Below are 72,089 nucleotides of genomic sequence, written 5' to 3'. Positions count from 1 at the left end.
AGTATTGTCCTACTGAGTAGCAAGTTGTTGACATCTTCACCAAGCCCTTCACAGAGGTCAAGTATATTCATTTGCAAGATCTCTTAGGGGTGAGGGATTTTTCGCCAAGGGGGGTCACATGATCCTTCTCTTCTATATTCTACACATCTCTCTTTTTGGGGGAGGTTTTTTCCCATGAGGTTTTCCCTCTTTCTCTGTTTGTAGAGAGATTTCATGCATTTCAGCATTGCATTGTACTTGGGTACCTAACATGACCTAGTAGCTAGGACCCATTATGCATTTCATCATAACTTTTGTGAGCTTAAGTGCATTCCCCTAAGTTGCACTTAAGGGGGGGTTTTAGTGTAAATAATAATAATTTATTCTTTACTTAAGTTTACTTAGGATAAATGCATTATTTTATTATTTCTTAGATTAGACACCTAGGATTTTTCATGCTCATTTGAGTTTTCATGTTGACAACACTAGAGTAGGAAACTCCAATTTAGCACATGGTGTCTACGACACTAGAGTTTGCATAAACAACTGAGTCATCATGTAGACAACACAATTGTTCACACTATTAGTTTAGCACATGGTGTCTACAACATAATTGTACATGCTACACCTTTGTAAGATTATCCTCTCATCATCATACTAACTCCTATGATTAATGTAGGATAACCCACTCCTGGTGGACATGTGCCTAGTTGTAAGGCTTATCATGTTGCTAACTTGTAGGCATTCTAGATGCATCATAAAGACCTTTATATACAGGCACCTCTAGTGTACTATACAAATGAATTCAATATCATATTGTTATTTTGATCATAATCTATGGGTCTTTTGTGCTAGTTATTATGCTTCTTGGTCTTGGGTGAATTTTTCCCTAAGGAAAATTCTTACAGGATATTCTTGGTTCTTCTTTCTATAGGAGATATTGCATTCAATTATAGTGTTCATGTCTTACCTCTCAGCATTATAGGGGGTTACGTTGGTTCTATTTCTTTCTTAGTTTGATGGAGTGAGCCATGTATTTAGTATTTGATCCTATGTACTAGGTTATTGTAGTGGCTAGATACCTATGCATTTTGGTGAGATGGATCATTTACCATAAATACATTATTTCATTTCTATTTTTGGAGGCCATGAAGACACCTTCCATCTTCAATTGATCATCTATTTAGACTTATTCTTCTCTACTTGGTCATATTCTATACAATGGAGGTTCTTCAAATCAATAGTTTGACAATGTTTGTAGCTTCATGCTTTAATGGTGTTCTTCATGATCATCTTTTGTTCCTATCTTCTAGGATATTTCCTAGTTTTGAGGCTTCTTTAGTCCTTCACTAGTTCTTTTTAGCATTATTTCCATCTCCTTTTGGAGTGGGGTTTTTCCCATGTGGTTTTCTCTATTTCTCCTCTTTTCATAGATTTGGTTATGCTTGGGTACCTCATTAGGCCTTGTTGTTAGGACCCAAATTTACTTTCTGTAGTAGTTTCTAAATTTTTAGCTACTCTCTAAGTTTATCTCAAGGGGGGTCTTAGAGTAATAAAGTATTTACTTATTAATTAACTCATATTGATTTAGTTATTAAATCACTTATTATCTCTATTTTACTTAAGATAAACTTTAGGAATATAATAATTAATTCTTTTATTAATTATTATCATGCAACCTAGGTTTTTCCTGTTAGGGTTTTGATCTCCTTTTATAAGGATTGATCTCTTTGTAATTTACTCATTCACTTTTGATAATAGAAATTTATCTTTTTTCTCATCAAGAATGTCTCATTTGTGGATTTGAGAATTCCAACTTCCATAGCTTTTGCTTCCCTCTTTTTGTGATACGTGTTTGTGTGCAGGTGATTCTTGGGAGTTGTGGGGTTCATCTTTCATCAACTTCAATAGGTATTATGCAACTAATTGTGAAAAACTCTAAAAACTAAGATCACACAAGCATTTAAGATAATAAGACAATTAGCTCTTTCATTAATCATGAATCATACAATCACAAAGAGAATGTACATTCTGGCAAGAATCACTACACACAAAATGAGAGCACGAATATCATAACTTTAATACTAACCCTAAATACATGTTACATTATTGCTACCCCTCTCCACCATGTAATTTTTCAAAGCTATAGTTTTTTCATAGGCAAAAATTATGTAAAAATTATTAAAATGGAGATAATTATATACAAACAATCCCTAATACAATGCTAAGTAGGAAAAACTCTTATTTTTACTCATTAAATGGTGCATGGGCCTTTACATGACTTATAACTATAAATAGAAGAAGAAGATAAGAGGGGAGAGATCTCCAAGAAGAAACTAGAGCTTTAAAGCCTTTCAAAAATAAGATCTTGATGTTTTCCAAGCACACTCATCAGTTAATTGTTGCTAAACTCAAAAAAAGTGAAATCGAAGCATGGAAATGCTAAATTTAGCCACTGGTAGTTAACTAGTTGCATAGCTAGAAGTTGTGAGAAATTGTCACACTTGCAAAGTTATAGAGTTTTGGATATGAGCATGTGTAGATATCCCCATCAATAAGATCTATATAATTAAATAAACAATAAAAATATAATATATATAATAATATAGTTATGATTTATTATATCATTCTAAATATTGCATAATAAATTACTTTTAAAATATGAGAATTAAATATGTTATTAATAATATATAAAGTAACTATCTTATGCAATAGTATTAAAAAATATTATTAATATTAATAAGAAATATAATTTCTATTATTATTAGTATAATATATATTATGAAATTTAATTAATATAATTAAACTTATTAATATAAATATGTAATTTATATAATTATATTATAATATAATTATTATTATGAAAGGACATGACTCTAAGAGTGAAAAGCTATATATAGGATACTGACATTGTAAAATCATCAAGTAGATATGGAAAGAATATATATTAAATGAATTTACAATAGTCTCAGGAGAAATTAGAATTATTAAATTAATGTCTTGATAAGGGAGATTACAATATTGGTATTAGTGCATGTTCCTACTAGCTTGAAGAGAATAGAAAATTAAATGAGTGACTAAACAACAAACTATGAGATACAATATCATTTGAAAGAGTTTACATTCAAAAGCCTATTAAACAAGCCACACTTGGATACAACTGATTATTTTAGTCTCTAATGATTTTTAGATAGTATATTGTTTATCTCTAGTATGCCACTAGTTACAATAATAGAAGATATTTAAATAAATATTTTGATACTTTATTGAACTCACCCATGATATGGGAACCCTAATTTGAAATATCACTAATTATTTTTTGTATTGCTCTAAATGATGTTAAATTGGTTAAAATCTAGACAAATCATCTTATACCACTAGAAAAGAGCATCATAGAGATTAGTTTGATGTTCATTATATATTAGGCTATGTGTTGGAAGTCTTAATTGGGAAACTAAGATACTAAGGGGGTGGGGGAGTGAATCAAGATCTTTAACACTTAAACCTTTTTTCAATTCTTTCTTGCATTCCCCACATTTACCATCTCATGTCCAATGCATGCATAACATAACTTGTAAAAACAAACTATAATAACATATAGATCTAATCTATCAATCATATGCATGAAATGTAACATATAACACAAATATTTGGTTACCTAGAAACACTTTAATTTGAAGGTAAAACTAGGGTGGTGATGACACCCACAAATCTTCACTACTTTAGTAATAAAGTTAACCTTTTAGGGTTACAATATTTGACCATATCCAATGATCTACCTTATGAGGGGTCTACCCTATTACATTTTTTTAAGACTATTAGGTCTTACCTTGTTAGAGGATTTTACACTTACTACAAAGTAATGACTTTGTTAGGATATTTACAAAGATTTGTTAAGACCACTCTATTAAGAGATTATCCATGACTCAATCTGTTAAAATTGATTCAATACCTCAACCTCAGTCTATTAATCTCTAATCTAATATAGCTTCACTATCCTTCACTACTTTGACAAGGTCACTTGTTCTGTTATGCCATAACATAACTCTAAGTCTTTTTCCTTCTTTGCAATGTTTTCACTATCACACTTGAATCACACAAATAGCTTGTTCACTCCTTCTCATCACTGTATGCTGAATTACATTTAGATCTTCTCTATTTAAAGATTTCATGAAGAGTTTTCTAGATGCTTCCTTATTTTTTCTCATCTCATTGGTTCATCACATAACATAGGGATTTGTGATCCACATCACAAAACATGTAATAACCTCTGTAACAACCTCTAAAAGTATTAAATATCTTGACAATTTTGGCCTAAAATGTTTTATCTCCAAGTTTGAATAATTTCTAACTTGAATGTCAATTATGTGTTGCTCAACGCTATCTCTGATACTCGACATTCATTATACATGTTACTAACACTCAGTCTTTACTGTGATTGACACCTTATGTGTAACTCATCTTCAATGTGCTTGAACTACTTGGTAAACATTAGACTCGACTTTTATTGAGAATAATCAGAGATCAAAGACTTTATCGAATCTTATAGAGCTTGATATTTATATGTTTATTTACAAATCTATATATGACTCAACCTATATAGAGTAGCTTGATGATTTTCTAACTCTACCTAGTAGATGACTAAGTGTTTGAAACTAATAGATAACAATAGTTAGAGATGCCAACACTACATTGAATATCTGCAACAACATAAGTCTTCACAAGAACATAAAAAAATCAATGGATACTATTGTTAATACAAGAATTACAACAATATAATAATTGAAATATAGGAAAGAGAACATTCAACCAATGAAGGAAAAAATTATATGAGATGGAGGAAGAATTAAATAGGGAATCATTAAGCTGTACATATCATAATATAAAATATACATTCAACTATTAAATTGAGGAATGATGGAGAAGTGAGAGAATAAGTCAAGAAAGAAACTAGGAGATACTCAACATCCAAATCAAATAATTCAAACATAATGGATATAGCATTAGCTATTGGAAACCACAAGTGGAAAAATTGTTGTTTTATCATTGATGTCAAATCTTCTGATAATACATGTTGCTATTTGATCTAAATGTCATATCTATTTGATTGATGAAAAGGATTTGAAAGATTTCTCATAACAAAAGCACCTAGAGGAAAGGTTGAGTTATGAAAAGAAAGTCACAATGGACATTTGATTAGTTAGAATTTGATAAGACAAAGTGATTGTTTATATTATGTTGCTGTTCAATTCTTTACAGTACAAGTGAGGCTATACCATTTATGTAAATCCTGACTAATAAATAGGGTAAAAGATTAATAAATTTTGAGTGATGCTAGTGTCAAACAAGCCACAGTAAGTGCCGAGTAATTCTAGTGTTGAATGAGCATTAGTATCAATTGATTAATAATGTTGATTCTAAGCTCAAAGATCTATAGTGATTGAGTAATTTAGTGATGATTGAGTGCCAAAACTTATAGCTGAGTGACAATATTTTGAATGCATGTGAGGAATCGTGATTTCCTATTGACTTAGCTAAACTCTTGGGATATGGAAACCATGTTGAAGTTAAGATTGATGAGTTGGATCATTTAATTTGAGAAGAAGATTAGGTAAACACCTAAGATAGAATTTTTTGGATGAGAAGTTTCTAGAAAAGAGGAAGATGGGAAGATACAATGAACTAGATGAATTAGATCATAAACCCTAAGATCTATGGTGATCATGAAAAATGGAAGAGCCAGAATTATCTATTTAAGGAGGAATAGAGTCAAAGATAAAGTGTGTGTGAAGAGAAGAGCAAGAGAAATGAAATACTTGTGCAAATGATGCTGACACTACAACATTTGGGGTTAAATTGCAACAAAAATTTGTGATGGTGGTGTAACTTGTGGTAATTTTCATGTTTTTTTCTAATTTTCCTTGATACTATCACAATATTAATGTCTATGTCATAATTGTGATGCCCTCATGAGCATAAACCAAAATTTTCTATTTGTTTTGATTTGGAGAGCTACACACAAAAGAGGTGGAGAGCTTTCAATGAGGGTGGAGAGCTATGAATGTTGTCATGGCCCTTGTGATTGGTCTATTTGGTTTCTATGTCCTCATGATCTTTGTATTTCATTTCCATCGCCTTCCTTTGCGATTTCATTGTTGTGCCATACCCTTGCTCTACAATTTCATTATCATGCAATGCCCTTGCTCTACAATTTCATTATCATGCCAAGCCCTTGCTCTATGATTGCATTGTCATGCCATGCCCTTGCTCTATGATTTCATTGTTGTGTCATGCCCTTGTGATCTATGTGCCCTTGCTATGTGATTTTCTTCAAGGGTGAGAATAGGTATGTATGTAAATATTTTTTTCTTTCCCTTGTAAACATGTATATCTTTATATTTCCTTCTAAACATGTATCTCTTTATATATTCAGAGAGATATTTTTCAAAGTTCTTATTACATATATGATCCAGCTACATACATATTCCAAAATCCAAATAATAAAACAATAAAACTCACTCAACCTGTCTAAGTGACTTACCTCAAGATCCTGCACAAAAATAATGTAGACCACAAAAAATGGATAGAGTTTGCAAGAAATGTTAAGAAAACATATCAAAGTAGATATTTTTAGAAAGAAGCAAGCCATAACCCAATTAAATTGGTCTAGTTACTAATTAGCTAGGTTGATTACAAATTCTTGTAGAACTGTCATCAAATTAGGTACAATAAAATGAACAATTAGCTTTACAAAAAATGATTCAGCTGCATACATATTCTAGAATCCAAATAATAAAACAATAAAACTCACCCAATTTGTGCTAAGTGACTTACCTCAAGATCTTACACACAAAAAATACAAACCATGAAAAATAGGCAGAGTTCATAAGAAATTTTACAAAAACATATCATAGCAGATATCTTTAGAAAGAAACAAGCCATAACCTAGTTAAATTGGTCTAGTTGCTGATTAATTGGTTTGATTAAAAATTCCTATAGAATTGTCATTAGATTAGGTATAATGAAATGAACAATAAAGGGCATAATTCAGATCATGTGTATTATAGCTTTTTAACACATAATTTAATTTTTGGTAGGTTCTATTCTAATTTAGGTTGGAAAATAATTATTTCTAATTTGAAACTCTCAATTCAAAGGATTAATACTATTATTGATAGAGAAAACTTCATATTATATTAGGAATCCTATCTTTGTGACTTGTTCCTATAGAAACTCTTGATTTTCATTAGATACCTCTCCTTACATCTGCAAATTTTTCTATATATAATATTATTTTCTAGGATAAAGGATCTAGGTTGTCCAAAAAGAGGGGTAAAATTTTATTAAGACAGAAAGAAATACAACAAGGAGAGCTCAACAAGGAGCTCGATCCTGAGCAACAAGATCATCAAATTCTTGCACCATCTCAAAGGACAGTTGCCCCCTATCCCTAATATTCCAACCCGAATCATGACTAGAAGCCCATTTGGCTAAACAATCAGCAGGTCTATTCCATTCTCGCAGAATATACTTGAACCTAATGAACTAAAAAGAGGAAGAGAAGAAAAGAATCTTCTTAACAACAGTGGCCAGCTGCCAACTAACATCCTCAAGCTCTTGCGAAGAAAGCATGTTCACCACCACCTGGGAATCAGACTCACAAATAATCTTACTCCATACCCACAAGCAACACTATTCCACAACATATAAAATAGCCTAAGCTTCCATGAGATTGTTAGTATAATCACCCTTATGAATTGAGAAGAAAAATTTAACATTCCCAGAACTACAATGAGCCACTCCACCAATACCAGCCAGACCAGGATTCCCACGAGAAGAACCATCCGTGTTAATTTTCAGAACTCCACAGGGAGGAGGAGTCCAGTGCGCATCTTGGTTAACCTGACCCTTCCTCTAATGGTGAAGCTGCCTAGACATAGAAGGAAACCTATGAGCCGCAACCCCATCCTGCAGATGAAAATTGAGGCGATTACAGATAGCAAGATCAACCGGATCCATACCCCCATCAAGCTCACACTTCACAAGAATAGTTTCCTGGAGAGAATGTGATATTTTCCACCAAAGATGCAAAACACCAAGCCGAACATCTTGGAATATGCGACAATTCCTCTCTAACCAGATATGCCAAAGCATGAAAGATGGGCCAGCAATCCAAGCAGCATGGAGAGAAGAAGACTTGGAGGGAGCACTACCCAAGCGAGCCCAGAACCCAGGAAAAGAGGAAGCATGCCGACAAGAGCAACCCCAAGTGCTCCACCAAAGGTGCCATATCTGAGTAGAATAGGAACAATGGAAGAATAGATGGGAGACATAATCCTCTCCATTACCACATAAAACACAATAAGAGGGGCCCTGAAATCCACATTTACAAAGATTATCCCAGGTAAGACAACGGTTGTGATCCACTAGCCACATGAAAAAATTGCACTTGGACCAGGAAACTTTATTCCAGACTTGCTTCCACCAAGGGACCTCAGCATCCCCAAATAATTGTCTAGTTATCTCCTGATACCTAGCAAAGACATGATATTTACCAGACAAGGTACCGCCCCAAGCCAATACATCTAGACCAAGCAAAGAGGAACACTCTCTAGAGGCTAGAATTTGAGAAAGCTCCTGATGATCCATGTCTGTACCTCCAGGAGGCCAATCAGAGGAATGCTTCCATCTATAACCAACAACAGGTCCCAATTGATAAGGAGTCTTGTAATGAGCCACTTTATCCCATCCAGCGGTAAGAAAAGAGTCACAAAGAGGCTGAAGATGAGGGTATATGGATAAAATGGAAGGGAATCCATCCCAAGCATCAGACCAAAACAAAGCCTGAGAACCTCCTTTACATATCCAGAATAGACCCCTCTTCACCAACATCGCACCTGTCTTCAAAGTATGCCAAACCATTGAGCCACGACCTTCAAGAGGAAGTTCAGAAACAGAGCAAGGATCAGCACCATGAAAATATTTATGAGTGATAATACGAGCCCAAAGTTGATGCTATCCAGAGCACCATCGCCAATAAAGTTTAGCAGCCAAAGCTTGTCTACTCAATAGAGTAGAACGAAGACCAAGACCACCCTCCTTTTTAGGCCTACAAACAGTTGCCCAATTAACCAAGCTCCATTTAGTACTACAAAAATTACCACTCCAAAGGAATTGTCGAGAAAGAGCATCAAACTCCTTGAGAAAGTAAATAGGTGCAGCATGAACCATTCTTCTATAAGTAGGAAGAGCTTGGATAACAACTTGAAGAAGAGTAACTCGGGCAGCAGTAGAAAGCCATCTATAAGTCCAATGATTTACCTTATCTTGAAGCTTGGTAATCAAATTTTGCCAGAAGAGATGTGGCTGCCTGGAAACAACAATAGGAATGTCAAGATAAGTCAAAGGAAGTGAACCTATCTGAAACCGTAGGATACCAACAATCCTATGCTGAATAGAATCAGGAGTGTTAAAAAAGTAAATGAAAGATTTGTGCTCATTAACTTTCTAGCCTGAAGCTGCCAAATAAATGTCCAAAGCATGTCGAAAGGCTTCAGCTTCATTGATCCTAGCAAGACTGGCAAGAGCAGAATCATCAACAAATTGAAGATGGGAAAGAGAAGGTAAGCCATTACCCCACCGCTAGCCTTGAATAGAATTCTGGGACACCTGATGCTTAATGAATCTTCCCAAGCCTTCAGCCATGATGATGAATAGATATGGGGAGAGAGGGTCACCCTGGCGGAGGCCTCTAGAAGCACCAAATAGTTGTGAAGGTTGACCATTAATAAGAATAGAAAAAGAGGCAGAAGTAACGCAACTCATAATCCAACTCACCCAGTCAGAGCTAAATCCAAAAGAAAGAAGAATACTCCTTAGGAAGCTCCATTTAACTCTATCATAGGCCTTAGCCATATCTAGCTTAACAAACATGGCTCTTTCCCTTGAAGTAGCCATAGAGTGAATAGCCTTAGTAGCAATAACCACCCCATCCAAAATTTGTCTTCCAACAAAAAAACCACCTTGTTCTTCTGAGATAATAATGGGAAGCCACCTTTTCAGTCTCTCAGCAATCAGCTTAGTAATAACTTTGTAGACCACATTACATTAGGAAATTGGTCTAAAAAACTCCAATTGATTAGCACCCTCTCTCTTAGGAATAAGAGTCAAGAATGTAGAGTTTAAAGCTCGAAGCATCTGCTTGCTAGCATAGGATTCTTTAACCACCTCCAACAAATCATGATTAATGATGTCCCAAAATTCTTGAAAGAATTCAATTGGAAAACCATCAAGACCAGGAGCCTTCCCCTTAGGCATGCCAAAGACCACTGCCTCCAGCTCTTCCAAAGAGATAGGACGCATGAGATAATCATTCATTTCCTGAGTGATAAGGGAAGGAATACAGGACAAAATAATATTTTCTTCATTATCAGCAGGAGGAGAGTCCTCAGAGAAGAGGGTAGAGAAGTATGAAATAGCCTCCTGGAACAAAGTTGGCAAGGAATTCAGTTGGATACCTTGAGAATTAACCAAAGAAGAGATAGTGCTCTGATTCCGGTGAGATTGCACTATTTTATGGAAAAAGGCAGTGTTTCGATCACCTTCCTGGAGCCAATCAACTCGAGCCTTTTGCTTCCAAAAAATTTCCTCTCGAAGTTCCCATTCTTCTAGAGCTCTAGAAGCAAGGGATTCAGCCTGGCCAAGATCCTTCGAGAAACCTCGATCTCTAATCTCCCTTGTGATGACATCAAGATTTTCTTGAGCAAGCCTCTTCATAAAGTGAAGATTCCCAAAGCATTCCCTATTCCATATCTTGAGCTGTCTTTTAACATATTAAAGCCTTTTAGAAAATGAGAACGTTGCAGTACCATATGCAGGGGCACCATCTTTCCACCAACAAAAAACAAAATCATGAAGAGAGGAGTCATGGAGCCACATCAACTGGAACTTAAAAGGAGGATGCTTTGTAACATAAGCCCCTATAGTGGAAAATTTGATTGGCCAATGATCTGAACCCCTCCAATCAAGGATTTCTGAAGAGATAGTAAGGGTGCCACTAAGCTAGAAGCAAGAAACAAGAAATCTATCCAGGCGTTCTGAGATAGCATCAACACCAGTCCTGCGATTATTCCAGGTATAGAGGCCATTAGAAGGCTTAACATTAGAGAGATGCAAAAGAGATATGTGTTGCCGAAGAAGAGCAGAAGAAAGCCCCAATCTAGCTAAACCACCATGCTTCTCTTCCAGACTTAAAACTGAATTGAAGTCCCCTACTAACACCCAAGGATGATAAGGATGACAATTTATAACATATTAAATATGTTCCCAAAGTTCCTCCTTTCCCACAAGATCAACAGGTGCATACACATTAGTAACCATGATTACCTCTCCTGAGTCTAGAGCAGAAGCTACCATAGAGAGAGTTGAGCGAGAAGACGTCCAGCCAAGAGGAGAAATTTTTTGAGGATCCCAAAATATAGCTAAACCACCAGCACTGCCTATTGCCCCAACACACTGGCATTGGCCACGAGACCAAATACTAGAGGCATGTTGGACCATAGACTCCATAGAGAGCTTAGTCTCTTGGATACAAAAAACATCAGGACTATGATCAACCACCAAGTTATGAATAGCCTTTTTTCTAGGGATGCTATTCAACCCCGTTAGATTCCATGAGAGAATAATCATCATTGGGTAGATTTGGGAAAATGAGAATCCAAAGGTTTCACTAAACCAGACTCAATCAATATATCTCCTGTGAGTTTAATCTTCTCTTGGTCTGTTTTGCGCCCACTCCTTAGAGGGGGAGAAGAAGAAGCCCGCTTAAAGGGTTGAGGCAGAAACCCCAATGGGAGAGGAGATCCCTTGCCCTTACCTGATGGTAGCACATCCTTAACCAAGTCAGTCAAAACAACATCATCATCTTCCAACACTACAGGAGTCACCAGAGCCGCTGTCATAGGAGCTACAAGAACCTCACAATTCTGATATACTACAACTTGAGATGCCCCACAAGCATCATTAGGAACAGATCTCTCATCTGGGCAAGCTAGATCAGAAGAGATAGGAGGAGGAATACCCTCCTCTAGAACCATACTATCCAGCACCTCAAAATGGTTAAAACTTGAATCAGATAATCTTTCTTTCAAAGGCCTCTTTTGACCACGTCCGTTAGCTCGAGGATGAATAGGGGTAAATCCATCCTTATCTTGTATTAGAGCCTTACCCTTACCTGTAGCATCTTGTGGATTCATCCCCTTGGTAGTATTAACCATTTAAGATTGTCCTTTCCCTGTAGTATCTGCCAAACCACCAACATTTCTAGCTGTAGACCGATCCACTCCTTTGAAACTCGAGTTACGGGGGCATTGTCGTAGTAAATGACCATACTCATGACAAATTCAACAACGAAAAGGGAGGGATTCATAATCTAACTGCTGCACCCAAGAAGAATCCCCCAGATAAATTTCCAAAGAATCTGGTAATGGGTTATTCAAATTAATTTCAACACAAATTCTAGCAAAAGAAATAACCTTTTTATCGAGGGTTTGATGTGCGATTGCAGCTGGCTTCCCCAACAAAGTAGTAATTTATCGAAGGATGTCTTCACGCCAAAATTCCAAGGGAAGACGAGGCAAGCAAACCCAAACTGGCACTGTTGAAGGGAGATCCTCAGCAGAATTAAAACTTGAATGCCAAGGTTTGACAAATAACCCCACATTGTTGTAGAAATAAGGGCCTCCTTCAAAAACATGATCACGATTAGACATGCAAGAGAATACAAGAAAAAAATAACTATTCCCTACCAACATAATCTCCATATCGCCTTCCACCTGCCAAGAGCGGTGGATCCATGCCTCACGAGTGGATAGGGAAATCCAGATTCCAAGAAATTTGCATATCAAAGCATGCTTGGTCCAATAATCAATGTCCTCCATTACAGCCGTTGGAGGAATAACCAGAATAGGGCGATCATGGCTATGCGGAAGACAACCATTAACTTTTTTCAGCTTGGAGCTCTCCCCTAAATAAAATGATTCAGATCGCATTGCATGCATAGTTGGAGAAGAACCATCTGTTCTCACCAAAGGAGAAGAAATCCCAGGCCCTGCCATGTAAACAATAAAACCCCCAATCCAAAATTGACTGTAGAAGATCTCCAAAATCACCGACGCAAATTATGTCCAGTAGCTAACAATCCAAACAGAACAGAAAAATAGTAAAGATCAAACACCAAGAATAGGCTAGGGGAAAAACCCTAGCCCAGATGGTAGCCAACGCTTCTCAGAGACTCCATCGCACCCTCACACAAAAATCAAACAGATAGTTGATAAATTTTTTGGAGATAATACATTTGTTGAGTTATAAAGGATCTAGGTAGTAATATGATTAAATTTCTATTTATAGCATATTTGATATATATGGTTGAAACCACATGGCTTTGGTTTCTAAGATAATCATTATCTTTCCTTCATTTAGAAGAAACAACATAACCTTGTGCATTAAAGTTAGGAGTAATTATTCTTAGTGATGTAGTATGTTTGAGACTAGTACTACCAAACATAACTCTCTCCAAAAATGATTACCCTTGGATATTTCTCATTATATCTAAATGTATTCTCTCTCATTGAGAGTTAGTTTTTCTATGTTTCTAGCTTATCTTCTATTATAGATTTTAAGTTTAGTCTCTTTGATGTCTAATTTTTTTAGAGTTAGATGATAGTTTCTATTATTATTTTAATCATATAGAATCTATTCTTTAATTTTTGTCCTTTCTTCATCATGGACCATATTGATTGAATGATAAAAATATCAATATTCATAATAGATCAATTTGGATAGTACATGGAGATTTTTGCATCCTAGACTGGAAACCTTCCCCATTTTTTGGTCTTTTATGAGGGTGAAAATCCTCAATATACACTAGAAAGGGAATGCTTCTTGTCCTTCAATATACTTCTCTCATAGAGATTATTTATCTTTATTTTGTACATTAGATATGAAGGTATTGTGTGTATTAAGATTCTTGGATAACCATCCATATTTATAGAAAATGATTTAATTTTATTTAAAAGTTAGTTTGGACTATCTTATATAATTTAAACAAATTAATCCTTAGTCACTTTCAACCTTTCAAGTCTTTGGGTTTTATTTCACATTTTTTCCCATTTTGGACAAGATATTTGTATAACATATAATTGATATATCAATATAATATAGGATCAATTTAAATTAGGTCCAAGTATGAAAATCATCATTAAGCTTCATGAACCTATGCATGAAATAGTATTTGATTGGCATATAGTAGAAATTATAATCAAGGAATGTTGTTGTCTAATATTTTTTTGTCCTTAGAGTAGTTTATCATTAACTAGGAAAGGAATTCATTTTTAATCTTAACAAATAAAGAGTTCCCTTTGACATTTCATCAATGTTCGTTGCAATGGTCTATATGGTCAAAGACCACAAAGAATAGTTCATAAATCAAGAAATAGAAATAATCAAGGCTTGCACTCTTAGGAGGAGGATCAAGGATAGATCCCCATCATCATGGTAACTACACACAACATGAAACCTAAGATTGCAATTAAGGACTTGAAAGTCATGAGGATGAACTAGGTGAGATCACCTCCCTAACATGGCTATCAAAGTGAATGTGATGGGGACAAATAATAATTTTGTTGAAAAGTTGTAAACTCTTAGAAAATTCATTCTTGTTTTCTATTACCATTGATGGGCTTCCCTTAAACAAAATCAAAATGAAGAGGCATAAATACACCAATATTATCTTTCAAAACCATATGTTTAGATATGAACATTAAGTACAAAATGTTCAATATTTTTTATAGATATAAACATTAATTACAGCAAATATTTCTTTCAAAACCATATGTGCAGATATAAACATTAAGTACAACATGTGCAATATTTTTGTAGATATACACATAAATTACACCAAATGTTTCTTTAAAAACCATATGTGTAGATATAAACATTAACTACATGTCCAATATTTTTGTAGATATACACATTAATTACACCAAATTTTTCTTTCAAAACCATATGTGAAGATATAAACATTAAGTACAACATGTCAAATATTTTTGTAGATATACACATTAATTACACCAAATGTTTCTTTCAAAACCATATGTGCAGATATAAACATTAAGTACAACCAACTTAATAAGGGTACACAAATAAGTATTCCCATGAAGAAGGAGCATGTCAGATAATACAAGGGAGTTTGATCAAAATAGGGAGACAATAGCTAGAGTGTTGGCTAACTTTCAAAGAGTAGGCAATGACAAATGTTATTATCCTTGTGAGCATTGTAACGACTTAAAGACAAGAAGAATCAAAATCAAAATAGCTAAGAGACATTGTTAGGAGAATGGTCACACTGAAGGGGGGTTTGACTATCATCTATTGGTAAGTTGTTTGTTATATTGTTTTCATAATAAATATACATATGAACCATAGAACGAGGGTTTGATTATCATCATTTTTATATAGGTCAATCTCTCCAAGGTAGTATGTGATATGGACCAACATATCTCAGAGGAACATGGAGATGTGAATATGGAGGAACATGGAGGTGTGAGTATTGAAGGAGAAGATCATGATCGCATAGAAGATGGTGATCATGTGCCAGAAAACACATTTGAAGATGATGGTACAAATGCATTGATCCATGACAAAAATGGTACTACTGGTGGTGTTGTTGTTGTTGCTATTGCTGCTGCTACTGTTGATGATGATGATGATGACATTGAGGCCATCCATGATATACCTCTAATTGAGAAGGAAAATATAACCCTTTATGAAGGATCCCAATAACCTCTTCCCTCTTCTATATTGTTCTTGGTAAATTTGAAGCTTATGAATGTTTTATCCAACATATCAATGTCATGTATGCTAAGGTTTGTGATATACATCATTATAGTGTATAAAAGGTGAAATATGTACCAATAAGATTGTTTATACTAATGACTAATATTTTTTCTTGTAGATTTATAGGTGACTATTTTTTACCACCACCAAATGTTCTCCCTCGCTTGTACTGAGAATTATGTACCACTATGAAACATATTGGAATGGAATATCAATCAATAGATGCTTGTCCTCAAGATCATGTAATTTATCATAAGAACATGAAAATGCATGAGATGATCAAGTGACAACAAAGGTGCCTCGCAAGGCTCTTCATTGCATCCCCATTATTTTGCATCTTAAATGACTATTCAAGTGGAGTGGCTTGGCACAATTTATGGATTACCATGCATGCAATAGAAGTTGAGATGACATTATTTGAATGCCTACGGATGGTTCAACATTTAAGGACATGGAGGAAATGTGGACACATTTTAAAGAAGAAATTCAAAATATTACGATTTCTCTGGCAACTGACGGTGTCAATCCATATGGAGAGATGATATCCATTTAATCAGTGTGGCCTATTTTTGTTATCAACAATAACCTTCCTCCATGGATGTCAATAAAGAGGGAGAAAATTATGTTGACAATGATTGTTCCAAGTATTTAATTATTTTATTGTTACCTACATGTAATTATAAGTCTTGGAGTGAAATGACCACAATAATTATATGATGTTGTTCATTCAACTAGGTAAGTCCAAAGTGAAAGATATGAATGTATATATTGTATCTCTTATCAACAAGTTGTTGGTGTTATGGAATGGTTTCACTATGTATGATATTTCTAGACAAATTAGACATAAACAATTTCAATTCCATGCAATTCTTGCATGGACAATTCTTGATACCCTAGGATTGACACATTTTTGTGGTATGCTATGTTGAAATCTAGTTTTATGCAATAATACTAATTCCAAAAATGAACATATTTAATCCAATTGTATCATTATCTTGTAGGTTTTCAAAGAAAGGGAAAATTTGCATGTCTAATGAGTGGTCCAAAGATGAAATATCATCATTCAAAAAGTTTAAGAAAGTATGTGTTTGATGAGAATAGGAATTTCCTCCACAAAAAACATAAGTATCAAAGTGCCAAAAAACATCTTTTCAATAGGAAATAAGAGACTACATCAAAGCCACGAAGAATGACACCTCACCTATGGTAGTTGGAATATAATAGAATTTGAAGTCATCAAGGCATCAATACTAACCACCTTCGAAAGGGACTAAAATGTTATCCCAAAGAATTTAGTAGGCCGCCCTACTATGAGAAGCTACAAATTGTGCATTTGTTTGATACCATGCATATTGGAAAGAATATAATAGAGACACTATGAAAATTATTGGATGAAAGGCATGACAAATAAAAAATTGCCAAAATTTATAGTGACATTCATGATTCAAATAATGCAATGAAAAATATCATTGAATCAAATAACAATGGAGACCATATTAATGCAAGTACCCTTCCTTGGTTATTAACATAGCAGCAAAGTAATGCCATAAAAGAAGTCATACAAAAAATGAAATTTCCTATAGGATTTTTTGCAAATATAAGAAGTCTCGTATAAAAGAAAAGTGAATTTTGCCCAAGGCTGAAAATACATGATTGGCATACCTTCATCAAGGTAAGTCATTGTCTTTTGTATTTAAATATATTTGTGTAATTGCATTCAATTTTCATTGTATTACATTAGAAAAGAATGAAATGATTAGTTGACAATTGTTGTAGTATGTGCTACCCCTATTGCTCCCAAAAAACTTCAACAATAATATCAAACAAGTGATATATGATCTTGGAAAATACATGAGATAAGCAATGATATTTGTTCAATATATCAAATCAATAATATATTGTAATATTTCGTATTTATATGTTTTTGTGTCTTTAATCCCTTGTAGGTGGTTGTCATCTAAAGAAATCTATAAAGAAGCTATTAAATATTGGAGGAAAATAATTCCTTTATTAATGTGTGAAATGAAAAAGTGTTTACCTTCAACTTTTTTCAATGCACAAGAACACTACCCCATACACAAAGTTGAGGAGATTGAATTGTGTGGACCTGTACAACCTAGGTCAATGTGGATGGTTGAGAGACACTTGAAATTTTTGAAGGGTTTGGTTTGATAGAGAGCACATCTTGAGGGTTCTATGATTGAGGGATATATGGAATACTAGATGATGGTGTACATTACTCAATATCTTCCTAATCTTTCAAAAAAGGCCCATATACATTGCATTTGGGATTTCAAATCTATTAAAAAGTTTGAAGGGGAGTACTTGGTGGGGAAAGGTAGATTTAAGAAAGTGAAAGGGAACAAATTGTGAGATGTTATTTTAGTTAATTAGTTCTTAATCTTCAAAATAAATCTATTCTAAGTCATCTATTTACTTTTGTACAACTGCTAAAGAGTGGGATACAATACATTTATTTTATTGCAATCAATCAAGATTGGATGACGGTATGGATTGAATGATGTCAACATTCTAGTCATGAATTAAAATGGGAACCCATATCTTCATTGGTTAAAAAATCTCATTTAATGGAGATCCCAATGTTACACAAAAGGAAATAGATTTAGCATATGGTTTAAGAGATCTCCAGGTACTTATAAGTTAGTTAATCAACTGTATATTTTTGAACTTGTGATGGAATAATTTATACATGTTTGACATTATTGTAGGTGAAACATCACAGGACTATGTTCTACAATTGTTATAAATTTTGCATCAAATATTTAAATGAGATGAAGAGAACTTGTGATTCTGGGATAAGTGCAGTCTTCCAACTCACCAACATTTCATCTAGAAATGACTTCCATCCTTGACAATCTCAAAATCAATACTATGAAATTTTGGTTGATATACTTGACTATGACTTTAATTCCTTCAAATTAGTTCTCTTCGTTATCAAATGATACAAATTACGACTCAATCAAAATTATCCTAATAGAACTAAATGAGCTTCCACCTTCACGTGGTTGGCCTTGATTAGTAGAGAATATTAAACTATTATCAAAACTAAGTGAAGCTCAACATTAACCTATAATTGCATGACAACTAACAGTGAGAATCTCTTGGATTCAAGAAATATAGAAGGATGCCATAGTCAAGATCATTTATTTATGAAATTTAGTTGTAGTGTATGAAGTATTTGAAAGAATGGCTTTCTATGAGATTTCCTCAAATTATTCCTCTCTAAGGTATTCTATTGTTTCTATTTATTTGCAATCATGTTTGATTGCATTTGATAACTTTTTTTGTAAATTGGGAGACATGAAGAAGAAATTGAATGGTGGAAACGAATGGTATTAGATCATTCTAAAGTATACATTGATTTATGAACTATTCTCATTATTTCTTTTGAGCATGGTGTTATGTTGAAAAATATTATATGGAGGAAGCAAAGGATTGTAAAGTCTATATGACATGCAATGCTTAATGGAGAAAGCATGTAACATTTATAATTTTACAATTTATAATCCTTCTTGCAAATTGTAATATGCAAAAGTCAAACTTCATTGGCTGCATCTCTAGCTAGGTTTATATATGATATCTACTGATTTGAATTTTAAATTTTACTTCAAAATACTTTGGTGAAATTATAATTTATATGTGAATATTTTAGTTACTATTTCCAAATCCTAAGCTCACCTTTTCATTTTATTATTTTATGATATTTCATGCTTTTCTACTAGTCAATTTGTAGGCCATTCTACTCATTTTCTATTGTTAATGCTCATCAAATATCTTGACCACAAGAATGTGGTGCAATAGCCTCAAATGCAAATTAATATCATTGAAATTTCTACTATCCTTGCACAATAGTCAAAATCAAAATCTTCTGTAGCAATGGTTGGTGCCATGTCTGATCTGGCAAGGCATTTGTGCAAGAGAATGCATTGTACTTACGAGGCTTCTAATCTTAGTGATGATATAAACAATTGAAACAAGTCTTTTTAGGCTGCAATTGAAGAGTGTCTGGTGCAATTTGCAAAAAAGGTGATAAATTTAATTTTTTTTTTCCTTTCTTGAATGCAAATGCTATTAGACAACACATATGAAATTAGTATTAAATATCCACTAATATGTAGAGTTGTTCAATATAATGTAAAGTTCAATGTGTTTAGATACAATCCTAAAGAGGTACTAAGAATTTTTTGAAATTTTGCTTCTCCTATAAATGATGGATAATCTATTCTCCATAATCCCTCTCCCTCAAATTCCTATTATGATGACAATGAATTCACCACCAAACTTATTTCACGCCTCATAAAACTTCTATAGAAACTTCTCACAATACTCTCTTCAAATTATTTGTAAATTTTCATAGTCCTCTATTTACTCATAAATATGTCCATATAAGCCTTCATAAATTTGCACATTATCTTTGCTAATAGTTCTGCATTAATCTTGTGTGTGCTTCCTTATTCACAACCCATGCTCTTGCCAAGATCACAATCTCTTTTATATCTTGACACCTTCATGAAAGAATAATTTTTTTATTGGAATTACAATAGGAAAGGCAAAATTTTGAGGTGGAGGGGGGGGGGGGGGGGGGGGGGGGGAGGGGGTGTGGGTGGGGTGGGGTGTGGTGAATCAATAGTTTAACCTTGAACCTATGTTGCATAAAAATGTAACTAAGAAAAAAACATTAAGCCACTAATGCACATTCCTACATTATCATGCAAAACTTCAAAATATGAAAGAAGACATGTAAATGAACAACAAAATAGCACTATGCAAACCTCATGAAACCATCAAGTGTAGATGATTTCATTGCTCATGGGATGTGGTTGCTCATAAGTCCAGTAACATAACAATAAGGTAGATAGTGCTTTTTTTGAAAATGAGGAGAGGGCTCTCCTTTTATAGGAAAAGGGATGCAATGGATGGCTAAGATCAAATGAAAGATGGAGGGCTAAGATCTCTCAGGATCAATGAGGTGTCAATGAGGTGGAGGACAAGTAGACTCCACATGAATTAGGGTTTTGACCATTCAAAGGGGGAAATATGCTCACACATGTGTGAGAAGCCTTTGATGGTGACATGATCAATGAGGTGTGAGAAGTATGTAAGATCATGTTTCCTCACACATGTGAGACACCTTTGAAAGTGACATGATCAATGAGGTGTGAGACGCATGGCTTCTCACACATGTGTGAGACAACTTGATTCTCATGCAAGAGGACAAGTGTGCAAGAGGCATGCAAGATATGAGGGGTGAGGAAAGTGTGAACATCTCTCACACATGTGTGAGGATTCCTCACACATGTGTGAGAACACACTTAGGATTAAGATGTGATTAGCTAGGATGATTAGGAAAAGAAAGCATGATTAGGAAGTGGGTAGGTTTAGCAAGATGGGTTAGGTAGGATAGTGAGGTTAGGTGAGGGTTAAATGTAGGAGCCATGTGCTCAAATAGGATTAAATGCAATATTTAATTCCTAGTGGGATTAGGAGGGAATTAATTAAGTAAATGACATACTTAATTAAAGTGAAAGGGGTTAGATGCAAGGGGAATAGGTTAGGATTTAAATAAACCTTAGTTTATTTAAATCAAGGAAAGGAGAATATAATTAAATAAATGTAAATTTATTTAATTAAATGAAAAGGTAATTAAATAAATATTAAATATTTATCTAATTGGTCAGAAAATGGGTTTTGGATAATTTTAGGTGTCTACAGAACCCATAAAACTTTCACCACACATCCATCACATACATTCAATGAGTAAACTAAAATAATATGTATAGTATATACATCTAAATCATATAAACATGTAAGCATTCACACACATAACACCAGATATGATTACCCAGAAACCCTTCAAGTGAGAAGGCAAAATTGGGGTAGGGATGAAACCCACAAATCTATACTAGTTTATTAATAAAGTGTATCCAATAAAGATTACAATATTTTGATCATGAGTTATGACCTACCCTATGAAAGGTCTACCTTGTTAAAGGCTTATAAAGACTATTAGGTCTCACCTTGTTAGAGGATTTCAACACCTTGTTAGAAGTGTGCCTTGTTAAAGGACTTTAACTTACAACTAAGTAAAAACCCTGTTAAAGGATTTCATACAACCTATTAGGACTACTTTGTTAAGAGATTTTGACTGAAATCACTTGTTAGAATGTCTCAGCCTTGATCTTGTAGTTAGCACTTGCTTGCTTGATAACAGATCACCTCTAAACACTTGTTTTCTTGATCCTTCTCGATCAAACGTCTCTATGGTGTATACTCTTCTCTATCCTCTATTCTACTCTAAATAATTTTGTAATGCAATCTCACTTCATAAATTCTAAGCCACCATGAATGCTCTATTTTTGCATGCAAACTTGTCTCTTAGCTCCTTCTATTCCTTACACACTCATAGAGAGTTTAGGGATTTGTCCTCCTTAAGAAGACTTAGTGACTTAGGGTTAGGTATGAATCTATGAATGAAATTTGTCCTTTTGCCACTTAATCCTTCCCATTTTCTGATTGGCTGCAAGTAATTGCATAGGGAATCCACCTAGAGATTCGTCCTTATCTCCAAAATATCAAAATTCAATCTTAAGTCAGCTCAAAAATGGTTTACATAGTTCTTTATTCCATTACAAACAAATATGTCATGACTGTGTCACTCGATATTTGAAGTCTCTAATACTCGACATGCACTAATCTTTCTATTGTGACTCAACACCTGTATTGCTTGGCATCCACTGTTTACTTGGCTCATGTGTCACTCAACATATACTATCTTCTTGACACTTGAGTGACTTGGCACATGAGTGGCTTGGCACTCACTATGACTCGGCATGGTCTATGGTTTGCTTGGCATATGTTACTTGCTCGACATGAACTAAGTAAATAACTTAAGTGTCTTGAAGCTCACTTGTCAAAAGTAATCAAAGATCAACAATCTCCCCATTTGACATGAGTGTCAAAAACACTTGAGTATACATTATCATCCTTAATCTTATGGGCATAACATGTCTCAACTTGGCTTATATACAAAACTTCAAAATTCCAAAATTTTGCAATAACTTAGATACTTTAAAATTGGATAACTCCCCTAAGTTGATATATATGTTCTATATCCAAAATTGGGTACTCTTGTTGAGTAAAAGTGTCTTTGTTGATACATTTTGACTTCATGCTGATACTCTTTCATCGGATACTACTTGTATTTTGATGCTTGAACTCCCTTAGCTGATTTTGGCTTTTCTCCACTCCTCTTATGTCATTTTCATTCTAAAAAATACATCCCCCTTTATCTTATTCTCCCCCTTTCTTTCTCTCCCCCATATATATATATATATATCTCTCCCCTTTTTTTTGACACTTATGTCAATGGGCTATACATTGATTATGTGTTTGTCTAGAAAAGATTTATGGACATCTAGTATCATCATAAGAGCTGCATCCTATTTCTCACATGCTACATCCAATGACTTGATTTGGATTGCAAGCTTGGTAGCAAGGTGAACTAGATGATAAGGTAGAAAGATTAGGGTCTTTCTTCATTAGTGTTTTAGCATAGCCTAGCTCCTTGTGCAATATTTCCATATGGAGGTGAGGGTTGCTTGGGTGCAAGTCAGTTTAACCCTTATGTTGGCCTCATTTTCTATTGATAATAGTTAATCAACTCTATGTTTGAAGCAATGTCCTAAAATTCTTCTCACTCTGAGCTGGGTTCCTTGGTAATCTTTCACATGATGTAGAAATTTGGCTTTCGAGACTCAGAATGTGATTTCTACTCTCTTAGGTGAAGAGTGTTGGATTGCATAATTTTGTGTACAATGAGAATATGTTCTCAAGCACCTTCTTTACATCCTCAACCTTAGTTTCTAATGCAACTTGTGTTAGTGCTATATCACTAGATATTTTCTCATTCACTTTTTTTTGGAACTTCTTTTCTAACCATTCAAGTAATTTGGCATTTTTATCGAGGTCTTCATTATTAACCTTCTCCACTATATCTTTCAGTTGGTCCATTAGTGGCTTGGTCTCATCTAGACTTGGCAAACTAAATACATCTAAAAAGATGTCTTTGATATCTTGAAGTGATTGCTTCTACCTGTGCTCCCTTCTAAGCATTTCCTGATGCTTTTTCCTTGCTAGGGCCTATTGCAATATGCCCATTTGTTCTATTGTCGTAGTATCAAAATTAAAATTTGGTAAAATTTTCTCTTCATCAAGGCTCACATCTCCATATTGAATTATTTCTTCAACCTTTGATGAACTTGGGCTCAACACTGAGATCTGCAATGGAGTAGCATTTATGCCTAGCTTCTAAAGAGTATGACTTGATGGAGTGCCAGATACTAGTAAGGTTACTAGGGCTTGGATGATAGTTTTCTCCTTTAGTTGTGGTGTCATCTCACTCTCTGTAGGCTTGCCTTGTTCTACCACAATAACTTGACTTGCACCTTGCCCATGTGCAGTAGGTGCAGATAAGTCTATTTGACCTATTTCTATAGTAGCAACTTGTGCTTCCACTATGGTCTTTTCTACAATATCAATCTTGGAAATTGTATCGACCTTATTTGATATGCCTTCTGGTATCTATACCAAAGGTTGTACATTAGTGATTGAAGGGATGATGGAAGATGGTTCTTGTGGATTCACCTTTTCCCCTACAACATCAGTCAGTGACTTCTATAGTTCATCCATACTGACCAAAATAGGATTGTCACAAAGTTTGTCTTGCAGTGTAGATTGATCTAAGATCTTCTTCAACTCATCTTCAGTAAGGGGATTAATGTTTTGAGGTAATAGATTAGAAATATCCTTGATATTTATTGTCTCAATAGTCTTACTTGTGACATGTGGAGGACTTACACTCGATAATTGCATGTCTTGTACACCCTATTCTTCTGGCTTCTCAGGCTTAGCTATTGCCTTGTCATCTTCTTGGAATTTTGTTCCTCTTCCAATTGTGTCACCTTTATTATCATCTTCTTCATCATCCTTTATTTCAATGGGTTCTTCCTCTCCTTCCTTTACTATTGTCAACCCATAAGTAAGTTTCCACATCTAAGTGGTCTTCTTGATAACATCCTTAATGTTGTTTTGCAAAATGCTGAAGGCTCTGTATTTAGGTACAAATCTAACTACATACTTCTTCATAGCCTTAGCAATTTGTGCCTTTGTTAATTTTGGCATCACTTGGGCTAGAGATGTTTCTCTTGTTTTTTTCTCCAAGTTTAGACAATAGTTCCATTTTTTCTTAACTCTATCATAGAGACTCTTAGGCATTGAGTTGGCAATCTCTAGTGAAGTTATCTTGAATTTTTCCATCTGGCATATATGGCCTCCTCCACTTTATTTTTCTCTACTTTACTCAATTTATCAAAATCAACATGATCAAATCCTAATAGTTCTACACTATTTCTAACATTTTCACATAAATTATCAAGATCTAAACAAGGATTATGATTCACCATTTTAAATTGGTTGTTTTCATCTAATTATATTTTCTCTTCATTAGACTTTGCGTGTGCCACACATTTTCTTCTTGGTCTCTTTTTCTCTTGACCTACTTTTTCAATTTTTTTTTGTCTTTTCATTGGCCTTTTGTGTAGTTACACCTATGTTAGCTCTTATAGTAGGTCTAGTGGGCTTAGCTTGGCTTGGTTTAATAATTTTTTTATCCCTTTCCATAGGTTGTGCCTTAGCCTTCCTCTTCTTTTCTTGACAAAGTAGGTGCTTCCTTAGCTTCTTCTCCCTTGGTAGCTTCAGTCTCCTCCTCTTCTTGAACTTATCCCATGCCTTGTGTCAAAGCTAGAGGTTCTTGTGCTTGGGTTTCTTCTTCCTCTTCATCCTCTTCTTCTTCTTCTTCTTCCTCCTCCTCAACACCCTCTCTGAACCTAGCTTTCAACTTATTTACTATCTTCTCCTTTTTCTTCAAAGCTGAAGTAGTATTCAATTCCATGATAATTTTGGACTTTACCATCTCATAGTTTCCAAATACCTTTGCACTTTTATCTACCTCTTATGATAGTAAAGTTGTGATGGTTGTAGAGGCCTCATCCACATTTATTTCATAACCAAGTGGCCTAAACCATCTTACTCTTGGTGTAGTAGCTTGCACAAATGTATAATTAGCATCCAAAAGAAAAAAAATGTCATAATAGTTTTTTTTAACTAAGGATATCGGTATTCTTAATCTTTCCTTCATTGACTTCTTGAGGTCTTCAAAATAGCTTGTCATTAGAGATTCAAAATTCTCTCCTAGCTACTCAATATACTCACCAATCTGCATTGCTACTGATTTGTTGGTTTTCCATCCCATAGTACCAAATGAGGGGAATTTTTTTTGCACATAAAAGAATATACAAATCAAAATTGAACCAAATTTGCACTGTGCACTCTTAGTTTTCCTGATTGCTCCAAGTTTCTCCATCAATTGTTGCAATTGTAGCTTTGCTAGATCATATGTATGATCTGTCTTTACAATTTTACAACTCACATCCATAGCTATACAAGGCACACTTTAATCTACTAGATTGATAGAACTTGTGTGATATTACTCTTACATGAAAATCAATCAATGGATCAATGATTGCATCTATTGTCATGCCTCTCTTGTTCCAGATAGCTCCAATGTTATTCTTAATCAACTCCTTAGAATCACTTCTCAATATCTTAGGCTGATCTAGGCTGATCTAGGGTTGGGTAACTAGTAACCCTATCAATTATTCTCTTAGTTATTTTAATAAGTCCATTGTCTAGCCATAATGAACTATCATGGATTTGACTAAGCACTATCCTAATCCACTCTACCTTGAATACATTTGGAAAATCTAGGGCTTGTGTTACTCCCTTTCTCTTAATGATTTTGAACTCTTCCTTTTAAACACCATTATCATAAATTTTTTTATATGCCTCCCTAATCTCCATGTCACCAATGCTACCAATCTTGCAGTTTTATCATTTTCTTACATCTTGCACCATTATTACATTTGACAGAATCATCGATAATGCATAGAAGGGTCTTGTTTATAAAAAATGTTAGGAATGGCTTTGAAAATGCATTGCTTGACCTCAATATATACTAATTGAACATTCAAAAATTCCTTCCCTTCTACATTCTTCAAACTAGATACCATAATAAGAAACTAGGGTTTACAAAATTTTAAACTGCATAGCTCAGCTATTACCTTGTGAAATTTGACAAACTGGCATAAAATCCCTTCTTAGATCTTTCTACAACTAATTGGATGTATTTCTAGATTTCCTTCTACTCTACTTGCTCTTTCTCAAATTTGAAATGATGAAAAATGAGCTAAAATTGTTCAAATACCCTTTGAAAATCTTGTAATTAATGTTGAGTGCTTACACAGTTGTTAGCTCATCATTAACCAATTTTAGGCTCACTTAGCATCTTTTGAAATTTCCACTACTTGACAACCACTATGAGCTCAACATAAACTAGCCAAATTTCTCATGCAATTAATGTTGAGTGCTTGACATCTTCTAATTTCACTCGGCACACATAGGAAATATTTCATGCTCGACATCAACATAAAAAACCCAACAAATTATCTTTAATTTCTGACAATATCTTGCATCTTTATTCATGCTAATGTAGTCCTTTTAGTACTAGCTTCCTTTGTAACTGATGTATGATATAATTTTTAGATATTAGTTCCACATACCTTTTGATTGCCTAGTTTGATGAGGTGTGATCACCTGACCCATTAGATGAAGTGATCCCTTCTCTATTTGATGTGCTATAGTCATCTTTCATTTTCCATGTCTTATTGATCTCATTTTTGATGTGTTCAACATCTACCTTGCCTTTTCCTTTATTAAATTTACAACTTGGTGCTTTTGACATAGTTGGACAATATCTACTAATGTGACCAGTCTTCAAATAGCTGAAACATGTGGTTTGACTTAACCACCTTTGATAGTTATCACTGAAGTGTGTCCTAATACAATTCATAGGAACATGTCCATATTCTTGACAACAATGATAGCTATATCTTGTATTATAATCCTAGTTTTAAGAGTTTCCATTGTTCCTTACCTTTGTTTTCTTGTTTGATGACCACATAGTCTACATTCAAAAGCTCTATGTCCATACTTCTGACAGTTGTAGCAATATCCTTCAAATTTTTGTATATGCATGGTCCTAGTTCTACATTCATGTGCCTGATGACCTTGCTTGTTGAACTTATGGTACTAAACCATGCTCTTATGATTGACATTCTGATTTGTAGTCTTACTCCTACAAACATTAGTAGTATGTCCTTTCTTACTACAATTATGACAAGTAGGTGTGGAGTTCTTACCTTTTTTGTTCCTTTCTTCTGCACTTTTGGATGACTTTCCTCCTTTAGTGCTTGTGTATCCTAGTCTAGATGTATCATTATTGGATCTAAGGGGATCTCAATAATTGATCAAAGTATTTGATGGCTTCATTTGGTTTGTTAAAACTTTTAAAAAATTCCTTTTCCCTTTTAGGTCACTCTGCAATTGTTCATTCTACAACTTCAATGTAGTTATCTCAATGTCCTTGACATTCAATTCATAGCTTGCATTCATCATTTTACTTAGAGTATCCAATTACATGTTGGAAATCTTGGTTAGTTCTAATGATTTCTCTTCTAGTCTATTGGCCAAAACCTTTTTGTCTTCTTCAATCAGGGCTTTATCTTCCATGACTTTCTTCTTTTGTTCAACCATTTCACATAGCAATATAGCTTGTGATTTTTGATCTAACTTGAGATTTCTAATTCCCTTAGCTTGGGCTCTATTATTCTCCATTAGAATTGGAACCACTACATCAAATTCATTGGAGTCTCCATCTACAAATAGCTTAGTAGTGTCTATCTCTTTTTATTGTGTGTCATTCTCCGCAATGACAATTTCTTTCCTTCTCTTCAAAGAATTCTTGAGGTCTTCTCTTGCTTGATTCAGTTGATGTAGTATGAGATGTTTTTCAATCTCTTGGTTCTCAAGATCTTTCCTCAAAGTTTTAAATCTTCTCTTCTAGAGAATAAGGCTCTAATACCAATTATTAGAATTACAATAGGAAAGGAAAACCTCTTTGGGGGGGGGGTGTGAATCAGTAGTTTAAGCTTGAACCCATAAAATTTTCACCACACATCCATCTCATGAATTAAATAAATAAACTAAAATAACATGTAAGAATGTACATCAAAATCATCTAAACATGTAAGAATTCAAACACATAACACTAGATATGATTACCCAAAAACCCTTCAAGTGAGAATGTAAAAATGGGGTGGGGATAACACTGAAAAATCTTCACTACTACAGTAATAAAGTATATCTAATGAAGGTTACAATGTTTTGATCATGAGTCATGACCTACCCTATGAAAGGTCTACCCTATTAAAGGCTTAGAAAGACCGTTAGGTCTCACCTTGTTAGAGGATTTCAACACCTTGTTGGAAGTGCGCCTTGTTAAAAGACTTTAACTTACAACTAAGTAAGCACCCTGTTGAAGGATTTCATACAACATGTTAGGACTACTTTGTTAAAATAGTTTAACTAGAATCACTTGTTACAATGTCTCATCCTTGATCCTATGGTTAGCACTTGCTTGCCTAATAATAGATCACCTCTAAAAACTTGTCTTCTTGATCCTTCTCGATCAGATGTCTCTATGTTGTATACTCTTCTCTATCCTCTGTTCTTCTCTAAGTGATTTTACAGTGCAATCTCACTTCATAACTTCTAAGCCACCATGAATGGTTTATTTTCACATGAAAACTTCTGTCTTAGCTCCTTCTATTCCTTATACACTCATAGAGAGTTTAGGGGTTCATCCTCCTTAAGAAGACTTAGTGACTTAGTTTTAGGTATGAATCTACTGTTGAGATTCATCCATTTTGTCACTTAATCCTTCCTATTTTTTGATTGGTTGCATAATTGCATAGGGTATCCAACTAGAGTTCATCCTTATCTCCAAAATATCAAAATTCAATCTTAAGTTGGCTCAAAAATGGTTTACATAGTTGTTTGTGCCATTACAAACAAATATGTCAAGATTGTGTCACTCAACATCTAAATTCTCTGATGCTTGGCATGCATTAATCTTTTTGCTATGACTCGACACTTGTATTGCTTGACATCTACTGTTTACTTGGCTCTTGTGTCACTCGACATATACTGTCTACTCGACACTTGAGTGACTCAACACATGAGTGGCTTAATGCTCACTATGACTCGACATAGTCTATGGTTTGCTTAGCATATATTACTTGTTCAACATGAACTAAGTAAATAACTTAAGTGTGTTGACACTCACTTGTCAAAACCAATCTGAGATCAATATATTTTTATCAATAAAAGACTAAAACTAGTGTTTATATTATATAACTAGGAAAAAAATGGACAATTACAAGGATGAAATATAGTTTATATGAGTAGAACATCATTTTAAGCATCTTTGGAGAATACTTATCTAGCCTGATCTAGAAAAATTGTTCACAAACTCAATAAGTGATTATCCTTTAAAGAATAAGGGAAGGAAGAAAAATTTCAAATAGAGGATTATCATTACCCGTAATCAATAGAGTAGTATCATTTTGTACTTTGAATATATAAAAGTAAATAATATTTATTGTTATTAATATATTTTCCATACTACAAATTGTGTAGCAACATTATAATCATGTATGTACTAACCACAATAAAGAGATAAATGCAGTTATTATCTCTACTGCAAGCAAAAAAATGAAGAGAATCTGAAGCAAAAGAGTTTTAATATCATACTTTCCTAAAATGTACACTAGAGATAGATTAATCACATTTTTAAGAGGTATGATTGCTAATTGTGATAAAATTATGATGGCCATATAGCCTTGAATGAGGATGCTCTATCTATGGCATTCACATTTTGCTGATTGCATATAGCAATTGGAGAAAGCTGCCCATTAACTCACCATAACCAAAATGCATGTAATTTGATCATAATGTATAAGAAAAGAAATGTGTTTAAGAAAAAAATGTGAACACAATATATGACCCAGAAAGAGGAAAAAATTGTTATCAATAGAAAATTTAGAGTAGTATTTGTACCTCTCAAAATTGAGTATACCACTAAACCTTCAAAACTGCGAATGCCTCATGGCACCTAGAGTTTTCTTCTTGATTGTTGAATATTAAAAATTTCTTAATTCAATTTAACTTCTTATTGTCATAGCATATTTTGTTTTACTTATATATTTATAATAATCATTCTACTATATATCAAACTACCATAATAGAGATGAACATGCACTAAAGACTGTTGATCACTAAAACATGACCATTCAACATAAAGATATAGCAAACTTTCCCAAACATGAAAAATGGAAAGAAATGACAATCATAATAGAAATGAATACACACTAGAAATAGTTGATCATTTATCCTTGAACATACGATTACAAATAAAGGATAACAATCATTAATATTTAGATCCCCTCCCAAACTACATTTATGGGACTTGTCTGAAAAATAAATGTGGTTGAAGCTCTATTCTTAGATAGCATGACATGTGTAGATTTGAAAAATCTAGAGCATTTCATTTTTTTCTACTACTGTAGAACCATCTTCAGTAGACCTAATTTTGTTGCAGTTTTGAAATACATTGGTCAATTTTTCAAGGATTTTCTAGGATTTTTCTCATGTCATGACTTCACATAGAAAATAAAGTAATGGAACTTAGATCAAGTTGTGTATATTATGAAATCTATCTCTTTGTCCACTCAAATACTTTTGGTCAGTAACTAAGTAGAATGGTGTGGAAAAAATTAAAAAGGTAGTAAAGTGTGTAGAATTTAGATAATAGCAGTATCTAAGAAATTTAGGATTAGAGCATTGACATTCATTCCTTTTCTAATAATTTAGGATTAGCTTCTTTGCCATGGATGAAGGAAGGCGCTTTAATAGTCATTCCTTTTTATAACAATATTTGTGGAGTTCTAAGAAATATTCTTAACCAAATGCATGCCTATATTAGTCAGTTACAACTAACAATGAAAAAATCATCAATAAATATATCTAGAAAATATTTAACTTTAGTACAACATATATGTATAAGCTTGAAGAAGATATGCACAAGATTTTACTTGTTCCCTTTCCATGTGATAATATCCAGACATTTTCAGTCCTTGGGATACCACTTTCTCCATTGTCTAAGTGCTAAAATAAGAGTACTACATTTTGATTAATTTTTGTGATCTGATTTCAATTAACCTCTATTGAATATTAGTTTGATCTGTGTTCTATTCAATGAGTCTTGTCAAAACATACTAATTTAGAGATGGAATATACGTGCTTGCAGAGTTCAAATCTTAGCAACCATAGGGACAACCACACTAATAGAAGTTGTAATCAAAACCATATGAGAAAGAGGAACCTCCAAGAAAGATGTGAGCAAGAAAGAAACAAATCCCCCATTACATGTCAATAGGTAGAGTGATCACAACATTGCAAGGACCAAGGAAAGGAGCTCTGGCAAAACCATCATCATCAACAAGGGGAACTCGAACCATGATAAAAGAAACTAGAACCATCACAATGGGTTCTTGAATCACATGATCTTCTACATAATATTGTGAGTTATTAAGCATGATTTTAAGATCATACTCACAATATGTTAGTATACATTATTTAGAGGCAAGTGATTCTTGGAAAACACTCCAAAAAATCAAATTCATTGTTCATTGATTTTAGGGGATACTTATATAATGTTATGTATTAAATATTTTCTATTGAAATCAGCTATTATAAAAAGATAATAAAAGACAAATAGATTTAGAATAAAATGGTTAAAGTAGACCTTGTGTAATTGAGGATGTTTGCAATATTAGGTAGACCAATAGGAGAGCAATTGGAGTGTACTTTAGAAGGAAGAAATTTGTAATACATGAATAATGTTGTGACACATTGAAAGGACTTTATAAAGGTAATGTTAAGAAATAAAAAGGTGTGGTAAATACCTTGGGAGATATGCAAATAAGTAAATACAACACAATATCCCATCATGTGTCAAGACATGAGATATAACAAACATTGAATGACACCACAAGGAAAATATCAGAAGAACATGTTAAAAAATAATAATTTGTTCTTCTTTGTTAGAAATATATTTTACTATGTTGATCACATGCATACACTATTTAGCATAGGTCATGCAATTTCCTCTTTGGCCCCTCTCACAGAGATTATTCTTGACATTTTCTAAGTTGCCTGAATGATAATACTTTTCCTCAAGCATTTCACAGATAGTGCTACATTTCCATTTCCTTTTTATATTGCTATAGATAAGAAGCCCAACATCGTGATTATACTACTTTTTCTCAAGTGTTTCATAGATATTGTTGCATTTCCATTTCCTTTTCATATTATTGTAGATAAGAAGCCCAACATCATGATTATCTCTCAATGCAGGAAGCCATGGATTCAACATACATTTTTGTGTGTGAAAAATTATTTTATTAAAGACTTGACATGAAAACAAGTAGACCACTGCCAAAAGGCCACTTGGAAACATTAGGTGGTGGTCCACTTGTTTTCATGTCAATTCCTCAATAAACTAATGTTGCACACAAAATGTATGTTCAATGTACACCTTCCTGCATGGAGATATAATCACAATGTTGGACATCTTATCTATAATAATATAAAAAGGAAATAGAAATGAAACACTATCTATGAAATGCTTGAGTAGCTGTAGTATCAATAAGACAACTAAGAAGAATGTCAAACACAATCTTTGTGAGAGGGGCCAAAGAGGAAATTGCATGACCTTGGCTAAAAAACATATTCATATGATCAACATAGTAAAATGCATTTCTAGGAAAGAAGAACAATTTAAAAAAAATTATTTTAGTAGGCCATCACAATTGCTAGGGCCTAGTCTGATGAAACAATGTTGGACCAACATCATTGCCATTGCATATCTGTCACACTTGTGATAGATAAATCTAATGGATAACTATTGCACCCACGACACTACTATCACATACCATCCAACTTGTCATGGACATTCCAACAGATGACTATTGGCCTTAGACCATGGGTGTTGCTATTGTGATGAAATAGTGAAACTATAAGATGTTGTAACTGTGATGGTGGCCTATTACAATTACAACAATGTGATGATGACCTCTTGGGCTTGCCTTCTACCAATTTGCTAAAGATTTTTGCATCATAATTGAGATAGCAAAGCTTTTTGTCACAAATTGTGATGCCAAATGTCCAACACCTATCTGACAGGAGCCAATTCTTGGTACTATCATTGTAGTGATGGCCAGCCATCACAATTTAGGTCCAAATGTAGTACTATGAAGTTGATAAGTGAGTATAAGAAGAAGGGCTAAGTTTTTTGGAAGGAGAAGATTGACTACTTGAAGAGTTACCAACAAAATCAAGGACAAAGATGACAAGGAGGAACTTATCAGAGAGTCAATAGATGAACCAAATAGAGGTCTAAAATTGCAAAGTGAGTTGTAATAATATAGATCAAAATCCTACTATTCTCTTTCTAATCATTGTAAATAGTTTGTACTGAAATCATTTTAACCAAAGGTTGACCTAAAAGTCATTGAAGGACTTAATAGTCTATGCAAATCCTTTAGCAAGGTGACATTCTAAATGGAATGATCAAAGTCATTTGACAAGGCCACTCCTAATAGGGTGATTAGATCCTCTAACCAAGTCACATTTAATAGTGTGTACTATAACCTTTAATAGGGTTGGATCCTAATAGATCTCACTTCAAAAGAGTGAAAAAGTGGTGACATGTTGCTTGTGGTTTTCCTAAATTAGGTTTCCACATTAAATCCTAGTGTCAAACTTGTGTTGAATGTTTTATGGTGTTTTGCATTTACATGTTTACATTCAATAAAGTCTATTATAATAAGACACTGAACTATTAGTAATTTTTTTATCAATATATAGTAGAAACTAAGCTACAAAAAGATAAGAAGAACAATGAATGTTTAATATTTTGATCCTTCAAATGGTACTTATGGACCTTGAGTAACTAATTCACTCCCCCTCAATTATTCTAAACATTCTAACAATTGGTATCAGAGCATCAGTACTTACAAAGAGAAGTTTGAAGGTACTTAAAGCTAAAGATCATGAATGACAAAAGGGAGGTACCAAAGTTGAAGAAGGATAACTTTCTTGCATGACAAAACATTGATGAGGCTACCTATATCTAGTGTTAGTGATGCTGTTATAAAATTTGTGGATAATGAGTATGTAAAGATAATGACTACTCCTCTAACTATTGAACAACTAAAGAGAAAGAAAGAACACAATCAAACAATGTTTGAGATTGTCTCAGCCCGAAGCTATGCGAAGTTAGATGATATAAAAGAATGTGATAGTGCAAAGAAGATGTGCAACAAACTAAAAACCATATATGGAGGAGATGATAATGTCCTAGGAGTCAGATCAAAGAGCTTGAGAGAAAAATTTGATGAAATAAAAATGATGGAAGGTGAGAATATAGTACAATACTACACAAGAGTCAAGGAAGTTGTCAAAGATATTTGAGGTTTAAATGGAGAAATCAAAGATGAAATAGTGATAAGCAAGGTATTGAGGACTCTACTCCCTATATATGCCATTAGGGCCTGTTTGGTTGCTGGAATATGATTCAAGAATTAGCATTTAGAAAACTTGATTTGGGATTATGGAACTTGAAATCTAGATTACTATTTTGAGGATTTTATTTGGGACCATTTAGTTCACCAATATTTGATTATGAGAATACACATTTCCACCATCTGGCTGCACATTTTTGAGAATGGAATACTTACCAGAATAAGCAAGTTAGGGTAGGTCTAACTGGCATGACTCGAAGGTGGGTACTTAGATGCTATGTTATTGCTTTAGACAACCATCAAAATTCCCAAAATCAAGAGGCTTACAATTTTCCCAATTTCTTATCACTATTGCAATAGCTGTTATCCCAATTGTTCAACATATGTATGGAACCCAATTTAGGACTTTGAGCTTTTGAAGCACATTCAACAATCCACGTGACTTTGAGCATAAAAATTGGTAACATTCATCTCCCTAACTTTTCTTTCATCCTATGATAGAAATAAATGGCTAGAATACCTAAATTGATGAGTATAGTAGCAACCCAGTGCTAAGAAAAATCTACTAGAGAAGCTGCTTGAACACTTTCTCAAGGCTATCAAGAGAGATCTTTAATAGATCTTCCATTTCGATGGGAATATCGGCAGTGGGAGGCAAAATGTCTTGAGATGGCTGAGGAAGCTACAATTTAGGTTCACGAATTCATAGCAAAAGTGGCAACTATATCAGATAAAATGGAGAGCAAAAGTGGCAACAACAGACATGAAAAAAAGTCTCTTTTCATGAATTTGGAATGCTTTCTTTTCCAAAATTGGAATTAAAATAGGCATTTGAGCAATACCAACTATTTGGAAGGAAGACCAAATCCTTGAATTAGGGGATAAATGAGGACACATAATTCTAATTTTTTCAAATTCCAATTCTCATTTCGTTGACCCAAATAGTGGGTTATGATTTTTTTAAAATTGTGAATTCTAATTCATGTTGATATCCATGAACCAAATGGGCCCTTAGAGTTTCTGCAATACAAGAATTGAGGTGTACTCTAGGTAACACTTTGACTTTAGAAGGTGTAATTGGAAGAATTATTGCTTTTTAGATGTCTAAATTTGATAACTACGTACACACCTACTACTATTGAATTTTATTTCAAGTCATAGTTGGTTATTAGAAAAAGATGGAAAAGGAAAACATGTGAAGAGTGATATTGACACTTCTAATGATGAGCTTGATGAACTTGAAGCACTTATTACAAAAATATTTGGAATAGCTAGAAGTAAATACAAAGGAAAATTGCCTATAATTTTCTTTTCATGTAACAAGGTTGGTGATGAACCAAACAACTAGTAGGATATCAATAGAAATCCACTATAGACTAGGTTGGGGATCTACTGCTAATGAAGCCTTTGCCCTTGGTGCCCTAAATCTAGAAGGGGCCCTTTGCTATATTTGGGATCTACCTATTGAAAAATTGTAACCTTTTTTTCTCTCTCCACCTCCACTGCCTATTCAAATAATTACATTAATTAGAGGCATCTCATGAAGTAAAACAAAATATTTTTCAACACAAAAATATCAACCCTCCTCCATTTACATATCCTGATCTCTATATCTGATTCCATTGTTGATAACTTTGGTTCTAAATTTTTTCTTCAAAATTCCTTTGCTATAATTGTTTCAAATTATACCTACTAAAACATATCCAAATCTTAGTAGAATCCAATACACCAATTACAAATTAATTGTCTATACTGAGACTCATTTTATTTGTTAAGAACCAAAAGTAAAATATGTAACCTTGCCTAGGGAGTCCAATATATTTTTGAAAAAAAATTCAAATGATACAAAACCAATTCAAAATTATCAAATTATGAGTCTATTTTCTGAAACTATAATCCATTAATTTTTCTAATTCATAAATCATTATATAATCACATATCTTTGCCTACAACTCCATTGAATACATTTAAAAACCAAATTTCAGTCAAATCTTCATAACTTTCACAAATGTACATAAAAATGTCCTAAAAAAAAATGAAATGGAATACAATTCAAATATCTTTCCAATGAATACATTTAGACTTCCTGAACCATGCATATGTGTTCATACTAAATGCTGCAACATGACTATTTGCAAGAGTTCTCAAATCTAAAAACAATAACTTTCACCAAAATGATCATAACTTCCTAAATATTGAATAAAATTACTCCAAAAAAAATAGAAAAGAAAGATAACTCATACCAATATCCAAATATATAGATTATATAGGGTTTCTATTTCTTATGTGGTTATAAAAGGCCTGGAACCAACATGAATCCAGAAAAATCAATCAAAGTAGAAAAGACCAAAATTGCTCCAAAATGATGCCTTCTTCTCCTTATTCTCATTAATTTATTTAAAATGACCATTGCAATGATTTTATAATATTTTTGATATTTGGTAACTTCCCAACCAAACTATGAACCAACTTATTACATTCTTGAAACCTTTTTGCACTTTTTCCAAAGTTTTAAAGTTGCAACATTTAAGAAACTTTTACATTTTAGAAATTTTGACCTCACAACTTTGTTCCAACCTTAAAAACATCTCATTATGGAATATTAATCACCATTTTCAATATTTTTACCCATCCTTGGGTTTACAAACACATTTTGACCTCTTGACAAATTCATGACCTTAACATTACAATATTAACAATGTCATACAAATGGCTTCACATAGCCTTACTTATCAACTAAAATATCTCACAAATGAATCAAATATATTTTAATATCTAATATAATTACTCTTAACCTCATTTATCTTGGATGCTCCTACACCATACTTTGGGCCCTCAAAAGTTTCCAAGTCCTTTGGAAACATGGAACCAATAACTTGCAAGAAAAAATATTTTAAAATCATCTTCAACTTTGCCTCTTCAAGTTTCACATTCTCTTGTCTCTTGTTCAAGAATACATAATTCTCCTTACCATTTTATTCTCTAGTGCCCCTATAAGTGGAGCATAAATGGTTTTCATACAAGGGTTCCATAAATCCACCATTCATCTTGCTGCTACAAAACCACAAACCTATTGCCATCTTACCCATCCAAGACCCTAGAAGATGCACTTGTTGGTCAATAGAATAGTCTTGACAATTGAGTCACTATAGATGCTGAGTACACAATGTATGCTGAGTGATCCAAAATTGTTTAGGTGCCGAGAAAACTAGGATATATCAAGTGCCAAGCAAACCAAGATATAACAGGTGCTGAGCAAACAACAAATGCAGTAGATGTCAAGCAATCCAAAAATAGTATGTGCCAGGCATCACGAATATGATATGTATTGAGTAACTTAGGATCAACATAGTAGTTTCTACCTTCACAAACTAAGATGCAAACCATTTTTGGAGCTGACATAGAGAGAATTTGAAGGAGAGAAAGGATAAGGATGAAAAATTCACATTCCCTATGCGATCAGCATGCAACCAATCAAAAAAATAGAGAAGACATGCAACCAATGAGAAAAATGAAAGGTATGAGCAGGAATTTGAGATTTAATATGGATTGTATATCCATAACTAACCCTAAGTCTTCACATTCTTTATAAGGAGGTCAAATGCACCATTGCATGAGTAGAATAGAATAGTGTATGGGGAGATTATAGAAAAAATTTAGTGTGAAGAAGGAATGACTTAGAGGAACAGAGCAAAAATTTAATATCAAGTTGATCACAGTAGCATAAGGGACGAGGAACACATACATAGATCGGATCAAGCAAGGATTAGAACAAGAAGATTAGATCTAGTACCTAAACCCAACAATTGAAGATTGTACTCTATTAGGTCAAATATTCTAATACTTTCTCACAATTGTATTAGAGGTTGAAATCCTATGTTGATAGGTTAGCTTAACAGCTAGGTAGGAGAACCTTTGGAGAAGGTCATGAAAACCATATTTATTAGGTGGGTTTAACAACCTATTGTAAATCCTTTAATAGGGTGACACTTCATGTAAGTGTTTGTAAATCCTCTAACTAGGTCACTATTGACACAGTGTAAAGCCTTTAATAGGATAGGCCTTTCATAGGGAAAACCATCAAAAGTGGTTGAACATTGATTGCTGTAGTGATTTTTAGGTATCATCCCCACCCCAATTTTTCCTTCATATTCTTGGAGGGTTTCTGGGTTATCAATTGTGGTGTTATGTGTTATTGCATGAGATTGATTTCATGTTTGTTTATATGTTACATGCATGCAATTTTTTTTCAGTCATATGTCTAAAAGAGAGTAAAAGGTTAAAAACTAGGTACTTATGATTCCACCCCCTCCCCCCTCTCAAAAGTACTCTTCCCATTTTGAACATTCCAACAATTGGTATCAAAGCACTGGTTCTCATAAGGAGAAGCTTAATAACTTGGAGAAAAAGGTCAGAAGATGGAACTCTTCAAACTTGGGAAGATCATTGACAATTAGTGATTGATGTGCAACTAGCTCTACACAAAGTAGAGGAAGCCAAGGAGGAACTGAGAAAATCCTTGAAAAGAAGAAAGGAGATAGCCATAGCTAAAAATGACATACACTACAAGGAGATGAACACCACACAAGTGTTTTCCAATGGAGATACCAAGGAATTTGATGTAGCAATAACAAAATTAATAGAGAAAAATAGAGCACAAGCTAAATAAATCATATTACTCAAGCTTGAACAAGAATCACAAGCCATAATGCTTTGTGAAGTGACTGAACAAAAGAAAAGAGCTATTGAAGACAATGCCATTATAGAAGATGACAAGAGAAATATCACCAATAGGCTGGAAGAGAAGAAAATTGAATTTGAGAAGATCTCAAACATGCAACTAGACACCTTAAGCCAGATGATGAATTCTCATCATGAGCTAAACATGAAGGACATTGAGATCTCCACCTTGAAGATGCAAAATGAACAATTGTAGGATGAATTGAAGAGAGAAAAGGAAATAGTAGAAAGTTACAACAAACCCAATCAGGCCATCAAGTACTTTGAGCAATTGCTAAAATCACCAAGGGCTAGTAATGATACTTCAAGACTTGGCTACATCATCACTTAACAAGGAGAATCATCCAGTCTTGCAGAAGAAAGAAGAAACAAAGGTAAGAACACTAAAAATACTTGTAATTTCTATGGTAAAAAGGGACATGCCTCTAATGTGTGCAAAAACAAGAATAGTCATCAGCATGATAAGCCTACAAATGCAAACTTTTGTCACAAGTGCAAAAAGCAAGGACATTCAACACAAGACTGCAGAACCAAGACCATGAGGACACCAAGATTTGAAGGTCACTGCTACAACTACAAAAAGTATGGACATAGAGCATTTGAATGTAGATCAAAGCCTATGTGGACACCTAATCAGCTTGCAACAGGAATCAATCATGCACATCACTACAATTGGGATTACAATGCCAGGTATAGCTATCACTATTGTCAAGAGTATGGAAACATTCCTAAAAATTGCATAAGGACACATTTCAAGGGAAGTTACAATAGGTGGCTAAACCAAACTACATGTTTTAGTTGTTTGAAGACTGGTCATATCAGTAGAAACTATCCTACAAAGTCAAAAGCACCAAAGACTGAAGTCAACAAAGGAAAAGAGAAGATTGATGTTGAACAAATAAGAGGACAAATTAAATAGACATGGAAGAAGAAAGGTGAATGTAACACAAAAAATGGAGAGATCACTTCACCTAAGAGGTCAAGTGATCACATCTCATCCAATTAAGCACAAGATAGATACATGGGGCTGATACATATAAAGATGTATCATACATCAGCCCAAGAAAACATAGAAGTATTGTAAAGAAGAAATATGCATGAGAAAAGATGCCAAGTTAAAAGTTAGAAGATGATGCTAAGCTACCTTTGGTTGCTGAGTAAAACTTTAGTACATGCCAAGTTGAACAGACTAGTGGATGTTGAGTAAGAGATGTTAGTGGCTGTTAAGCAATTGAAAAGTTTAGTTGATGATGAGTGAAATTAGATAGTAACTGCTGCATTGATGAACTTTAGTGGAAGTCGAGTTGATAAAATATTTAGAAGTTGAGTGTATAGCTGTAAGCAAAAATATAATAAATGCTAGGTTTTTGAGCCTAATAAAGGTGAAAATCATTCATTTTCAAGCCATTGAAACAAAGAGCAAAGTTGAACAGAGTGACTAGGTGATCACATAGTGATTTAGTAGTGATTTGCAGTGATTCCAACCATGATTCAACTCTAGTTCATTGATCAATAGGTATTTCACTCAAGTGTTGAGCTACATAGGACTTGAAAGTTTATTTAATTTTAAACCCTATTTTTGTAAATGATGGCATCTGGGTCAAAAACCAGTAAGGAGAATGAGAGTTATGAAATTCAAGTTGTCAGTAATGAAGTCAAACAGCCAGAGTTTAGGCCCATTCTTGAGGTTTCCTATAGAAAAGCCCTTCTGGTGCTTTATCAATAATTTTGGACAAAGTTTTAATGGTCCAAGACGTCATAAAATGCTATAACTATAATATTGGAGCCATAGGTGACTTATAAATTTTCAATGCCTTTGATAAGTTGTGTGACAAAGGTATATTGAAGGACGAGTTTCAAATAGTTTAAAAGAAGGCTTTAACTAAAGCCCTAGCTTTCCCCATTTTGTTTAAGACTGAATAGATTTGTAAAGTGTTGAGTCAAATTCATGATGGGTCATTTTGGTTAGAAATAGGGCTACTAAATATTATGAAGAAAATTGTTCATAGGGTTACTGGTTTTCGAACCCTAGATCAGCCCAAGACCTTGAGAAGTGATAAAAAGGAGGCCATAGAAAAGAACACTGGTGCCAAATAGAATAATAGGGGAATAACCATTGATGCCATTACTGATCCACTACTTGATTTTGATGTTAGAGTCATATCTCACAAATTTTATCAATTAAGTAGATTGAATAGCATGCCATGCATAGTAGTGGATGTAGCATACAAACTTGTAAAGAAGGATCACACATATGATCTAGCAAAGCTTATGCTACAACAAATCAATGAAAATTTGGGAGCCATAAGGAAATCAAAAGGAGCCCAAGACAAATTTGGATCATTGTTGGTCTACATATTTATCTATGTTATGAAGGAATTTCCATCAGTTGGAAAGGTTAGATGGGATTTTAACAAGATAATTGTCACACAAATTAATAACTTCACTGATCAAATGGGAGACAATTTTGACGCTTAGATGACAAGTTACTTTGAGGACTTCAAGAAGTCCATGAAATAGATGATGAGGATCCTAGTCTCACTGGTTGAGCAACATGTAAAGGACATTTGTTTTCTTGTGGATACAATAATTACACTTATATACAAGTAGTCTTATGTAGAGTGAGATGGCTTAGGCCACTAGGTTATGAACTTGATGTTGATCAAATCTCAGCAATAATAACAACACTACTTGTAGAAGATATTGCCAAGGTAGCAAAACATTTTGGAATTTATGATTTTGTTAAATCTAGAGTGGTCATAGACCTTAAAATGGCCACTGCAGTGAAGAAGAAGGCCAAATTGATCAAGAAGATCAAGAAGAGATTTGGTGTTGAAGCAGTAGGCATAGCAGAGGAAGGGGAAGCAGCTGAAGAAGTAGGAGATAGTGAGGAAGAAGGCTAGCAAGGGAAAGAGCCATTAGAACTAACACAAGGTCTAGGTGAGGACAAGGAAGAAGGTGCAGAGGAAGAAGAAGCTAAGGAAGCACCTATCAGAACCAAGGTCACTAAAAGAAAGGCTAAAGCCCAACCTACTCCTCAATGCAAGGCAAAGAAAGTAGCAAAACCTGTAGCAAATAAGCCTACTACCAGAGCCACCACTAGAGCCACTACTCAAAAGGCTAATGAAGAGGCAAAAAATAAGAAGAAAGCCACCAAGAAGACTGATGAGGACTCAACTTGACTCAAATGAAGAAAAGATAGAGTCAGATGATAATAGATAGTTCAAAATGGTAAATCATCCACCTAAGTCTTCAATTGATAAATTATGTGCAAAAATTAGGAATGGAGACTTAAAATATTTGAAGAATTTAGATTTCAATAAGCTCACAAAGTAAGAACAAAATAAAATAGAGGAATCTATGTATACAATGATGGCAGAGTACAAGCACACACCTCTAGAACTAGATGGCTCAATGCCCAAAGAGTTGTATGAAATAGTAGAAGAAAAATGGCATATTTTCTTGCAAATGGAAAAAGAAATAAGGGAGTCTACTTTAGCTAGATTACTGCCTGATTTACTCCAAAGCATAGGGCATTTAGTATTTTGCAGAATAAAATTGAAAATGTTGTGAGAAAATCCACACAGTTGTGGAAAATAATTTATAAGAAAATTGATGATGTTTTTGATGAGGAATACAAGGTAGAAGCAAGTGCCAAGATAAAGGAAGTAAAAAAAAATAGTAAAGAAGGGAGAAGAAAAGAAGGAAGAAGAGAAGAAGGTTGGGGAAGAGAAGAAAGTAGAATAAGAAAATAAAGATGAAGAGGAGAATAAAGAGGAGAAAGAGGAAGAAAAGGGTATAGATGAGTAGCAAGAACAAACTATGCAAGACACACAATTGTCACCTCCTAGCCCTCCTCATGCTATTATCACAGTTGCAAAGAGTATCAAAATAAAGGATGTTATTGACACTTCTTGTCAAAACATCAATTCATTAACTGTAGAGGATCTCACAAAGATCCTTGACCAATCAACTCAAGCAACAAGACTATGCACAAGTCCTATACTAGTTAGTGTTGATGAGTTAAAAAATTCAGTAGTAAAACCAAAGGAAGTTGAGGTGAAAACACAAGAACCACCTTTGATCACTCAAACTACTAGAATCATATTCCTTCCTCCACCATCTCTACCAAAAGTAGTCATAGATGCACTTCAAGTGTTGAGTGCAACAACAAGAGATCAAGACAAAGAAAAATCAATACAGTTAGTAGGTACACCCCCAACCATTGACAGTGAAAAAAAAAGACAAAGAGAAGAAGTGGACGAGACAAGAGATGAGGAGGAATCTGTAATACAAACTTTGGTTCAACTACCCAAAATAGGTACTCCCACTCAAAATCTTCAGAAGCCGAGCATTGACATGCTAGAATTTCAAATTAGAACACTAGGCTTGAGCTCAACAAGGGTAACCAGGAAACTTCATTATGGAATTCCTAAGTTAGATGAAGAAATTAAAATACCCTACTATGAATCCAGCACCCTCACTGAGGAAAATATTAATGAGATACAAAGTGCATTGGATAGAAGGAGACAAGAGGTATTGAGAAAAGAATATAAATATAGGCAAGCATTAAATGAGATAAAGGACATCTTTATGGATGCCTTTAGCTTGTAGACACCTGATGAGTCAAGGCCAATAGTAGAGCAACTATCTGACATAGTTGACCAGGTGAAAAATGAAGACCATGATACAAATGCCAAATTAATGGAATGGTCAGAGAGGAAGTTCCAAGGTAAACTTAATGAGTAGATATCTAGTGATATAGCACTATCTCAAGATGAGTTGGCTAAGAAATTGGAAAGAGTAAAGATTGTTCTTGGGAATACATTCTCCCTGTACAACAAGTTGTGTGATTTTTCAAATTTCACACAAGAAACTAGCCATAAAATAATGATCTTGGAAAGAAATCCAAAGATTTCTAATATGCAACTCCCCACCTATCCACCTCAAAGTGAGAAGCATTTTTCTCAAATGCTTCACACTCAAAGAGAATTAACTATATTAATAGTAGAGGAGGCTAATACAAAAGCTAAGTTGATGCAAATCTAGTCCTCTAAAACCCCTCACTTGGAGGTACTCCATAAGGAGAAAATGTATGCATAAATAGTCCTCAAGAAAGATTCAAATCTTTCTACCTCAGATGGACTTTTACATCTTGCAACAGAGATTTCCATCCAGCATAAGTCATTGGACATTGCACTAGCAAATTGGGATGCAACTCTAAAGATACTCTTAGAGGTAAATAGCACATTTTTGGCTAAACATGGTATTACTCTATAGAACCCTTTGACATCAGTGTCAAAAAGTGGGAGAAATATGTATAGGGGAAGAAATAAGGAGATATGTATATAGAAATATGGGAGAATACAAAATTTTTGAAAATTTTGCTCATTTTTTATTACATTTTTTCATTCATTTTGAGAGTAGCGTGGAAAGTTTGTAAATAGCCAAAAAGGGGGAGTCAAGTAATAATAAGAAATGGGGAGATGAAAATTTTTGAACTTCACACAGATCAGATATCGCATACAGGCTCATAATATAGAAACATGACAAAGGACAGAGAGGATCAGACACTTAAGCATAGAATTTCAGTTTCAAGATTGGACAAGGCATAATCAAGTTAGGGGGAGTCATAAGGTATATTGTTACTCACAATATTTTTGAAATTTTTCATGAATGCCAAGAAAATAAAGAATGTACTCAATAAGGTTAAAGCTCATAAATGCTTAGTTAAGTGTTTTTGACACTCATGTCAAAGGGGGAGATTGTTGGTCAATATAATAGTCTTGACAATTGAGTGTCAAAACACTTAACCATTTTCACTATATATGTTGAGTACACAATGTATGTCAAGTGATCTAGAATTGTTTAGGTGCCAAGAAAACCAGGATATAATAGGTGCTAAGCAAACCAGAAATGTAGTAGATGCCAAGCAATCTGGAAATAGTATGTGTCGAGCATCAGTAATAAAATATGTGTCGAGTAACTCAAGATCAACATAATAGTTTCTGCCTTCACAAACTAAGATGCAAATTAATTTTGGAGCTGACATAGAGATATTTCAAAGGAGAGAAAGGATAAGGATGAATCATTCACATTCTCATGTGATCAGCATGCAGCCAATCAAAAAAATGGAGAAGGCATGCAACTAATGAGAAAAATGCAAGATATGAGCAGGAATTTGAGATTCAATATGGATCATAGATCCATACCTAACCCTGAGTCCTTGCATCCTTTATAAGGTGGTCGAATGCACCATTGCATTAGTAGAAGGGAATAGTGGATGGGGAGATTATAGAAAAATTTCAGTGTGAAGAAGGAAAGACTTAGAGGAATAGAGCAACAATTTCATATCAAGTTGATCAAAGTAGCACAAGGGACAAGGAACACATACAAAGATCAGATCAAGCAAGAATCAGAATAGGAAGAGAAAATCTAGTACCTGAACTCAACAATTGAAGATTACACTCTATTAGGTCAAATGTTCTAATACTTTCTCACAATTGTATTAGAGGTTGAAATCCTATGTTGATAGGTTAGCTTAATAGCTAAGTAGGAGAACCTTTGGAGAAGGTCATGAAAATCCTATGTATTAGGTGGGTTTAACAACCTACTGTAAATCCTTTAACAGGGTGACACTTCATGTAAGTGTTTGTAAATCCTCTAACCAGGTCACTATTAACACAATGTAAAGCCTTTAATAGGGTAGGCCTTTCACAGGGAAAACCATCAGAAGTGGTTGAACATTGATTATTGTAGTGATTTTTGTGGGTATCATCCCCACGCCAATTTTAGCTTCATATTCTTCTAGAGTTTCTACATTATCAGTTCTGGTTTTATGTGTTATTGCATGTGATTAATTTCATGTTTGTTTATATGTTTACATGCATGCAATTTTTTTTTTGGTTTTATGTTTAAAAGATAGTAAAAGGTTAAAAACTAGGTACTTCTGATTCATCTCCCCCCCCCCCCCCCCTCAGAAGTACTCTTCCCATTTTGAACATTCCAACAACACTACCACCCTCGCTTAGTGGTTTCTCTCTTTGCACCTTCTACCCAGCTTCATCTTGATGGAGACAATATTAAGACCCCTTCTTAGGTCTTCCAAACACTTTCTTACTACATCTTTGATGGATAAGAACCCTGCAACCAAAACTCATCAACAAAACAAATACCAAATCTCTAAGGTCTTGGTGTGGATTGCCTCCCTCGGTGCTCTACCCACACACTCAAGATCTTCAAGCTCTAATACCAATTTGATGTAGAGAATCCTATAGATCAACCAATCAATTAGTAGGTTACATGCTGATCTCTCCAAAATCCATTAAATAATTACATTAATTAGAGGCATCTCATCAAGTAAAACAAAATATTTTTCAACACAAAATATCAACCCTCCTCCATTTACATATCCTGATCTCTATATTTGATTCCATTGTTGATAAATTTGGTTCTAAATGTCTTCTTCAAAATTCCTTTAGTGAAATTATTTCAAATTATACCTACTAAAACATATCCAAATCTCTGTAGAATCTAATACATCAATTACAAATTATGTTGCTTGCACCGAGACCCATTTTATCTATTAAAAACTAGAAGTAAAATATGTAACCCTACCTAGGGCATCTAATGTCTTTTAGAAAACAACTTTTAATGACACAAAACTAATACCAAATTATCAATTTTTGAGTCTAGTTTCTGAAACTATAAGCCATTAATTTTTTCAATTCATAAATCTTTATATAATCGCATATCTTTGCCTGCAACTCCATTGAATGCATTTAAAAACCAATTTTCACTCAAATCTTCATAGATTTCATAAATATGCATAAAAATGTCCCAAAAAATGAAATGGAAGATAATTCAAATATATTTCCAATGAATACATTTAGAATTACTAAACCATCCATATGATTTCTTACCAAATGCTGCAACATGACTATTTGCGAGAGTTCTCAAATCTGAAAATAGTAACTTTCATCGAAATGATCATAACTTCTTAAATATTGAATCAAATTAATCCAAACCAAATAGAGAAGAAAGATAACTCATACCATTATCCAAATATTTATATTATATAGGGTTTCAAGGCCTTATATGGCTGTACAAGGCCTAGAAACAACATGAATCTAGAAAAACCAATCAAAATAGCAATAGTAGTAAACACCAAAATTGCTCCAAAATGATTCCTTCTTCTCCTTATTCTCATTAATTTATTTGAAATGACCATTTCACTATTTTTATAATATTTTTGATAGTTGGGAACTTCCCAAACAACCTTTGAACCAACTTATTACATTATTGAACCCTTTTTGCACTTTTTGCAATGTTTTAAAGTTGCAACATTTAAGAAACTTTTACATTTTAGAAATTTTGACCTCAAAAATTTGTTCCAACCATAAAAACATGTCATGATGGAATATTAATCACCATTTACAATATTTTTACTCTTCCTTGTTGTTTACAAACACATTTTGACCTCTTGACAAATTCATGACCTTAACATGACAATATTAACAATGTCATACAAATGGCTTTAGATAGCCTTACATATCAACTAAAATATCTCACAAATAAATCAAATATATTTTAATATCTGATCTAATTATTCCTAACCTCATGTAGCTTGGGTGCTCCTACACCAGTTGATCATATTGTTGATAGATGTCTTGACAAGGAAGATAATGATGAAAGGAAGGAAAGCAAGTACAAAGGAAGAAGAGATGACCAAATTTACAAAAGAAAAAAGAATATGAAAAAGGTAAGAAATCTTATTATATTGCTAAAGAAGAAACTGACACTAAATCTAAAAGCAATGATGATGAAGTTTTCTATGTGCTATGAAAGAAGATTCTAATGAAGATGAGAAAATTACATTAATCTCATATGGGAACAAAAGTGATAGATGGATAATGTATAGTAGCCTCTCTAACCATATGACTAGTGATAGAAACAAATTTGAAGATATTGGACCATACAAAGGGGGATGTGTTAAGTTCATTAATGACATTCCATGTGCTGTAAAAGGTAAAGGTATAATTTAATTGACTGATAACATCAAGTGAGATAATGTTTACTGGGTTGAAAGAGTTAACTATAATCTATTGAGTGTTTCACAACTAAAGAAATCTAGATACAACGTTTAATTCCATCACAATAAGGCCAAGATTTATGATGTTGATGGTAAACTGATTGGAAGTGGTGATTAGACAAGAGGTAACTTGTTCTATCTAGATTTATTTAATGAGACATGTTTGTTTGCACAACAAAAAGACGTTTGGTTATGACACAAGAGGTTATGTCATGTGAATTTTGCTAATTTGGTGAACATTAACAAAAAGAAGAAAGTAAAAGGCTTTCCAAAACTAAAGAAGCCTAACAATGCTATGAGTAAACAATGTCAATTAGGAAAAATGATCAAGTCTAGTTTCAAAAGAAAAACATACACATCTAGTGATATTTTGGAATTGGTTCATATTGACCTATGTGGACCTATTGATGTTTAAAACTATTGTGGGGATAAGAATTTTTTTTTTTTGTTGATGACTACTCTAGGATGATGATTATGATGTTTCTTAAAGTTAAATTTGCTCCCTGTCATCTATTAAAGTGGTATTTGGCCAAAGTTGAAAATAAATAGGGAAGAGTCTGGAGTGTTTGAGATCTGAAAGAGGTGGTGAATTCATTTCCAATGAGTTCAATACATTTTGCAATGATAGAGGAATCAAAAGACATATGTCAGCACCAAGGACCCCTCCTCAGAATGGGATAGCACAAAGAAGAAATAGATCACAATGGACTATGCAAGAATGTTAATGATGGAGAAGAATGTATCACAATTTTTTTGGAAATAAGCTATTAGTACTACTGTCTATACCTTGAATAGAATACAAGTCAAGAAAGGTACAAATGCTACACCTTTTGAACTATGGTATGGATATGCTCCTAATGTGAAATATTTCAAGATCTTTGGAAGAAAATGCTACATATTTAAAGATAATAGGAATGAAAACTTATTGAAAATAGTGATGAAGGTATATTCCTAAGATATTCCACTAAGAGTAAAGCTTATAACTATTTGAACTTTAACACTAACAAAGTCGTGGATAGTGCAAATGTGAAAGTTGATGAGTTTGCAAATAGAAATGATCTTACATGCAAGGAAGAACTTGAAGATTATAGCTCATTCATATATTTGGATGATGATGCTCAAAGCACTCCTATTGGACCTAGAAAGTAAAGCTATAGATTCCTACACTAGTAAAATTCTACACATTTTTTGACATAATTCATCAATTTTTTGACAAACCCTTTCATTGCTATTTTTGCATTGAAAATTCAATGACCAATTAGACTGTCAAAATTCCAACCCCATTTTCTTTAAAAAATGGAATCCAAATTCAATTGGTCTTCGTCAAAAAAAATAAAAAATTGTCTCGCCACCATGTGGCACAAACCCATTTGTTACAACCCAATGTCACTATTTTGTAGAGGCAAGGAAAGAAGCTTTCCGAAATAGAAAATTTTGCTATTTATCTATTTTGGAAAATGACATAATTTAAAAAAAAAAAAATCATTTGTCCCTCTCTCACATGGCACAAACCCATTTGTCACAACCCAATGTCACTATTTTGTAGAGGTAAGGAAAGAAGCTTTCCAAAATAACAAATTTTGCTATTTTAGAAAGGACATATAAGTCACATTCTAAAATAGCAAAAAATGGTCAACATGAAATGTTAATCCCTAAAAAATAGCATGTTAACCCATAGCAAAGAAATCAGTCCATGAAAGGTCTCTTAGATTAGTTTAAAAAAATCATTTGTCCCATTGCCATGTGGCACAAACCCATTTGTCACAAACCAATGTTGCTATTTTGCAGAGGCAAGGAAAGAAGATTTCATAAATAGAAAATTTCACTATTTTGGAAAGTCAAGAAAAAGAGCCTTCCAAAATAGAAAAAAAATCTATTTTGGAAAGTGCATATAAGTCACATTCCAAAATAGAAATAAATTATATTTTGGAAAGGGCATATAAGTCACATTCCAAAATAGAAAAAATAGTTAACATGAAATGTTAATCCCTACAAAATAGCATGTTAACCCACAACAAGGAAAATAGCCCATGGAAGTTCTCTCTGATCGGTTAATAGTAATGGGCTAAATGGGGGGAAATAGTGACCAACATTCTTGGCAACTTAGAGGGAATGCTTTCCTACTAAGAATAGATCACTAGCCTTAAGCAATCCATTAGGCATGGAGTCACTAGAAGAAATGACATGTTGTCCCACTTGCAACTTGACAAAGTTCTACAACCAACAAAAAACAAAAGGGCTCTAGGGAGCTCCAAAAAACTTAGGACAACTCCATAAAAGGGAACAAATGTGCATGCATACTTCTTGGAAAGATGGAAAGACCTATTCTACTATGTACTAGTATTTACAATAAACATCTTTAGACTATTAACTATAATCTGCACTCAACTTGGTGGAAATGGGAACCGAATCTATGGGATTATCAAAAGTCTAATTAAAAAGATTTATTCTTTCTCATGTGACAAATAAAGACCAATACTTTGTACTTCTCTAGCCAAACCCATGTAGTAAATCTGCATATACAAAATATATTAAAAGTTTCTTTGTATATAAAATTATCAAACCCATCTATATTTCATTGAACATACTGTCAACATCCATGTTCAAAATAAGAGATTGATATCATAATCAATAAAATATAAATTTGCAGCCCACTTTTAACATACCCAATAAAATAGTTCAATATCAATATAAGCATTCAAATTGATCAATATTAACCAAGAAATTGATTATGAAGACAACATGACCAGTGTCAAGTGAAGACTGCATCTTAATCCCATTCTTAGTTATGCCCATGAACTATTATCAATCAAATGGAAACAAGAAAGTTAAACCATTTATTCACTTTCATTCAAAACATAGTGTAAAGGAATGATTCTTGATTTCAATCAAACTAATAATTGCTTCATTTATCAATCCCAAACATATCAGTGTAGAAGCATACTATTATGAAACTCAGATGCTACAACTCAAACATTGAAAGGAGAATGATTTAAGAAATTATTGTAAATTTAAGTATGCAATAAAATTCTAACATTCCCATTCTTCTAAATAATTGGTCTTGACCATCGATAGTTAGAGGGCCCAATATAAAATTACACTATTTTATCTGCTTTGAACTATATCTTTTTATAATAACTCTAGCATCATAGAGTACCCATTAATGAGAGAGATGAAGACTCCCATAGATGCCAATCGTCATCCATGCTACCACATTTTGTCAAATAGTTACCATGCCTCATCCATTCCATGTTCTATCAAAAATCCCAATAAAAAGATAGTAAAGGAATTTTTCCTACAATATGCAGAGTTATTAATTTTAGAAACTTTTTTTGTCCCAATATAATTTGTCTCAACTATACCTTCACTACTAGTCCTTTGTATTCTTTCTAATTATAATGTCCCTTTCTAAATATCTAGAGAAAATAACTTTAAGATTTGTGATCCTAAAACTAGATAATACAAATCTAAATTTCAATTCTGACATTTGAGTCTATTTGTATCCAAGATTCAAATTAGATTATAGATAATATTGCAGTGTTTCTTGAATTCAAATCAAACTATAAGACATAGTAAAATGTTGCTACAACTTCAACCTTTAACAAAGAGGAAAGATAGAACATGTTCAACTACATTTTTTCTCTACAAACCAACAAAAAGAATAATAACTAAAGATCTCAATGGTGGAGAAAACAACTCTGCTATTGCTATGAATTATTATGATAATTTGTAGAAAGAGATTATCCTATATGATTTTTCAAAAGGTTAAGTCTAGGCAATATGTCTAGATTTTTAATGTCTTATTTGTATAAAAATGCAGGTAGTTGTGAGCTCTGATTTCTAATTCTTCAGCAAGAAACAAAATCAATTTGTGAATTGAGAAAAAGAAGAGGATAGTATTAATGAATTGATCTCCTTGCATATGCTCTAAGAGGATTAGTTTAGTGGGATCCATAAGGGTGTTGTTACCCCCTTCATAAATCACCCACTTCTATAGTAGGTGCTATGTCATGTATGAGACTAGTGCAACATGCATCATTTTATGCCCTCTGAACACATGGCCTAAGGGGTTTGAAAAAGTATCCAAGTCTTTGGATGAGGGGGATGGAATTGAGAAAAAGAAGAGGATAGTATTAATGAATTGATCTCCTTGCATATGCTCTAAGAGGATTAGTTTAGTGGGATCCCTAAGGGTGTTGTTACCCCCTTCATAAATCACCCACTTCTATAGTAGGTGCTATGTCATGTATGAGACTAGTGCAACATGCATCATTTGATGCCCTCTGAACACATGGCCTAAGGGGTTTGAAAAAGTATCCAAGTCTTTGGATGAGGGGGATGGAATGATGCAGAGGGGGGAGTTGGTTGCTAAGCTTGATGTCCATGAAGATAGCCCAGGGGTCACATTATGAGGTTTCTATGCAACTTACACATGAAAATTCATATATATTAATATAGTTATTCATAGATATGATACAAAAATACTACCAAAACAAGTACATTAAGCATTGGCATAGGGCATTTATCCTAGCAAAGAATGACTTACTAGTGTTGTTAGTCGACATGTGTACCTAAATCCCTTACTCCCACCTATGAGCTGTCTAAAACAAAATGAAATGAGTTCAAATGTGTAGCTAAAACCCTTACTCCCACCTACAAGCTCTATCCCACATTCATCAAAATTTGAAAAACCTTTCCTCCCACTAGCATGTAATTCACCTAAAACAAATTTTAACTAAAAGTTAGTTTTCTTTTTCTTTTTTATATCTCGAGTTCATCTAAAATTTAACGCTAAAATTAAGTTACATCAAAATTTTGACCTTTTCAGGCCATAAATAATTTTTTTTTAAAGATAACAAGCCAAAATGACTTTTGGTCAAAATTGTAGTGCCAACAAACAAGAAATGCCAAGGTACAACAAAAGGTTGCTGAGCAAAAAATAGTGGGTGCTGAGCAATACATAGATGTCAAGTCTCAGATAGGAAATGCTGACCATCAGATAGATAGTGTTGAGGATGCCAAATTTGAACTAGAAATTGAACAAGAAAGAGCTAATGAGCCTAAAATTATTTTTGAAGATGAACCTATTGAACAAAAAAGGAGACTACCTGTGCTAGCTAAGTATGTAAGAAGACATCACAAACCTGAAAAAGTAATTGGTGATGCTGAATCAAGTGTTATGACAAGAAAAAGACGTAGAGATGATATGTTCTTACTTTGTGAATTTGAGCCCAACAAAATAAAAATTTTCCTAGAAAATGAAGATTGGATCCATACAATGAATGAATAAATTGTATAGATTGAGAAGAACAATGCTTGGACCCTAGTACCAAGACCAAAAGACAAAAATGTATTTGGAATGAAGTGGGTTTTCAAGAATAAGTTGAATGAAAATGATGAAGTAGCAAGGAACAAGGAAAGACTGGTATCCAAAGGATATGCTCAAGAAGGAGTTGACTATGGAGAAACATTTTCTCTTGTTGAGACTAGAAGGAGTCATAACTCTACTTGCATATTCAACCTACAAGAATTTCAAGGTATATCAAGTGGATGTCAAATCTGCATTTCTGAATCATATACTTGAGGAAGAAGTGTACATTGGACAACCTAAAGGATTTGTGGATCCAAAAAAGAAGGATATGGTATGTAAGCTAAACAAAGTTCTACATGGATTGAATAAAGTCCCAAGTTCTTGGTATGAAAGACTTCATTATTACTTAGTTAAGATTGGTTTTGAAAGGACAAATGATAACTATAATTTATACTTGAAGATTAGTAAGAACAATGAAGTATTAATATCTAAAATTTTTATTGATGACATTATATTTGGAGGTAAAGAAGCACTTTGCAAATTATTTGCTGATGAAATGAAGAAGGAATTTGAGATATCAATGTTTGGTGAAATAAATATTTTTGTTGGTTTGAAAGTATATCAAATGAAGTTTGGTATTTTCATTACTTAGTCCAAATATATCAAGGAGATACTAAGAACTTTTGGAATGGAAGAGTCAAGACTAGTGAGCACACCTATTTCTATAGGACATAAATTATCTAAAAAATGATGAATCAATTGATGTGAACTAGACACTATATAGATCAATGATTGCAAATTACAATATGTCATTCATAGTAGACCTGATATTGCATTAGTAGTTGGGATAGTTGCAAATTTTTAGAAAATATTAAAGAGAATAACATTATGGTAGTGAAAAGGATATTAAGATATCTAAAAGGTACATAAGATGATAAATTGTATTACAAGAGAAGTGATAAATTTGAACTAAAGGTATTCACTGAATCTGATTGGGAATGAAATATTAATAACCAAAAAAATACTAGTGGAGGTGGATTCTTTCTAGGCAAGAGATTGGATTCATGGACAAGCAAGAAATAGAATTATATTTCCCAATCAACTATTGAAGCCAAGTATGTGGCTGCTATAGTGAATTGTTCAAACATTATGTGGATCAAATAATTATTGAAGGGAAAAAAAGAAGAAATAACAAATCTAATGGTTATCTATTGTGATAACACCAATGCTATCAACATATCAAAGAATCTACTGGTGCACATTAGAAAAAAGCACATTGCTATCAAGTATCACTACTTGAGAAAAGTAGTTCAAGACAAAGAATTAAAGTTAGAAGGTGTGCACACCAAAGATCAAATTGCAGTATTATTCACTAAAGCCTTGCCTAAAGATGATCATGAATATATTAGAGGTAAATTAGGGGTGATTACCCTAAGAAAATAAACTTAAGAAGATATGGTGCATTGCATCAAATGTGCTAATTAGAATAGCATACACATTGATGCAGACAATTCTACTTTAGGAGATGCCTAAGGTAGTGAAGTTTAGTAAATAGAAGACTAGCATAATAGACCAGTCAAAAATAGATGAAATAAATTAGTTGGACATGAAAATATCTACATGATCAAGATGTATGAAGTATATGAAGCCAAGAGAGCTAGTGTCTTTGGCATTGTTGTCAAACAGGGAGAGAATTATAAAAGAGGGAGAGATAAATCTCAGTAGAAGAAATTTCTAAAATTATAGAGATGAGAATTAGAATGAAACTAAGGATATTGTTCACTCATGATAATGAAATATTTTGGATTGCATGGTAATAGTGAGGGAGATTGCATACATATTTTGTTGAACGAGATATTGAGGTGTCGTCATCAATGCTAAAGAGGGAGATTGTTGGAAATGACAATTGGAATAATTTTTGTTTTGCCATTAATGTCAAATCTACTAATGAGACATGTTTCTATCTGATCTAAATGTCATATCCATTTGATTGATGTAGAGGATTTGAAAGATTGCTCATAACAAAATCACCTAGAGAAAGGTTGAATTATGAAAAGAAAGTCACAATGGAAATTTGATTAGTTAGACTTTGATAAGACAAAGTGATTATTTATATTATGTTGATGTTTAAGTCTTTAGAGTACAAGCCAAGATATATCATTTATGTGAAGCCTAAATAGACAATAAAGTAAAAGACTAAGGAATGTCGAGTGATGCTTGTGTCAACTGAGTCATAGAAAGTGTCAAGAAATCCCACTATTGATTGAGCATCAATATTTACCGAGTAATAATATTGATTTTGAGCTAGAAGATCTACAATGACTTAGTAATTTAGTGATGGCCGAGTGATAGTATTTTGAATGCATGTGAGAAATAATGATTTTCAACCAACTAAGTTGAATTCTTGGGATATGGAAAACATGTTGAAGATAACATTGATAACTTGGATAATTTAATTCAAGGAGAAGATTGGGTTAGCACCTAAGATCAAATTTGATGGATGAGAAGTTTATAGAAAAGAGGAAGATGGGCAAATACAATGAACTAGATGAATCCAATCATAAACCCTAAGATCTATAGTGATCATGAAAAATAGAAAAGTTAGAATTACATATTTAGGGAGGCATAGAGTCAAAGAGAAAGTATGTGTGAAGAGTGAAGTAAGAGAAAGGAAATTCTTGTGTAGATGCTACTAAAGTTGATAAGTGAATGTAAGTAGAAGGCTTAAGTTTGTTAGAAGGAGAAGATTGATTGCTTGAATAGTTTCCAAGGAAATCAAGGATAAAGATGACGAGGGGGAACTTATTAGAGATTCAACACATGAACCAAATAGAGGTCTCAAATTGCAAAGCGAGTTGTAATCATATAGATCAAAGTCCTATTGTTTTCTTTATAATCATTGTAAATAGTTTGTATTGAAATTCTTTTAATCAAAGGTTGACCTAACACTCATTGAAGGACTTAACAATCTATGTAAATCCTTTAGCAAGGTGATATTCTAAATGGAATGATCAAAGTCCTGTAATAAGGCCACTCCTAGTAGGGTGATTAAATCCTCTAACCGGGTCATATTTAACAAGGTTTATCATAACCTTTAATAAGGTCGGCTCCTAACAAAGCTCACTTCAAAAGAGAAAACTTGTGTTGAATATTTTATGGTGTTTTTGCATTTACATTTTTACATTCAAAAAATGTGTTTTATAATAGGATAGTGAACTACTAGTAATTTTGTTTATTAGTATACAATAGAGACTGAGCTACAAAAGGATAAACAAAACAATGCATGTTTAATATTTTGATTGTTCAAATGGTACTTATGGACCCTGAGTAATTGATTCACCCCATCTTGATTATTATAAACATTCTAAAAATTGGCCAACATCCAAATCATTCAAACTTAGTGATAGAGAAAATGCAAAAAAAAGAATTTTACAGTGAGCCAAGAGGTTAGAGTAAGAACGATATAAACAAGGAGATTTAGTGAACAAATTATCTCAGACCCACGTTTTAGTTAGAACTATATTTACCAATAGCTATTTTGAATGCAAGTGGGAAAATGATAATCATGTACTGGAGAATAAATATATACTCATCTCTAAGGTGTGGTGGACATCCATTTTCATCTAATATTAGTGAAACCAACACATGTCAGAAATCCTATGCAATTTGATGGTAATAGAAAATACTTCTATGATTTTTGCATATGCACGATGGTTACCAAAGGTTGAAGACGCAAAATAAAGTAAGAGAACTAAAATGCACTAAAATAAACATCCTTAGCTATATTAACACATCTATTTAAAAATATTACTATGTGGTAGAATACATGTTTATTGGAATTTTGAACAATGACGATAATGTTTCTAGCCATCATAAAAATCTAGAAGTCACTAGTGATGAGATATTATGTTATTGGTCTCATGTAATGATTATTTATTGTGAAAAATAAATCACAACCCTAAAAAATTTCTCGGCACATGAGAAAGTCAAGTGTCAGTTTTACTTGGCACCAATGGATGCCGAGTGATAGGTAGTGGATGCCAAGTTATGTCAGCACAAGAGGAAGCTAAATGAACTTGGCAAACAAGGGAAACTTGGCAATAGTGTATGCCAAGTGAACTTGGCAAAAAAAGATGCCGAGTGAGCTCGGTCACCACCATTAGGTGATGCTTGGTAGCAAGGTATGCCAAGTGAGCTTAGTTCAAACTATAGATGAAAAACTTCGTCAAAGACTAGACTAAGTGAGCAATATACCAAACTACCAATAAAATGCATAGAGCCAAAGGATGAAGATTTCTACTATGAACTTCTCAAATGAAAAATACTATGCAATGATAGATAGAAGAAGAACAATAGATTGCCAAATATGCCTGCTTGCTTGCTTTCTTATATTCTATTCAACAAAACTATTGCAAAATATGGGAGTATTCAAGTTCAACCAAAAAACCCTAAAAACTTCAAACTGATAAAACTTTAAACTTAGAACTCTAATGGTTGCATACAACAATGCCTGGAGCAATCACTGCTTCATAGGAAAAATCAAAACAATGAACTTATAGAATAACAAGAGGAAACAAATGAAACTATAGACATGAAAACTAACTTTCTTTTGTCTTCTAACCTCTGACTTGATCTACTGATCAACTTCCTTCTCTACTCTGCAACTGATTCAACCCTTCTCTTTGCTCTTCTACAACTACTCAACTAGTCAAATGAAAATAGATTCATTCCTTTTGTCTCTTGCCAAAAAATGTTTTCCCTCTCATTTTTTAATTTTTAACTCCCCTACTATGCATTAATGTTTTGGCCATTCTGTTGGCCATCAGGGTGGTAGGTGGGCATTTGGCTCCAGGGTCAATTGACCTACCTACATTAAATATTTCAACACTCCCCCTTTGTCTCGAGCCAAACCAAACAAGGATCACTCCTAATCCAAATCAACTACACCAAGACACTCTCTTAGGTGTACAAGAGTTCCAATGCCTAATGGTTTTGTGAAAATGTTTGCTAGGTACTACTCAAACTTGCAAAATTCTATTTTGATACCTCCATTCTCCATCAACTCTCTAATGAAGTGATATCTGATCTCTATATGCTTGCTTCTCCCATGGAAGACTAGATTTTTGGACAATGAAATCAAGGAGATGTTGTCACAATAAATTTTGTTTCCATCCTCTTTCCTTTCATTCAAATCTACCACGATCCTTCTTAACCAAATAGCTTGACATGCTGCTACATTTTTTGCTATGCATTTAGCCTTTGTACTAGATTGAGCAACAATAGGTTTCTTCTTGGATGCCCATGAAATTGCACTTGATACCATATGTAACATGTATCTAAAAGTGTTATTCTTATCATCTAGACTTCCAACCCAATCACTATCTGTGTAACCAACCAACTTGAAATCATTTATTGCAGTATACAAAATCCCAAATCCCTTGATACCATTTAGATACCTTAGGATCTTCTTTCTTTCTTGCCAATGGGAATCCTTTGGTGTTTCTATAAATCTAGAAATCAAACTTATTGCATGCATCATGTCTAGCTGAGTTGCATTCAAGTACATCAAACTTCCAACCATGCTCTTCAATAGTGTTGGATTCACACTTTTGCTGCAATCTTTCTTGCTCAACTTTAGACCTACTATTGTTGATTTTGGGGTTGTCTTACTATTCTAAATTTTGAATCTCTCCAAGATCTGCCTTGCATATTTTTCTTAAGAGATAAAGATGCCATCATGCATTTGTTTTACTTCTATGGCTAGAAAGTACTTCAAGAGACCTAGGTCTATCATTTCAAATTTATTTTTCATAGCATCTTTGAACTCACTAATTAGAAAATTGTCATTTCTAGTGAAGATTAAGCCATCTACATACAAGACAACAATCAACACATTACCATTTTCTAGCTTGATCTAAAGTGTGGGCTCACCATTACTTTTGCTAAAGCCATTGCTTATCAAATATGAGTCAATCCTATTATACCATTCCTGTGGAGCTTGCTTGAGCCCATAAAGAGATCTCTTCAATCTATACACTTTTTTTTCTTCACCTACAACTTCATAACCAAGTGGTTGCTCCACATAAATGTCTTCCTTCAATACAACATTCAACCAGGCAAACTTCACATCCATTTGATATACCTTCCATTTGTGCTAGGCTGCAATCACTATGATAGCATGCATAGTTTCCATTCTTACAACTGGGGCATATGTCTCATCATAATCTCTACCATATTGCTACTTGTACCCCTCGATCACTAATTGTGCCTTATGTCTATCTATTTTTCTTTTAGCACTGCACTTGGTCTTGTAAACCCATTTCACTCCAATTACTTATTTTTTGGGAGGCAAAGTAGTTAACTCCCATGTCTCATTTCTTTCAATAGCATCTATTTTGTCATCCATAGCATTACACCATTTCTTTTTATTCATAGCTTCCTCAAAAAAAAGTTGGATCACTATGAGAAAATAATGCAAAATTTATACTCTCATCATAATCTTCCTCATACCTTTCATCTTGGTATATCTCCCTTAGACTTTTAGTCTTTCTTTGCAATAGGGAGTCAAGAGTAGGATCTAATTTTTTAGTATTTCTGCTGCTACTATTTTGCATACTAGCTCGAGGCTGTCTTGATGTGCTTGGAGCTGTTGCTCGGCATGTTAAGGGTTACTTTCCTTTTTGTCTTTGTCTTCAATATTTGTTTGCTGCTCCATCTTCTTGTTGATCACCAATTTCATCTTCTACCTTTTCAATAGTAGGCACTTTACTTGGAGTTCTTGAGGAATCATCTATCGAGCCATCCCATGACTGATTTTCAAGAAACTCCACATCTCTTGACATGATGATCATTTTTTCAATTAGATCATATAGCCTATAAGCCTTTGATTTTGAGCTATACCCTGTGAAGATGCACTTCACACCTTTGTCATCCATCTTTTTCCTTTGCTCTTTAGGCACATGTGCATATGCTACACTCTTAAGTATTCAACTATCCATCTATTCCTTAACCAAGCCTTAAGAGGTATCTTGTCATGAACTGATTTTGTAGGACACCTATTAATCAAATATATTGTTATTTCAACAACTTCTCCCTAATATCTAGTTGGGAGTCCCTTTTCTTTCATCATGCTTCTTTCCATTTCAATAATGGTCCTATTTTTCCTCTCAACCACTCCATTTTGTTGTGGCGTATAACTGGCTGTAAGCTCTTTTCTTATGCCATTTTTCCTACAAAAATTTACAACATATTGGAGGTATACTCCCCTCCTTTGTCTAATCTAATGACCTTAACATAGCATCCACATTCCTTTTCAACCAGGGCTTTAAATTCAACAAATTTATCAAATGCTTTAGATTTGTTCTTCAAAAAATACACCCATGGCCTACAACTGAAATCATCTATGAATGTCATAAAATAAGTACTCCCCCCAATAAAAGTAGTTTGTATAGGGCCTACCAAATTAGAATGCACCAATTCTAATGGTGCTCTAGCCCTTCTAAAATTTTTAGAATTAAAGGGAAGCCTATGTTACTTACCCAAAATACAAGCCTCACACTTGTCATAGGAATCTACTATGCTTAGTAAACAATCTACCATTCTTTTTTTGGACAACTAATTTAAACCAGAAAAGCCAAGATTTTCATACCTGAGATGCCAAAGCTTGGAGGGGTCTTCAATCATGCTCCTAAGAGCTTATTGATGATGTATTGTTGTACATGCATGCTTGGGAGGTGCATCACTAACTTAAGAAGAGAAAAATATCTCTATCCTCAAAGGGAACATCCAATTATTTCTCATTTGAACTATTGCAAGTAATCTATTACTCCCATTCTTCTCATGTATGACACACTTGTCATTTTCCATCAACACCTTGTATCCATTTTGAATGAGTTGTCCAACACTCATCAAGTTGTGCTTCATTATAGGGGCATAATACACATTTTGTATTTCCTTCTTCTCACCTTGCTTGGTGCGGATCATTATAGATCCTTCTCTCACTATGGGAATGGTTCCATTATTTTCCATCTTAATTTTAGACTTAAAAGTCTTATCAATGAAAGAGAATAAACTTTCATTACCACTCATGTGGTTGCTACAACTACTATCTAGGTATCATACCTCAGGGCTTCCTTCTTCACTAATGTTACATATGATAAGGCTATGGGATTGTTTGCATTGCCCATTTTCACATCAACCACATTGGCATTTTTCTTTGACTAATTACCCTATTTCTTCTAGCATTCACTTACATAATGCCAATACTTATGATAGTAGTAGCATTAAACATTTCTCTTGTTGGAGTTGTAATTTTTCTTACCTCCTCTAGAGTTGTTTTGAGAGGTGCTTGCTCCCTCTTGATTGTTTGCTTATCCTAAGCTTTCTGTACTAGCATTCCTCTGACCATTCCTTCCACAACCTCTACTTCTTAAACCTCTACTAGAGCTATTTCTTCCTCTCCCCCTACCTCTTAAATTCTCTTGAGCCTTGAAAGACTACTCTTGGGAGGTTGTTGCTGATCTATTTATTCGGTGCTAATGGGTTTGAAGAGTTCCCATCAACTCATCCATGGTCAATGTGGTGAGGTCCTTTGCTTCCTTTATGGTCATCACAAGGTTGTCATATTATTGAGGTAAACTCATAAATATATTTTCCACAATCCTCTACTCATCATAATCTTCTCCATTTGATTTGAGCTAGTTTATCAAAGTGGAGATTCGTGAGTTGAACTTTGCAATAACTTCATTGTCCCTCATTTGAAGGTTCTCAAACTCTCTTCTAATCATTTGTAGCTTCACTACTTTGACCTTATCAGTCCCCTTGAACTTTTTCTCAAGGATGTCCCATTCTTTCTTTGCATAATTTTCTATGGAAATCTTGGGAAAAATTGTCTCTATCATTGTTGCCTCGGTTAAACTTAATGCCTTAGCATCCTTATCCTTGACTTCTTTAGCTAAGTCTTTTGATTTTTGGTAACGGCAGCATACTGAGTTGGATTTGTCACATCTTTGAACCCATTGACCAAAAACTCCCATAAGTCATTAGCTACCATTATGGTTTTCATTTTCTTTGCCCATGTATCATAATTTTTGTCCATTAAAGGATGGTGGCTGTTGCCATATCTTTCCTGCATCTCCTACCATGTTAGATATCTCAAAAAGAAAAAAGTCCCAACTCACTATGGATGTGGGGCCTCAAATCTCTGATACCATGTGAAAAATAAATCACAACCCTAAAAATTTTGTTAGCACATCAAAAAGCCAAGTGTTAGTTTTTCTTAGTACTAATGAATGTCGAGTGATAGGCAACAGATTTTAAGTCAACTTAGCACAAGAGGAAGCTGAGTGAACTTAGCACACAAGGGAAACTTGGCAATAGTGTATGCCAAGTGAGCTCAATAGCAAAGGATGCCAAGTGAGCTTAGTCGCTACTATTGGGTGATGCTCAATAGCAAGGTATGCCGAGTGAGCTTGGTTCAGATTACAGATACAAAACTTGGTCAAATACTAGACAGAGTGAGCAATATACTGGACTACCATTAAAATGCAGAGAGCCAAAAGATGAAGATTTCTACTATGAACTTCTCAAATACAAAATAATATGCAACGATAAATAGAAGAAGAACAATAGATTGCCAAATATGCTTGCTTGCTTGCTTTCTTATATTCTATTCAACAAAACTATTATAAAATATGGGAGCATTTAGCTTCAACCAAAAAACCCTAAAAACTTCCAACTAATAAAACTTTAAACTTATAGCTCTAACAATTGCATATAACAATGCTTGGAGCAATCACTACTTCACAGGACAAATCAAAACAATGAACTTATAGAATAATAAGAGGAAACATGTGTAGCTATAGACATGAAAACTAACTTCCTTCTATCTTCTAACCTTTGACATGATTTGCTGATCAACTTCCTTCTCTACTCTTCTGCAACTGCTGAACTAGTCGAATGAAAATAGATTCATTCCTTTTTTCTTTTGCCAAAAAATGTTTTCCCTCTCATTTTTAAATTTTGAACTCACCTACCATGCATTAATGTTTCTAACCATTCTACTAGCCATCAGGGTAGTAGGTGGGCATTTGGCTCCAGGGCAATCAATCTACCTACATTAAATATTTGAACATATATTAGTACAAAAATGACAACATTAGTGTTAGTTCCATATTTTGAATAGAAAATCTTATGCTAAGAAAATGTTATTAGTGGATGAGTATTAGTGGAGAGAAAAGAATATTCAATGGAATAAGAAGGACAAAAGGTATTCAAAAATTGTAAATACAAATTTGTAGACATAAGAAATAAATCATCCAATGGGAGGAAAGATTATTAATAACAAAATTCATATATATGGATAACCACAATCATTAAATAAATTGGAGAATTGTATGGTCTAACATGACATATTAAATAGAGGAATAGAGCATCTTGACAATTGTTCCATGAGTCATGCATGCACCAAGGGACCATTGATGCCATTATGAATATGAAAGAGTGGAAGATCCAAAATTCTAGGTAGCCAAAACAATATGTGATCATGTAAAGAATATGGAATAGAGATCAGTTATAATAATGGAAGGAAGATCCAAAAAGTTGCATGAACTCACCCTCCTTAAGGAAAAATTTAACTCATACATTTGAAAAAACTTAAAGGAAAGCTTTTGAGATTTCAAAAAGGAAAGAGGGCAACATATTGGGATCCAACCTTCAAAGAAGCAAGTAAGGTGGACCTACCATTACTAAGAAGAGTAATAAAGGAACATGGAATGGTAATAAAGAAAATCAGTAATTTAAAAAAAATGGAGGCCAATGCATTGCAAGAAGATAATCAAATTATAAAGTAAATATCATCTTGATGGATCAAGAAAAAATATATATTGAACATAGAAGCCTTTCCATGGATTTAGAGAATTTAAAGCAATGTTGAGGTAAGTACTATTTATCTATTTCATTAAGAATATGTTTGGTAATGTTAAAAATATTATATATTTGAAAACATATATTAAAATTCATATATGTATAATAGGTTGAATATATGTATTTATATTCAAAGCATACATTTAAATTATACATTTATTAAATCTATTTGAATGATCTATTATTATAATGTTGAAATATTATTGAAAATAGAATTACTTCCTAGTCTTATTAATGTTAGATCTATAGGAGGAAGAGTGTGACGCTACCAAGGAGGGGCTTTTCTAAGTCCAAGCAATTGGATCTTTTTCCCAAGATAGGGTAGGGATCAATGACTCATGATCCTTCAAGACATGGGCTTGGATCTATAATCTTTGAGGGAATTTATTTGCATATTTGGCATCTAGGCAACTTGGATAACATCTACTCTATCCTTTATTTTTTTGAAATAATAATATGACCAAATATATAAGAATTAATGTTGCTTACTATATGGCTAATAAGAGAAGGTAGTGATGTTTCCAAGGAGGGGCTTTTCTATGTCCAAGAAATTGGATTTTGGTCCCAAGATAGGGTAGGGTTCAGCAACTAGTGATCCTTTGAGACACGAGATTGGACCCAATTATATGTTTTGTATGTTGGTTCTACAAACAATTCATGTATAATTACTTTTTTTCTCGAGGACAAGCAAAATTTGCGAGGGAAGGATTGTGATATCCTGATCAATAGGATCCATATAATTAAATAAATAATATAATTATGATTTACTATAATCATTCTAAATATTGCATAATATATAAAACTTTTAAAATGTGAGAAATATATATTGTTAATAATGTATAAAGTATCTTATGCAATAGTATTGGAAAATATTATTAATATTAATACGAAATATAATTTCTATTATTATTAGTATAATATATGTTATAATATTAATTAATATAATTATATTATAATATAATTATTATTATGAAAGGACATGATGCTAAGAGTGAAAAACTATAGATATAGGATACTAACATTGTAAATCATCAAGCAGACATGGAAAATATATGTATTAAATGAATTTACAATAGTCTCAGGAGAAGTTGGAATTAGTAAATTAATGTCCTAATAAGAGACATTATAGAAGCCATGCACACCCATCAGTTAACTATTGTTGACCTCAAAAAATGTGAAATCAAAGCATGAAAATGCTAAATTTAGCAACTGGTGGTTAACTAGTTTCGCATCTAGAAGTTATCAAAAATTATCGCACTTGCAAAGTTATAGAGTTGCGGATATGTGCATTTGTGGAGCTATGAATGTGAAAATTTGGGTATACTTCAAAATTACAAAAGTGTTGACTTGTGATGATGCACATGCATTGAGGTGAACACATGTAGAGATCTCTAGATCTAAATTGGCATTATTTTCTCTAAGTCAAAATTTCAATTTTTAGGTTCTAGGTCCTATTGTGGTTCAACTAAAACAAAGTCTAGATGAGCTTCCTTAAACCTTTCTATTTTTAAAGTGACCTCCAAGGGTCCAAAAAATCTAATGCTTCATATTTAGCCTGCACACCTTTATGGAAATCATGAACCTCCTTCCACACTTCATGAAAACTTTCCATCTTTCTATCTAGCTCTTGCAATGTCTCCTAAACATTGAAAACTCTTCTTATGTCATCCTCAGAGGAGATTTCTTCAAAAGATGCCTAAAATTACTACAGCACTACCTTTGTGGAACATAAATTATCTCTACAATCATCATAAGAATTCTTTGAGCTTGAAGTTCTTTAGTACTGATTAACTTCTAATATCTTGACTTGGGATTTGTCCAACATATTCTAGATATCCATGAACATAGATATCATATTTTTTTTTCTACCATTATATTCTCAATCTAGTCATCAAACTTATCAAGCTATTTTCCTATGAAAATTGCCACCATAATTCTATACTTTTGGCCCATTATCTTCTCCAATGTTATTACATCATTGGATCATGTTGAAATTTTCTCTATCAAACCAAAATATTGATTAAATTATATCTCCTAAGTTTCTCACATTTTATTGAATACTATGTAATAGCCATATATTGGCCTTTATAATGTCTACTCTCAACTCTTCAAAATTTGGATTCCATATGTAGTAGGCATCTAGAAATGAGTTCCTTTGAGGTGGGGTTGGAACCTTTTTTGTGAGGGAAACCTTTAAAGAAGTCTCATGGTTATCAAGGTCAATGGGACCCGCTACCTATTTAACAAACTCCCACAATGCCTCATATTTCTTCCTCAAAATAAGGATCTCCTCATCACCTTGATCCATTTGGAAAAATAATTGCCACAAACATGTTAGCCATATTTTTCCTCTTGCCAAAATTTTTTTTTTTCCTGTCAAACATGTCCAATAGTCATGCCTTTTCAAATATTAAAATAATCAAATATTACATAAGGATCTATTTAAAACTTTGACCATATCTTTTTATCTTAAGTCTTATGGCCTTATTTCATGTTATGACTTTGAAACATTTTAAATTGTGACCATGCGATCACCCTTTGGTTTGCACAGTCATGGCAGGTTAAGCGTTAACTGGAGTTCAAGTGGTGAAGGCATGATGGCATTATGATCACATTGTTGTAGAGCTAGTTGGCTCAACCAAGTTTAGGATCCTAATAGGGAAACTTCATTATTTTCGCTCGGTCACAAGGTTAATTTGGTAGACTATGGTTTAGGTTGCAACAATGTTGTAAGGAAAAAACCTTTAGTGTTTCAAAGATGCATTTCACACCATTAGATCTTTTAGATCGATGGCCAGTGTGCTATCACAATGTGTTAATAAGGAAATGTAGTTAGAGTTGTAATTAAACAATTTTCTTTGTTTCCCATGGTTGAAAGATTAGGAGGTGAACCTTAGGTTAAGGTGGCAACAACACAAATGTAGTTAAGTTTTAGTCTTTTCAAGGTTGTGACAATTAATGAAAAGTATCAAGGGTAGGTTGTGAAGCAGTGATATATAGTTGGTCATGATTCCTTAACCAATGACTATTAATGGAGAAAGGTGGTGGTGAAGCTACAATCATGGGAAACCAAACATAATACATAAAGTTGAATGCTGGTAGAGTGGTAGAATGGTAAAATATGGTTGGTCTACATGGCAAGGCATGAAGGTTGACTTCAATTGACCAATGACACAACTGATTTGCTGAGCTAGTGATAAAGGAAGCAACTCTTTGATGATATATCTGATATTTTCAATCTCCTACAACCACTTTAACCATTCCCCATATCTTACAAATGAAGAGAGACAATCCATCATTGCCTATTGGTCCATCTAATTGGTCAGAACGTTAAAGGTCATTGTTTCTATCTTCTCAAGGGCTCTATTTGGTGAATAAGTGATTTTTCTACATTTGGATGTGTGCCATGATTAGATCTTTCCCAAATTCATAGAGGTTGCTCTCTACCATCTTGAATATGGTTGTTGGGTTCTTGTCTTAGGGTAGAAGCTATCTAAGTTATGCTTAAGCTATAAAATCATATTTTGTAATCTTTTGAAGGGTTGATTCTTCTCTATTTTCATTGGCATGTTTAGCATGCACATTGTAAATTCCCTTTTCCTTTGAGATATTCATGATATTTTGCCTTATCTCTTTCAACCATTGATGTATTATGCAATATCTATTTTCCTCTCTTCAATTTATTATGGATATCTATAATTTTCATGACTATACCTCTTTTTCCTATGAATGATATATAGTGAAACTCTTTTCCTTGTGTCACTCATTTGGTTGTCTAATCTGGATGTGATTGATAGGTTAAACAACTTTGAATCTATAGATCTTTTGGTGTCATAATAGCTAACTATGAATGTATGGGTATAGGTAGGATTGAACACTCTATTTTAGTGTATCACCTCTTTAGAATAGATTAGGTAGTTGCTTTCATGCATTCCGTATCCCTTTTCCTCTCCAAGTGTAGTCTAGGTGCATCCTAATAGTAAAGGAAGCTAGCCTTCTCTAGAGACTCAACCTCATAGTTCAAGTCCCATAGCTTGGAGGTTGTTTCTATGTTTCACAAGGTTGTCCTTAGGTAAAAAATTTGGACAAGGGTGCAAGCTTTTGTGACAAATTTTTTTGGCATACCTAGTGGGATAGGCTCTTGAAGCTTTTTAAGTTCACTAGTATAAAAGGAGAAAAGTTCCAATATGTGTTGAGAAGGTAGTGTTTCTCTTAGTATTTTTAAGCCTTCAAGAGGTTCATTTTCAAGTACTTAGTGACTTTATCCTACAATATATCTAGCTTCTAGACTAAGTTGGGCATCTTCTAGAGGTAAGTTCCAATACCAAGAGCTTTCAGTTTCAAGCCCTAGAATGAAGAGAAATAGATTGTCTCTATCACCAGTTAGGAATAAAAAATAAATTCATACACCTACAAGATCTATATCTACTCCTCCTACTGGTAGATCTTAACCTAGGTTGCCATTTGTTCATATAAATAGATCATTTGCTTATATGGCTCAGCCTAGAGCTCATGCTTTTTCCACCTTTAATGGTGGGAGTCCTCTACTTTTGGCTCAGAGAAATGATATTCTAGTGTCAAATTTCAAAAGTATACCTAAATTTACTGGGAAACTTCCATCTCTCCCTTAGAACACATCCAAGAAGTTGTAAATGTTTGTAGTATTCATAGAATATATGAGGATGATACATTTGGGAATGGGTGAAGTGGGAAGGGTCTATGAACTCATTCTCTAGTCATCTTGATTGCATGTTGGCATGGTGCTTGAGATCATCATTCTCTTCTCTATCTACCTCAATATTCCTTATTGGCTGATTGGATACCTTATTCTTGTTGTGATCTAGGATATCAAGAGTATCCTTATTCCACACTTTTTTTGATATGTATGCAACACCAAAACCTTCTCTACAAGAGCCAACTTCATCCTACAGTAATCCTTCATATGGACTTCATAGTCATCCACACAATTGATCCATTGGTCTTCAATAGGGACATTAGGTATAAATACTCACCACCAACATGTTTAAACATCCTGACGGGGTCAAAATATGAGAGGGTTATTAGAATTTCCTCTAGGAGATCTTTAATCCATTCGATCTCATAGGAGGAAATATCTATCTTCTCCTTGACCTCATAAGGTTTAATGAAAATGGGCCATTCCCATGTTTTTTGGTGCTTCCCCCTAATCCTATCATAGGCAGAGCTCATTTGCTTGGCTATCTCTAGTAAGATCAACCTATCAAAAGGGTAGCCTGATAGTTTTTTTGGGTGCATTTTTGTGCCATGCACCTAGATATAAGTGAATGTGTGATACTAAATGAAGAAGGCCACAACTTGGGTCACATTTTTTATTTCCTCAACTGATATCCTTTCCATGCTATCACCTCCAAAATTCTTATCACAACAAAAATGAGAGAATCATTGAATATTCTATATCTAGGGCTGCCTTCCTACAACTCCTTTTAAACCAACTATAGATACATGATGTATGGCAATGTATTAGGTTCATGTTAGTTTCCCTTCTTGGTGAGTCCAATGTATTGTTTCCTAGTAACAAGTTAATATACTACATACAAGGTCATATAAAACATTGGCTTTGTCTTGACCAAGGTCAGTTGATCATACAAGAAGTCACTAAGGATAATGTCTAAATAAATCTTGTTAACTATAGCGATTTCACAATGCACGCCCATTTCACCTAGAAATGGGTTTCAACTTTCTAGAGCCCTAGTCTAGGGTCTGAGTCTTTTTAGGGTTTTTGCCTAGTTTTTTTGGTCAAATCTAGATCTTGGTTTGAAAATCAAATCTCAAAAATCTAAATTTTGAGGGAGATAAGTCTTTTTGCAAAGAAAAAAGGGTGCACCAATGCACCTACCCAGGTGTGTTAGTGCACCAAAACACATTAGAAAGCACTTACAAAGGGTAAGTGTGTAGCAACACACATATGTAGTTGCATAGTTGTGCATCCCCATACCATTGCACTGGGGGCTGGGTCAATAAAAATCAGGTACCCCTCTCCTTCATTCATTGTAGCTATGCACTAGTTGAGGTGCACCTCATTTTTGCTCTTCCCCTGCACGCTAAGAAAAAACACATCAAAATACCCATAAAGGTGTGCATCAATGCATCTAACCCAGTGCACTGATGTGCACCTATTTTTCTTTGAAAACATAGAAAACTTACAAAAAACATAACTAAGTACCTACTAAGGTGTACAGTAGCGCACCTAATTAGGTGCATTAATGCACACCTTAAGTATACCCCATTTTATGCCTAAGTTACTATTTGGGTGTGCATTAGTGCACCCCATGAGGTGAGCTATTGTGCACCCATATATTGTAAGCTTTCCAAAGTTAAAAGGTGCACTTGTCAGGTGTGCCAGGTGTGCCCTTTTTTTTACAAATCAAGGTTAAAGTTAGGTTTTCATGTGTTTTCAAACAATTAGGTTTTTAGGATTTTTTTGGGTCAGCTCTAGGGTGTGATTAATTGAATTTTCTTCAACTCCAAACTAATGGACACATTCTTTTTATGC

The sequence above is a fragment of the Cupressus sempervirens genome, chromosome 10, assembly GCF_028749045.1.
Source record: "Cupressus sempervirens isolate cs-2001-9-10 chromosome 10, ASM2874904v1, whole genome shotgun sequence".
NCBI lineage: Eukaryota > Viridiplantae > Streptophyta > Pinopsida > Cupressales > Cupressaceae > Cupressus > Cupressus sempervirens.
Note: the sequence above shows the minus strand (reverse complement) of the source record.